The following is a 60,948-nucleotide window of genomic DNA, read 5'->3' on the forward strand; positions in this document are numbered from 1 at the left end:
CCATTCTGTGTGGAGTTTGCATGTTGGTTTCCTCCCACAGTCCAAAAACATGCAGTCAGGTTAATTGGAGACACTGAATTGCTCTATAGGTGAATGGGTGTGTGTATGTGTGTATATGTGTCTGCCCTGCGATGGACTGGCGCCCCTGGCACCCCATCCAGGGTGTTACTGTGTACCTTGTGCCCACTGAAAAGCTGGGATAGGCTCCAGCATCATAACCCCCCCCCCACACACACACAGATATACTGTACAGTTAGCAGCATAGGGTTTTATAGCAGCAGAGATAAACAAAGAGTAAGGTGCAAAAATATAGTATTGTGCAAACTGCAATATTTGCAAGAAAAAAATCCAATGTTTTTGCTGACTAACTGGTTTTCTCAACGCAGTTAAAAAAGGTTGGGCATGACGAGAAATGTTCTTTGTGAAATGATTGACAATTCAATCATAAATTTGGCACAAAGTAGTGAGCCATGACCCATCTTTGCTTTCACTGATTGAGCCTTTGGTGGATCCTCCTTTTATACCCAATTATGATACCTTTACCTAATGCCAATTCACCTGCTTATTGTGGGATGTTTCAAAATAATATAAATTAAATATTTAAATATTTTAAAAAATGTAATACTTTCCACTCAGCTGTTTTGCTCCTGTCCCAACTTTTCTAAGTGTGTTGCAGGCATTAAATTACAAAAAATTCTTTATATTTACAAAATACAGTCGAGATGGTCAGCTAGAACATGAAATGTCATTTCTTTAGATACTAAAATGTGTTTATGTAAATAATACTTAATGGCACCACTTGAAAAACAATAAGCAAAAAGCAGAATACCCCCTGGACAGGATGACAATCCATCACAGTAATGCAATTATTAGATGACAGTGGATGAGGTCGGATTGAGGAAGCGTGTATAGTAGAAGTCAGGACGACGTATTAGAAGATAGTGAGAGTCAGCATTAATGCCTGCGTTCAGAGCACAGATGATGGAAAGAGGCCAGAGAGACTCTGACCTGTGAAACAACCTGCTGTGCTTTGCAAACTGCACCGTAGACTCATGACAAATAGCTACACATCTCCTTTCTCTCTCCCTTGATGTTTCGTTTGCTATTTTGCTGCTATAACAGCATGAATTTCATAATAATACCTTTTATTCCTTAACGTGTGTGTGAATGCTTTCTGCAGTAATGCGATCTCTCCTCGACTCTGTGTGTCCCAGAGAAAATGGATCATGAGACTACTGTCCTACACTCAGGTCTCTTTCAGGAAGGTCATTCTCTGCTCTGAATCCCAATTACAGACTCGTCGGAGATCTGCTCCCTCGCCTCTTGTTTTTCTCCGCTCCTTTCTTCTCACTTTCTCCATCCTCTCGATCACTGCTCCCCTCCCCCTTCCTTCTCTCTCTCTCTCTCTCTCTCTCGCCTCCTTCCCTGGTTTCTTCCTCTGCCTCGCACCCTCCTCCTCTCCCGTACCCGTTCGCCCCTCCTCTCGGACTCTGCTGCAGATGCAGTCGCCATAGCAACCGGCCTATCCGCGCTATATCGGCTGAAATTTAGCCCATTAGGAAGCCGCCCAGGCGGAGAATGCTAATGGCTCATCTCCCGTGTTTGCACGTGTGAGAGACGGACCAGAGATGAGGATTCAGTCTTTTTCAGAAAGAGAATTTCCTGCTAATTTATGGAAATGCAGGTTCAAATCGGGTGACTGTGCTGCTGTTTTTCCGAGCAGATTAAGGTCAGAGTCACTGCTGCATTTCACAGCCAACCAAACTCAAAGCAGTGTTCACTGCATCAAGCTTTTCTTATTATACAAGCTATAGCAACACCTTAAAGATGCTTATTTTTATCCCAGTATCTATTCACTGCGTTGTGTAGTGTGTGGGTGATTACCACAGTCATTTTAATGTTTTCTTTGTGGAAAAGAATAAATGTAAGGGCATACAGAGACTGCATATAGTTAAAATCCTAAATCCTAAGCCAAGACTTCCATGATCTACACTGATCAGCCATAACATTAAAACCACCTCCTTGTTTCTACACTGACTGTCCATTTTATCAGCTCCACTTACCGTATAGAAGCACTTTGTAGTTCTAAAATTACTGACTGTAGCCCATCTGTTTCTTTTTAACCTGCTTTTACCCTGTTCTTCAATGGTCATGACCCCCACAGAACCACCACAGAGCAGGTATTATTTGGGTGGTGGATCATTCTCAGCACTGCAGTGACACTGACATGGTGGTGGTGTCAGCACAGACTACATGGTGGTGGTGTCAGCACAGACTACCTTCATGGTTGAATGTAAACCTAGAACATCCAGCGACAGTGCAGACTTCATGTTCTGTCTCAAAAACAAAAATACTCGTCCGTGTTTTCACACACCACCTCCATGTCCACAGAATTGGTTGGTAGTTTTCCAAACTCCGTTACCTGTGTAGTGTTTTGTGTCTTGGACATTTTGACTAACCGATTGCTAACTGAATTGCCATAGGATTGCTAGTGTAACGGGCAATTTGTTGTGCTGTAGTGTGCTGACCATTTTTAATGTATGTGATGTAATTTTTGTCCATTTGGAGATTCCATAATCATTGGAAAAGTGTGGCTCTCTACGCACATGATCATCTCTCTGTAGACTGTGCTGCGCCTCAAAAGAACAAGCCAGTAAAGTTTTATGCTTCCGGTAGTTTGTTTATGTACAGTTTATTTCTTTCTATATAAACTCAGCAAACTCTAAAGTCGCTTGGTTACACTAGGATGCCTTGTAGTGCAAATTAAGCAGTAAATGTAAAGCACTTGAATGCTACACCATTGAAAAATTTTACATTTCTAAACACAAACCTTACATTTTTAATTTTACAGCCAATTGCATATTACACAAAAGCTCAGTTCACGGTCCTTGACACGATTTTCATGGCCATGAATTAGGTAGTGCCTTAACCATTATATATAAGGTCTGTGGGCATTTATTTTTGTCTGGCATGCAGTATTATATCTTAATCCATTCTTTATTTTTTTTCTTGGATGCATTTTCCTCCCAATCTAGTTATAGTCAATCACCTGATCACATTTCGCATCCTCTACTACTGCAGACCTCCATTCTGACCGAGAAAAGCTGTAACTAACACACGCCAGAACACGTGTGCAGTAGCCAGGGTTCATGTGAAGATCCGTAACACGCATGGAGAGTCACACACCAACCTTCATTATATAATATTTTGTTACATCAAAGCAAAACGAACAGTGGTAGCCTAGTGGGTAGAGCTTTGGGCTATCAATTGAAAGGTTGAGAGTTTGAATTCCAGCTCTGCCATGCTGCTACTTTTGGGCCCTTGAGAAAGGCCCTTAACTCTCTCAGCTCCAGGGGTGCCATACAATGCTATTTCAACCAAGCTGGGATATGCAAAGAAAGAATTTTTGCTGTACTGTACACCTGTGTATGTATATATGACAGGTATATATGATATGTATATATGATAAATTCTGTTCTATCTTGTTCATATTTCGAGTCCCAGCGATGTGTGCTCTCTCTCTGCCACACCCTGACTCACACTGCTGTATTCATTTGCTTTTCTCTTTCTTTGTAAAAGCATGGAGTTTTCCCTTGACCTGACCGCCTGTGGTAGTTTGTCATGTTCCACTCCTGCTATGAGAGAGCCTGAGGGGTGCACAAATGGGGGGGGGGGGGGGTCGGTCTGGTGACTTTGGTAGATGGATTAGTGCAGTGTGTTCAGTTTAATGTGTGTGTTCATGGGTCTATATGTGTGTGAATCTGACCTACTTTTAGTATCCCTGCATTGCTGCACTTCTGTCTTCCTCTCCTGTACTGCCCACTCGTTTGAGATTTGTACCACTGCTAGCTTGCTGCATTATCAGTGCTCGTAAACATGACTTTAAATTCAGTGTACAAAAGTTTTCTGTCTATAATCGGCATGCTTGGTATGCCCTGGTGTCTTAACCTTTATATTGCTACTGCATTATGCAACAGTCCAGTCAAGTGGGCCATAACTCAGGTTTTGTACCTTTTACTTCTGTGCACTACATATGGACCAGGTCAGCACGGTGGCTAAGTGGGTAGCACTGTCGCCTCACAGCAAGAAGGTCCTGGATTCGATCCCCAGGTGGGGCGGTCCAAGTCCTTTCAGTGTGGAGTTTCCATGTTCTCCCCGTGTCCGTGTGGGTTTTCTCCGGGTGCTCCGGTTTCTTCCCACAGTCCAAAGACATGCAAGTGAGGTAAATTGGAGATACTAAATTGTCCAAGACTGTGTTTGATATAACCTTGTGAACTGATGAATCTTGTGTAACCATTCCTGTCATGAATGTAACCGAAGTGTAAAACATGACGTTAAAATCCTAATAAACAAACAAACAAACATGTGGACCAACACACTGGTTTCCATTTGTTTCCAACTTTCATTACAGGTCATAACTGTTTCACTTGCTCTAAACTGAACATGTATATAATCCAGATTACAGTATAGATAGATAAAGTACAGTTTTATTCATAGCCATGAATTGGGGGGACCAAATCCACCTGAGGGTGAGGGGATTGGGGTGTCCTGCCATTCTAACATATTCTAAAGAATTCTAACAAATGCAAATATAGTGAGTAGAATTTGTTTATTTATGATTTTAGATCACTGTATTGGTGGGACATAATAATAGCATATCTCAATATTTGGTGTGGGGTGTGTTCATGTCAGCTTAAGTATGTGTCTGAAGCTGTTTTCATATTTGAATCTCAGCTGAGCTATCCGCCAGTCAAGCATATACATACGTAATTGGCCTTGGCTGGCGGTTGAGGGGGGGAATGGCCAAACAGTCTAGGCATTTCCCGAAAGCCACTTTTCTTTTTGTTTTTTTGTTTTTTTGCCTGTTCCTATATATCGGAGTCGCCACAGCAGATCATTCTGGTCCACATACCTAATTTGGCACAGTTTTAACACCAGATGCTCTTCATGACACAGCCCTCTTTTTTTATCCGGGCTTGGGACTGGCACTGCAAGCACACTGACGAGTACACTAACCAATGACTAGGCTGTTTGACCGTTCCCCCCAACTCACATTCATAGCCAAATATCAGCCAGCTGGGCTGAGATAACATGAGCTTCACTGTTGGGCAGTAGTAGCTAAACAGTTAGGGTACTTAACTAGGATTCAGAAGGTTGTTGTTTCAAGTCCCACCACCTCCATATTACCAATGTTAAGTCCCTGAGCAAGAACCTTAACTCTCAATTGCTTGCATTCTCTTTAGTCACGATTTTAAGTCACTTTGGCTAAAAGCATCTCCTAAATGCTGTAATGTGGTATAATTGTACTTTTTGTGTAGATGAAAGGGGTACAAACATAACGTCAACTATAAGTACTTGATGATTTATTAAAATACACCAGATTCCTTTTGGCTAGCAAATCTTATTAGACCTAGTCTAACCAAGTGCTTTATTAGGTACACATACACCGGCAAGGAATAACATTATGACCACTGACAGGTGAATAACACTGATTATCTCTTCATCACGGCACCTGTTAGTGGGTGGGACATATTAGGCAGCAGGTGAACATTTTATCCTCAAAGCTGATGTGTTAGAAGCAGGAAAAATGGACAAGCGTAAGGATTTGAGCGAGTTTGACAAGTGCCAAATTCTGATCGCTAGACGACTGGGTCAGAGCATCTCCAAAACTGCAGCTCTTGTGGGGTGTTCCCGGTCTGCAGTGATCAGTATCTATCAAAACAGTGGTAAACCAGTGACAGGGTCAAGAGCAGCCAAGGCTGGCTCGTGTGGTCCGATTCAACAGACGAGCTACTGTAGCTCAAATTTCTGAAGAAGTTAATGCTGGTTCTGATAGAAAGGTGTCACAATACACAGTGCATTACAGTTTGTTGCGTATTTGAACTGCATCAATCAAAAGAAACCCCCATAGGACCCTTACTGACCAGATGTTATTTAAGTGATGGACCATTGTCATCCTACATATGACTTTTCTACATACAAAGACTGCATAGAGTACAACACATCTGCTTCTACACTCTGCTTCTACATTTTATAGCCACTATTATATTATTTAGACTAGTTATTTAGACCAGGGTTTTTTTAAACAAGCAACCCACATTTTGTCCATGATTTTTATCTTGACCCAGGCAACACAAACAATGCATCAAAAGGAAACACAAACTAAATATACTGGTCTAGTATAATCTGGTCCCACTGTGGTTTACAAGATGTAACATAAAGCCTCCACAAGGGGGCGTTTGTGTACAAGTTCATTTCATGTTTGTGTTTGTTATAATTCACGTATTTAATTATTATTATTATTCTCTGCGACCCATTTTTTTGGCGTGCTACCCACCCAAGGGTCGCAACCCAGGGTTTGAAAAACTCTGATTTACACTATTTATTCTTACTTCATTTCTTTCACACTTCACATACTTGAGTGACATCCCATTCTTAATCCATAGGGTTTAATATGATGTCGGCCCACCCTCTGCAGCTATAACAGCTTCAACTCTTCTGGGAAGGCTTTTCACAAGGTTTAGGAGTGTGTTTATGGGAATTTTTGACCATTCTTCCAGAAGCGCATTTGTGAGGTCAGGCACTGATGTTGAACGAGAAGGCCTGGCTCACAGTCTCCGCTCTAATTCATCCCAAAGGTGTTCTATCGGGTTGAGGTCAGGACTCTGTGCAGGCCAGTCAGGTTCTTCCACACCAAACTTGCTCATTCATGTCTTTATGGACCTCATGTTGGAACAGAAAGGGGCCAAACCCAAACTGTTCCCACAAAGTTGGGAACATGAAATTGTCCAAAATCTCTTGGTATACTGAAGCATTAAGAGTTCCTACAAAAAATGTTTGTAGAAGCAGTCTGCATGCCTAGGTGCTTGGTTTTATACACCTGTGGCCATGGATGTGATTAGAACACCTGAATTTAATGATTTGGATGGGTGAGTGAATACTTTTGGCAATATAGTATATCTTTGTTGAGATCTAAATGATACATGGATGGCAAATATTATGCAGTTTAGGAAACAGACTCTAAATGGCTCAGACTTGTTTCCGTGAGTGACTTTGCTTTTCAGTTCTCGGAATACTGCACCTTATCAGCAGGTCTGGCTTCAAACCCTTTTTTGTACTTCACACAGAGATAAGTGAATTAACACCTCAACTCCGCCGTCTGTTTCTGCCTTCCAACCCATCTGTCCATCCATACATCTGCTTCCTGCTCAGTTTCACCACTCACTGATCAATGCTAAAGCACTTCAGAGTCAGTGTAGCGTATATTAACATGCAGACGGGAAGCTGAAGAGATAATGCAGGTCCTGCTCTCTGTTTGTTGTGCTCTGTGATTACAGATTAACTTTATCGATCTTTTAAAGCTTTTTCATCCTAACAAGTCAGACCTTTATTCTCCAGTTTATTACAAAATATAAACCCAATAAATCTAAACAGGTCCGTTTTATTCAGTAATGCATCATCTGTGTGAAGCAAGACCTGTTTAAGTAAGATTTTAATGCTAGTAAAATTATTAAATTATTAATTATAAAAAAATTATTAATTATGTTCATTCATCCTTTAACTCATTACTTGATTGATTGATTCATTCATTCGTTCATTAACTTATTACTTGATTGATCAATTGATTCATTAATTCATTAACTTATTACTTGATTGATCGATTGATTCATTCATTCATTAACTCATTACTTGATTGATTGATTCATTCTTTAACTCATTACTTGATAGATTGATTAATTCATTCATTCATTAACTTATTACTTGATTGATTGATTCATTCATTAACTTATTACTTGATTGATCGATTGATTAATTTATTCATTTATTAACTCATTACTTGATTGATTGATTCATTCTTTAACTCATTACTTGATAGATTGATTAATTCATTCATTCATTAACTTATTACTTGATTGATTGATTCATTCATTAACTTATTACTTGATTGATCGATTGATTAATTTATTCATTTATTAACTCATTACTTGGTTCATTGGTTGATTCATTCATTCATTCAGGGGTCAGTGATAGCTCAGTGGTTAAGGTACTGGACTAGTAAACAGAAGGTTGCCGGTTCAAGCCCCACCACCACCAAGTTGCCACTGTTGGGTCCCTGAGCAAGGCCCTTAACCCTCAACTGCTCATCGTGTTCCGCTCATTGTGTAAGTCGCTTTGGATAAAAGCGTCTGCTGAAAATGAAAATGTAAATTTAATCATTTATTTATTGTCTGTTTTACTACTACTTTATACAGGTCAGGGTCACAGTGGGTCTGATGCATTAGGTGAAAGGTAGGAAAGACTTCAGACAGGTCACCAGTTCATCACATGACATGGATACAGGGAAGACATGCAAAGTCCACACATTAAGGACCATGGCCACCTGGCTGGGGAATTAAATTCAGGCCCTTTTTGCAGTGATGCCACAGTGCTGCCAACTATTAAAACATTTGAGGAAAATTACTAGGGTTGAATAATATTTTCGAAAACTTTCTTACAATTGTAGTACCAATAGCTAACTGACAAATACCCATACTTCCTTATATTTTTAATAAGTAAAAAAAATGTAATTTAGCGCTGAAGGCTTAATTTACTTCATATTCTCCATTGTTCATATTTAATAAAACAAACCTAAGAAAATGTTTATGTAGGTTAGCTTTTTATCCCAAGCTCCAGTTAGACATGCTTGACATAAACTGGAACATCTGTATAGGCTGCATCTCAGATACAAATGCACTGAAAAGTACCTCAGATTAGTGCACTACACATGTTGTCTGTAGTATTTAGACACTCAGTGTAGTATAGTATGTACTGTTTACGATGCATATAAGTAAAAAGGAGTGGATTTTCACTAGTGAAGTCTTAACTCCACTAGTCTATTAGGCTGATGTACAGTTTACAATGCATATAAGTAAAAAGGAGTGGGATATCACTAGTGAAGTCTTAACTTTACTAGTCTTAACATCATGATGTTTAAAACACACCAAAGAAAATTAATGTTACACACAGGTCCACTTGTGCAGTAATTAACATCTTCGTACTTACACAAAACTGCTTCTCTGTGTGTAATAGTTTCATAGTTCATGATTTAAGTAATATTTTTATATTTATTTTTTATCCTATATATAAAACAATGTATATAATTGCTCCTGTTGTTTATACTTAGTCTGACTCTAGTCTGTCTAGTCTGGTCTGTCTGTCTCTGTCTGTCTATCTATCTATCTGTCTGTCTATCTATATATCTAATCCATCTATCTATCTATCTAGAGTGTCTGTCTGTCTGTCTATCTATCTATCTATCTATCTATTGATCTATCTATCTATCTATCTATCTAGTTTGTCTGTCTGTCTGTCTATCTATCTATCTATCTATCTATCTATCTATTGATCTAATATCTATCTAATGTCTATCTATCTACCACCTATCTAGTTGTCTGTCTGTCTATCTACCTGCCTACCTATGTGTGTGTCTGTCTGTCTGTCTTTCTTGTCTGTCTGTCTATCTACCTACCTATCTACCTACCTACCTATCTACCTACCTACCTACCTACCTACCTACCTATGTACTTGTCTGTCTGTCTTTCTGTCTGTCTGTCTATCTATCTACCTACCTATCTATCTACCTGCCTACCTATGTACTTGTCTGTCTGTCTGTCTGTCTGTCCGTCCATCCATCCATCCATCTATCTATCTATCTATCTATCTATCTAATATCAACATATGAAAAAGCTGCTATGTTTGATTAAGAACAGCAGCTTTTTCTGTTCATGAGTGTATACACACACTTGGCACATGCACACTGAGGGTGGGTAAAAGCGAGTCTCAAATCAGCATTCGGAATTCTTTCTTTCAGATAAAAACCATGAGCTGTTAGAAATAAATGTAAGTGACCTTTTAACTGACAGCGGTAATTGAATAATTTGATTTATTTGTTGGTTATCAATTAATCATTAACATCCCATAATATCATGATTCATAGTTACAGAGCCAGAACCAGAATGTCATGCTTACTTTTATTACTATGATAATACCCGAAAACCCAGACAGACTGTAGCCATGCCGTATTTGAGAGGGAACAGGAGGAGGTAGTGATACAGAGCTGTACTGCAGCCATGTGAGTCAGTATGATTTCCAGAAACCTTATTGATTTCTGCACTGGGAGATGGAGGTGCCAGGAGATTCTGGTCTTTCCTATGGCGATAAATGAATGAAGATTGCTGTGTAGCAGCTCCTACGCTCCCAGCAAGCAGCAGACTTTGTTCTCTCTGAGGTGGAGGGGCAAATTGGCCTGAAGCATGTCTACTATATTTGGAAAGCAGGAGGGAAGTGTCTGTTCTGTGTGCATTCGTCTTTTTCATGTCAGTAATTCCAGTCTTTATCAGATAGGGGGTCGATAACCCACAGCCACATGTACAAGGTGTAGTGAGAAAAGACTAGAGTTTTATGTTTCTCGATGCTCAGAAGAATGTGCTGGGTTGTTTGTAAAAAGCCAATGCAGGGGTCAAAATAACAACAACAAGTATCCTTCAGTGGCACCCTCATCAGAACCCCTTTTTCCCCCCTTTTTTCATTGTCTTTTATCTGTTTCCCTTTTGGTCTCACTGAATTATTAAAAAAACACAATGTGTTGGAGTGTTGGAAATAATTGATTTTTCATTGGGTCATATGGTTCTCCATGGTCCTGTACCCCAAAGGAAATGACTCACAGGGCAGTGAACGTTCTGCTTCACCTTTTGATCTGAAGAAAATCTTTATGCTAGTTAAAGTCATGTTGCTATTGACCGGTCCAAAAATTCAATAATCTTATAATAATAATAATAATAATAATAATAATACATTTAATTTGTATTCTTGTCATGTGGCTAGTAGTTTTTCTAGTGATTAGCAATAATGTGTCAGTTTTTTTCCCTTTTTTTGATCTGATGTCACTAAATCTTGTTAATAAATGTAAATTGCCATAAATGAAGCTTATTCTAAAGAGCGTTTTGTACTAAACTGTATGTTACTTATGCCACCTTTTATACACTAATCAGCCATAAAATTAAAACCACCTCCTTGTTTCTACACTCACTGTCCATTTTATCATCTCCATTTACCATGTAGAAGCACTTTGTAGTTCTACAATTACTGACTGTAGTCCATCTGTTTCTCTACATACCTTTTTAACCTGCTTTCACCCTGTTCTTTAATGGTCAGGTTTCCCACAGGACCCCCACAGAGCAGGTATTATTTAGGTGGTGGATCATTCTCAGCACTGCAGTGACACTGACATGTTGGTGGTGTGTCAGTGTGTGTTGTGGATCAGACACAGTAGCGCTGATGGAGTTTTTAAATACCGTGTCCACTCACTGTCCACTCTATTAGACACTCCTATCTAGTTGGTCCACCTTGTAGATGTAAAGTTAGAGACGATCGCTCATCTATTGCTACTGTTTGAGTTGGTCATCTTCTAGACCTTCATCAGTGGTCACAGGACGCTGCCCACGGGACACTGTTGGCTGGATATATTTTTGGTTGGTGGACTATTCTCAGTCCAGCAGTTACAGTGAGGTGTTTAAAAACTCCACCACAGTGGATCTGGTCCACATATCTTATTTAGCACAATTTTACACCAGAAACCATTCCTGACACAATCCTCCTAATTTTATCCAGGCTTGGGACTGGCACCTACCAGTGGCTAGGCTGTCTGGGCCATCTCCCGTCCTCTCAAAAGACATTAGCCAATCATGTCAGTGCAAATGCCTGACTGACTGATAACACCAGTCAGATTACAACCAGAGATCTCAGTAGTAGTGGGCTAGTGTGCTTTACCACCGCTCCAAGAGAGCAACCACAGCTACTTATTCCTTGTTAGTAATCATGATTAGCTTCAGCTGCCGACGTCTGTGTGCCTATAAATATAAGGCTAGCGTACAGCTTAGAGTACTTGGTTACATCTATAGCATGTGGACTATAAATACATTCATGAGCTTTTGATGCTCAAACAGATCAAACTAAAGACACCTAAAGTTTCAGCAGATGGAAGTGTCTATTCTGTATCCATCTTTTTTGCATGTCTAGTTTCTTCAGTAATTCTAGTCTTTCTCAGATAGGAGGGCAATAACCCACAGCCGCATTTACAGATACAAGGTACAGAAGATTTAGAAAAGACTAGAGTTTTATATTTCTCTGTGTTTAGAGGAATGTGCTGGTTTGTTTGTAAAGAGCCAATGCAATGAAAAGTATCCTTTAGTGCACGTGTCAGGCTCGTGGGCCAAATCCGGCCTGCCACGTCATTTTATGTGACCCGCGAGAGCTTAAAAGACGTATGATTGTGTTAAAATACACTGTAAAATCGTACATAAACTGCATCTCCCACAATGCATGCCGATGTTTTTACATCAGCGTTTAACTGTGGCGGTTTTCCAACAAGTGATGTTGAGAAATATTTACAAATAATCCCAGAATGTACAATAAGAGAAAATTGAAGCAGAAAAACCAGTTCGTCTCTTGTGTTATGAGGCCGTGTCTGTGGAAAAGGAGTAAGGCAAGGCAAGGTGATAACGATATTTACTAGCGATATATAAGAACACTTTTTCAAAAAGTTTATTTTAAAAACACTGTTTTGCAGACAGTCAGGAAATCTAAGGTACAAATGTTACTAAATGTACATTAAATTAAGCATCACTTCCAGTACAGTAACCTTCAAATGATTCAAATATTTCCTGCTAAACAAAGCCTTGTAACATCAATGCCAAAACTAAATACAATGTGTACAATTGAGTGCAAATGAAAATGCATCCTTTAAGTGTGGAGTCAATTTTTATACAAGTAAACAATTTGTTTTTACAACAGCAGCAATTTCTTTGTCTAATCAACAAATCTTCAATAACAGTCAACAGAAAAATATTTTACCCTCAAATTGTTTAACTGTTAGCGTTAGCATAGCGGCTAACTTAGCACAGCATTTGTCATACAGTTGAGGCAATGCTATTTGCGAGAAATATTTCCCTTCAGGGATGTTGTACCTTTGGTCCAGCTTCTTAACAAGCCGCTTAAATCCTCCCTTTCCACCGTTTGGATAGGCACCATGTCCTTAGCTAACCAAAATGTGACTGCTTCAGTAATTTTTTTGTCATACGGAGTACCACTTGCGAATGCCCCCGCTATGTTCGCCTGAGTGATGTTAGGTTTGGCGTGTTCGTTCACTGACACAGTTTTTGGCCTCACATCATTCTTGCAGTGACTGACACTCCTCGTACTCACGTGGGTGCTTTTGCTTTAGGTGGTGAAATAAATTTGTCGTCACAGTATTTTTGCACGTTGTGCAAATTACAGTCGTTTGTTTGGAGTCTGACCTTCTGTATCCGAAAAACTTCCACACTAGTGATGTAGCTCCCCTTTTAGTGACTAGTTCGTCCTCAGTTCTAACTCCGGTGCTACTCTCTACATTGGTTGCCATTATTTCACTGTTACTCGCTTCAGCGCGTTTGCTAACAATATCGCGATATGGCAAAAATCATATCGAATTTACAACTATACCGGTATTATCATAAACAATATTATATCGCCCACCCCTACTATACATTATAAATATACAGCATAAATTTGGCATTTTGACACCAAACACAGAATTTAGCCTCCAAGAAAAAACAACAAATTGTCCAAGACTGAAAAGGCAGAGCGCAATCACTGCAGGATACGTTACAATCGGCCCTTTGAGGGCCACCATTATGCAGATGTGGCCTTGTGTGAAAATGAGTTCGACACCCCTGCCTTGGTGGCATAGAAACATTCATGACATCTCATTTTGTAGCTTGAATTTGAGGAGGATGTAAATGATGTAAATGTGAATTCCCACTTCTCAGTTCAGTTTCTGATAGCTTCCTGGGTCTTATTTCTCCTAAGGCTGCATTTAAAATCTGTAACAGTCTTAACCATGGTTTCTGCATCTTGATTTTACCCTTGAAGACTTGAAGCTGGTAGTTACTTAAAGTATGAGGACAAATGAAAGCACTACTAAGCTTTGCATAGCATAGTGTCGACCCTCAGTGACACACTTTCAAATCTGTAATTTATTTCTGTCTGCACAAGCATTGTGAGCTGCATTGAAGTTGCAATTTACTTCAGACAGAAAATTAGTAAGGGTGTAAGGAAAGGTTGAAGTAAGAGATTATCATCACCTGATAGCATCCCGTCGGCTCTGAGCTGAGGCGTTAACACCATGAATAGTTTACTGTGTTGCTAGAGCGACGGCTGCGGCAGCCTTGTTTAGGTGAGGCAGATGTGGGCGGAATGACAGCTTTATTGTCGAGAGGTTCTTTCATCAGGGGGATTTCTTATGTAAGCGTCCTGTAAAGGTCATCCCCCAATTTAGTAGATCGCTGAGACATCAGAGCTGTGCTTTAATACAGAAGATTAAATTAGATTTTCACTTCAGCTCCTTTCAGTAGGCTGCCGGGTCATTTTGGAAATGCTAGGATTTATTTCTTTGCAAGGAATTAAGAATAATAATCATTTCACAAAGGAGAGAAGCATTATATTCTAATTGCTGGTTATTTTTTTAGGTTTGTCACTGTTATTTTATGACCTTATTTGCATCTGTAATGCAATCACCTCCTTGTTTCTACACACACTGTCCATTTATCAGCTCCACTTACCATATAGAAGCACTTTGTAGTTGTACAATTACTGACTGTAGTTCATCTGTTTCTCTGCATGCTTTGTTTGCCCCTTTTCATGCTGTTCTTCAAGGGTCAGGACCCCCACAGAGTAGGTATTATTTGGGTGGTGGATCATTCTCAGCACTGCAGTGACACTGACATGGTGGTGGTGTGTTAGTGTGTGTTGTGCTGGTATGAGTGGATCAACCTACAGCGCCCCGTGGGCAGCGTCTTGTGACCACTGATTAAGGTCTAGAAGATGACCAACTCAAACAGCAGCAATAGATGAGCGATCGTCTCTGACTTTACATCTACAAGGTGGACCAACTAGGTAGGAGTGTCTAATAGAGTGGACAGTGAGTGGACACGGTATTTAAAAACTCCAGCAGCACTGCTGTGTCTGATCCACTCATACCAGCACAACACACACTAACACGCCACTACCATGTCATTGTCAGTGCAGTGCTGAGAATGATCCATAACCTAAATAATACCTGCTCTGTGGTGGTCATGTGGGGGTCCTGACCATTGAAGAACCCCCACAGGTTAATAAAAGCACTACAGTCAGTAATTGTAGAACTACAAAGTTCTTCTATATGGTAAGTGGAGCTGATAAAATGGACAGTGAGTGTAGAAACAAGAAGGTGGTTTTAATGTTATGGCTGATCAGTTTATATCAATAGTTTATATAATTAATAATAATATAATAAATAGATTACAAATAGGATCAGGCACATTTAGCACTTTTCAAAGAAAGTACTTTGGTTCTTGAACCGGTTCTGTCCGAGTTTCTTCTAACCTTGGTGTTTTTTTTATGTGGTTTTACTTTTAAACTTGTGTTATGCAGCTTGGGGTGCTAAGGATCAGCTTCTCAGGAGAGTCTAAAAAGCTTAACGTAAAAAAAAGCTTAACGTGGCTGAATGTATCAGTCGCTGTTTTAGTACAACAAGCCACATTAAGTTTCATTTTTCACGTTAGGTGTTTTCATACTGTCTGGGTCGCTTTTACCACGTCATATCAAACAGTTTGTCTTATTAAAGGCACTTTGAAAATATCTGCCACAAATTGGCTCAAACCACAGCGTCAAGCTCCATTGGAAGCTACGGCACAGCAGCGCAAAAGCGGCTTTGTAGCTTCTCATGTGAAAGCACACAAACCTCTACATTTTGACACGCCCACAGATGATGCACGGTTAGCGCTGAAAAAACGAATAATCCTTGGTTCCAGGTGTGAACACAAGTTCACAGTTTGGAACCTTTTTTTTTGGTGGAAACACACTGAACCGGTTCAAAATAAAGTTTGGAACCAGAATGGAGCCTGTTCTGCGTTGGTGGAAAAGGGGTAATCTGCAAACCTAGCAAATTACCCGAATCACATCACATGTACCCGAACCTGATTTATCAACTGCACATCAGCACACCGATCAGCTACAGCTTTAAAACCACTGACAGGTGACGTGAAGAACATTAAAAATCTTTTAGCTTAGTTTTGGAGGGCCTGCACTACAAGGCAGGTGGTTTTAATGTTATAAAAAGCACTAGTGTCCATTGTTAATATTAATTATTAATTTAATATTAATGTAAACCAATCTTTGAGACATTCTATTTCTGTCTGTGTTCTGTCTGTAGTGAGAAGAGTAAGCTGCAGGTGAATACCATCAGTCCCATTCAGTGCAGTATGAATGGGAGAAAGTGTACTGTTGTGGTGGAGCCCAAAATCAACCAGTCACAGCCAGACTTCATCAAAAGCCGATCGGGTTACATTCTCGCTGTGCCAGCCAACTAACCAGCATGAATGAAAGATATCCCAAGCCATCACCAAATCAGTTGAAACTGTAAGCCATATTAAACTTGCTTTAAGATTAATCAGGTTATTTGAAGCGGGAAGTTTAAGTACCTGATAATCCATGTAAAACATTCCATTTGATAAAAATGTATTTTTTTTGCTTTAAACCAGCTTTCATGTAATCATTAATGTCGTGCAGTGCTTATTTATGTACATTTCAGCCAAATAAAGCGACACATAAATATTCTATTTATGAGGAACATATGATGCATTATTCAGATGTACTTAAACAATATTTTGACATGCTGGAAGTGTTTGTGTTTTTTTGGGGGGCTATATAACCAAGATCATAGTGGCCATATAGTAGATATTATGTCTTGATTAGCTTAGGTTATGTAGAGGGATATGTTGAGCATATCCATAGTCTCGCTAAATGCTCTGAGAGGAGTATTCAATTTCTTATAACTTAAATTCTAGTAGATATTGCAGATATTACCACTGATGTAAAAAAAAAACCCACAGTTTATATGGACCATATACTGTTAAAATAGTTAAAACATATACAGTGCTGGCCAAAAGTATTGGCACCCCTGCAATTCTGTCAGATAATACTCAATTTCTTCCAGAAAATGATTGCAATCACAAATGCTTTGGTATTAATATCTTCATTTATTTAGCTTGCAATGAAAAAACACAAAAGAGAATGAAAAAAAAGTCAAATCAATTATCATTTTACACAAAACTCCAAAAATGGGCCGGACAAAAGTATTGGCACCCTCAGCCTAATACTTGGTAGCACAACCTTTAGACAAAATAACTGCGAACAACCGCTTCCGGTAACCATCAATGAGTGTCTTACAATGCCCTGCTGGAATTTTAGACCATTCTTCTTTGGCAAACTGCTCCAGGTCCCTGAGATTTGAAGGGTGCCTTCTCCAAACTGCCATTTTGAGATCTCTCCACAGGTGTTCTATGGGATTCAGGTCTGGACTCATTGCTGGCCACTTTAGAAGTCTCCAGTGCTTTCTCTCAAACCATTTTCTAGTGCTTTTTGAAGTGTGTTTTGGGTCATTGTCCTGCTGGAAGACCCATGACCTCTGAGGGAGACCCAGCTTTCTCACACTGGGCCCTACATTATGCTGCAAAATTAGTTGGTAGTCTTCAGACTTCATAATGCCATGCACACGGTCAAGCAGTCCAGTGCCAGAGGCAGCAAAGCAACCCCAAAACATCAGGTAACCACCGCCATGTTTGACTGTAGGGACCGTGTTCTTTTCTTTGAAGGCCTCGTTTTTTTTCCTGTAAACTCTATGTTGATGCCTTTTCCCAAAAAGCTCTACTTTTGTCTCATCTGACCAGAAAACATTCTTCCAAAAAGTTTTTGGCTTTCTCAGGTAAGTTTTGGCAAACTCCAGCCTGGCTTTTTTATGTCTCTGGGTCAGAAGTGGGGTCTTCCTGGGTATCCTACCATAGAGTCCCTTTTCATTCAGACGCCGACGGATAGTACGGGTTGACACTGTTGTACCCTCGGACTGCAGGGCAGCTTGAACTTGTTTGGATGTTAGTCGAGGTTCTTTATCCACCATCCGCACAATCTTTCGTTGAAATCTCTCGTAAATTTTTCTTTTCCGTCCACATCTAGGGAGGTTAGCCACAGTGCCATGGGCTTTAAACTTCTTGATGACACTGCGCACGGTAGACACAGGAACATTCAGGTCTTTGGAGATGGACTTGTAGCCTTGAGATTGCCCATGCTTCCTCACAATTTTGCTTCTCAAGTCCTCAGACAGTTCTTTGGTCTTCTTTCTTTTCTCCATGCTCAATGTGGTACACACAAGGACACAGGACAGAGGTTGAGTCAACTTTAATCCATTTTAACTGGCTGCAAGTGTGATTTAGTTATTGCCACCACCTGTTATGTGCCACAGGTAAGTAACAGGTGCTGTTAATTACACAAATTAGAGAAGCATCACATGATTTTTCAAAGGGTGCCAATACTTTTGTCCACCCCCTTTTTTATGTTTGGTGTGGAATTATATCCAATTTGGCTTTTTGACAATTCTTTTTGTGGTTTTCCATTGAAGACAAATTAAATGAACATTTTAATATCAAAGCATTTGTAATTGCAATCATTTTCTGGAAGAAATTGAGTATTATCTGACAGAATTGCAGGGGTGCCAATACTTTTGGCCAGCACTGTATCTGACCAAAAAATTTCCCTTCTTCTTATTATAAAGGGAATATATACTGAACAAGTTGCCTTATAATGATGTCTAACCTCGTATGATCATTTTAGTGAATATTAGTACTTGTTCATGTGAAATTAGGCCAAAATGCCTTAAAAGTGGGATTGCCTTGCAGCAGAGCGAAGAGTTTCTTTGTCCTAACTACCATTTGTAATCTATGAGACTGGCAAAAATCATGCAGGACTGAGAGGAGTACAATTTCTCTTTATATAAATGAGGAGGGAATATCACTGTCATAGTGGGTTGTGAAGTTGCGCCAGTGCAGTACAGACTGTGTCTGATCTGTGCAGAAGCAGCCGTGTGATATTATCTTATATTATTTTTTATCTTATATCATTGTTTGCCCTCTAGCTGATTAGCTAATCGATAATTGGTTGCCTCACTGGTATTATTAATTATCAAAAATTATTTAGAGCACAGGATTTAATTACAAATACAAGTAAGTCGTGCACTTTATAATACAGGAAAGAATGAGCTTCAGTCTGCTGCAATGTGATTCTACCTAAATGCTTAATAAGTGCAATTCTAGCACTGTTGACACTTTTAAACAAATAAATATGTTCTTTAGATTAAGATGTTTATCACTGAGACCAAATGTAAGAAAACCAGACTTTAATGAAAGTTAACCAGAAGTAGGCCCATAGGCTCTTAAGGTGTGTTAAGTGCTTTAAAAGTCATTTTTGTTATAGTTGACATACACTATATTGCCAAAAGTATTCGCTCGTCTTCCTTCACACGTATATGAAATTGAGTGACATCCCATTCTTAATATATAGGGTTTAATATGATGTCGGGCCACCCTTTGCAGCTATAACAGCTTCAACTCTTCTGGAAAGGCTTTCCACAAGGTTTAGGAGTGTGTTTATGGGAATTTTTGACCATTCTTCCAGAAGCGCATTTGTGAGGTCAGACACTGATGTTGGACAAGAAGGCCTGGCTCACAGTCTCCACTCTTCCACTTCATCCCAAAGGTGTTCTATTGGGTTGAGGTCAGGACTCTGTGCAGGCCAGTCAAGTTCTTCCACACCAAACTCGCTCATCCACGTCTTTATGGACCTTGCTTTGTGCACTGGTGCGCAGGGGCCATCCCCAAACTGTTCCCACAAAGTTGGGAGCATGAAATTGTCCAAAATCTCTTGGTATGCTGAAGCATTAAGAGTTCCTTTCACTGGAACTAAGGGGCCGAGCCCAACTCCTGAAAATAAAACTCCACACCATAATCCCCCCTCCACCAAACTTTACATTTGGCACAATGCAGTCAGACAAGTACCGTTCTCCTGGCAACCGCCAAACCCAGACTCGTCCATCGGATTGCCAGACAGAGAGGAGTGATTCGTCACTCCAGAGAACATGTCTCCACTGCTCTAGAGTCCAGTGGTGGCGTGCTTTACACCTCTGCATCCGCTTTGTCATTTTACGTGGCCTAACACTTCGTGGCTGAGTTGCTGTCGTTCCCAATCGCTTCCACTTTGTTATAATACAACTGAGAGTTGACTGTGGAATATTTAGTAGTGAGGAAATTTCAAGACTGGACTTGTTGCACAGGTGGCATCTTATCACGGTACCACGCTGGAATTCACTGAGCTCCTGAGAGTGACCCATTCTTTCACAAATGTTTGTAGAAGCAGTCTGCATGTCTAGGTGCTTGGTTTTATACACCTGTGGCCATGGAAGTGATTGGAACACCTGAATTCAATGATTTGGGTGTGTGAGTGAATACTTTTGGCAATATAGTGTAGATGTTATGATTAGGATGTATTTAAATATTATTGTACGCCATGTAAGCAGTCACTAATTTGACATCTCTAATTTAGCAGCCTTTACTGTACCCAAGTAATTCCTGTATGAAAAGTTAATATACATTCTTCCTGGTGTTACCTAACCATGGTCCCAATGTAATATAATGCTTGTACTTGCAGAGTTATTTGTAATGAATGTATTGTATTTTACAACCCCAAATCAGAAAAAGTTGGGACAGCATGGAAAATGCAAATAATAATAAAACACAGAGTTTCTTACATTGACTTTGACTTTTATTTGATTGCAGACAGGATGAACCTGAGATATTTCATGTTTTATTTGCTCATCTTCATTTAATTTATTAATAAACATCCATTCCTGGATTTCAGGCCTGCAACACATTCCAAAAAATGTTGGGACAGTGAAACATTTACCACTTTGTAATGTTGCCATTCCTTTTCACCACATTTAAAAGACGTTTTGGCATATGGTATATTATGCACTGTAGAGGAAGAAATATTCAAATCCCTTCCAATCGCTCTTAGAGGTTCATTTTTAAACATTTCAATCATTTTCTCACACATTTGTGGACAGACTAGAGATCCTCTGATCATCTTTACTCATTAAAGACTCAGCCTTTCCTGGATGCTGCTGTTGTACCAAACCATGATTACAATCACCTGTTGACATCACCTGTTTGGAATCACATCATTATTTAGTTTTTTCACCTCATTACTAGCCCTAAATTGTCCCCGTCCCAACTTTTTTTGGAATGTGTTGCAGGCCTGAAATGCAGGAATGGAGGTATATTAACTAATAAAATGAAGTTGAGCAGATAAAACATGAAATATCTCAGGTTCTTCCTGTCTGCAATGAAATAAAAGTCAATGTAAATATAAGGAACACTGCATTTTTATTTTATTAGCATTTTCCATGCTGTAACGTTTTCTGATTAGGGGTTGTATTTTCAACTGAGTTGAAAATGAACACATTTGTACAGTAGAATAGCAATGTTTGTTTGAGCCTATATGTGCTGATGGGACTCAGAAATGGGTAGCTTTGAATATTCATATTAAGCACATCAGGGGTGTGTGGAATTGAGTCGAAAATCCCAGGGTGTCTGACCTACTTTTAAAAATGGCTGAGAGAAACAGTGACAAAGTGCCCTGCTGCTTCTGGTTGTTTGAAACCCATCTGCATCCATCTGTTTTATAATTACTGTTCAGTTCCTAAACGGTTATTATTCATTTATTTTTGTATCATTTATTACTAGCACTTGTATGGTATCATAACCACTGTGATGAGACAAAAAGGGACCTGGCTGATGCCTATTCACAGTTTTACCTTTAACTCTTTGAATAAAAGGCAGCAGAGTTTGTTGTGGCATAAAAAAAAAACTCCTGGGCTACATGTAGAGTCGATGCAGAGTGGCGGTCCATCACTGGCTGCCTGTTGGCACACCCAGTCTTTAAACTACTTTTCACTTTTACTTTGAACCAGTTTCTTTCCAACATGTGCTCACATATGGAGCAACTATACAAGGCGTGAAGGCTCTGTACACCGATCATCCATAACATTAAAACCACCTTTTCGTTTCTACGCTCACTGTTATTTTATTAGCTCCACTTACCATATTTAGCCTGCTTTCACCCTGTTCTTTAATGGTCAGGACCCCCACAGGACTACCACAGAGCAGGTATTATTTAGGTGGTGGTATGAGTGGATCAGACACAGACCACTCACTGTCCACTCTATTAGACATGCCTGCCTAGTTCGTCCACCTTGTAGAAGTAAAGTCAGAAATGATCACTCATCTATTGCTGCTGTTTGAGTTGGTCATCTTAATCTAGACGTTCATCAGTGGTCACAGGACGCTGCCCATGGGGCGCTGTTGGCTGGGTATATTTTTGGTTGGTGGACTATTCTCAGTCCAGCAGGGACAGTGAGGTGTTTAAAAACTCCATCAGCATTGCTGTGTCTTATCCACTAATACCAGCACAACACACACTAACACACCACCACCATGTCAGTGTCACTGCAGTGCTGAGAATGATCCACCACCCAAATAATACCTACTCTGTAGTGGTCCTGGGAGAGTCCTGACCATTGAAGAACAGGGTGAAAAGGGGGCTAACAAAGCACGCAGAGAAACAGATGGACTACAGTCAGTAATTGTACAACAACAAAGTGCTCCTATATGGTAAGTGGAGTTGATAAGATGGACAGTAAGTGTAGAAACAAGGAGGTGGTTTTAATGAGTCCCTGTGAAGTCCTTGTTTTTAAGAGCACATTGATTGTCCACTTCTGTACTCCCAGACTGTTCTTACTGAGGCAAGAAGAAGCTCACTCATGATTATTAGACATACAGTATATGCAGATAGTTCTCAGTGCCTTGATAAAGAGAGATTTAGTGGTTGTTTATTTGGTTGAATCTTGTTATACTCATTTGCACCATTTCAATCACTCTGGTTATGCCATCTTACAAAATCCGCCTTGTAGTAAGGCATGTTTGTGACTTTCTTTAATTTGTATCATTTTGCTCTTCCAGGTGAAGTAATATGTGCCTAATTTTTTATGTGTTTATTGATTTATTAATTGATTTAGAAATGTAAACAACAAGAGAAAGACTAAACCTCACAACAGCAGCCACAGTAGAGACAGTGAATGTTAAGGCTTTTGTGTTAGAAATGAAAACAGGTCGTGTATTACTTTAATCAGTCATTTAAACCCTCTTGTTTATTTTAAATCAGCAAGAGACGGGCAGTTATTTTGCCTTTTAATTTGTTATGCACTAACCAAATATTTAAGTCATTAAAATGTTACAGTTTTTAGCTAATTTGTAAAGATTATTGACTGGTTATACAATATGCTGTACCAAATATGACTTCTCAAATAAACAGCCTGTTGAAGCACTTGATGCAAAATGTTGGTTTTATTGTAAGTTTTACAGATTAATACACCACTTCTTTTTATTTATTTGATTCAGTTTTCAGCCTTCATTTACTGACGAAGTTCCTCCAATTTTTACCATGTTAAATGCCACCCATGTATCACTCAGCTCCTAACAACAGAGAATAACCATTCTGACACTACAAGGCCAAGAGTATAAAGCCACCTTCTTTCTGAAGTCTGCAACCATGCAGTTCCCATCAACACATGAGTATTATACACCGATCAGCCATAACATTAAAACCACCCCCTTGTTTCTACACTCACTGTCCATTTTATCAGCTCCACTTACCATATAAAAGCATTTTGTAGTTCTACAATTACAGACTGTAGATCTGTTTCTCTGCATACTTTTTAGCCTGTTTTCACCCTGTTCTTCAGTGGACCCTCACAGGACCACCACAGAGTAGGTATTATTTAGGTGGTGGATCATTCTCAGCCCTGCAGTTACACTGACATGGTGGTGGTGTGCTAGTGTGTGTTGTGCTGGTATGAGTGAATCAGACACAGCAGCACTGCTGGAATTTTATTTTAAATAGTGTCTACTCACTGTCCACTCTATTAGACACTCCTACCTAGTTGGTCCACCTTGTAGATGTAAACTCAAAGACGACCTCTCATCTATTGCTGCTGTTTGAGTTGGTCATCTTCTAGACCTTCATCAGTGTTCACAGGGCGCTGCTGGCTGGACATTTTTGGTTGGTGGACTATTTTCAGTCCAGTAGTGACAGTGAGGTGTTTAAAAACTCCACCCGCATTGCTGTGTCTGATCCACTCATACCAGCACAACACACACTAACACACCACCACCACGTCAGTGTCACTGCAGTGCTGAGAATGATCCACCACCCAAATAATACCTACTCTGTAGTGGTCCTGGGAGAGTCCTGACCATTGAAGAACAGCATGAAAGGGGGCTAACAAAGCACGCAGAGAAACAGATGGACTACAGTCAGTAACTGTAGAACTACAACGTGCTTCTATATGGTAAGTGGAGCTGATAAAATGGACAGTGAGTGAGGAAACAAGGAGGTGGTTTTAATGTTATGGCTGATCAGTGTAAATAGGCTCTGTCAGAGACTGCGACATAGTCTTTGTCAAGGAGCAAGATCAGAGCTGATTACTGAAGCTTGTGGCTCGCCCCTGGACCAGCTTCACGTTCTTAGGAGCAGCCACATACAATCTAAAGTCATCATGCATTACACCCGGTGTGGTGTGAAGCACAGCATCAATGGTCTCTGGAGCAGTGAAATGGGGAAACAAGATTAATCAAGCTGTATCATCTGACGGGTGTATCAGGAATTTTGGTGAGTATCAGTGCAGAATCTGCTGACAGAGAAATAATATTTTGGATCTGTGGTTACATATATGACAGAACAGGTATATACTGGTTACACAAGATTCATTAGTTTACAAGTGTCAAACACAGTCATGGACGGCACTCAGGTGGCAAGAACACACACGTATTGAGTCTCAGCTCTGCCTGCCGGCTGGGCTGAGCAGCCACATGAACAATGATTGGCCTTTTGTTCAGATAGGGGTGGGATATTAAACCCGGATAGGGACCCTGCTGGCTGATTGATGGCGTCTGCACAGAGACGGGAGTGCTGTCAGGGTGTGTCTCTCCGTACACAGTGCTGATCCGCACTGCACTCGTCAAAATGTAGGTGACAAAATGCGCATGGCTGCTGCCCACGTGTCGAAGGGGGCATGGGTTAGCTTCATTCTCCTAAATCAGAGCGGGGATCGGCATTGATGGAGAGGAAGCACGACGCAATCGGGCAATTGGAGGCGCTTAAAGGTAGAAAAGGGGGAGAAAGTGAAAAAATTATTTAACAATTTAGTATCTCCAATTAACCTGATTGCATGTCTTTGGACTGTGGGAGGAAACCAGAGCTCCCGGAGGAAACCCACACAGACACGGGGAGAACATGCAAACTCCACAAATAAAGGATCCGGAACGCTCCACCTGGGAATTGGACCCAGGACCTTCTTGCTGTGGGGTGACAGTGCTACCCACCGGACCACCGTGCTGCCCACAGTGCCACATAATAAAGTGACTTGATTTTGTGGAAACAGTTTGGGGAAGGCACTTTCTGGTTTTAGCTTGTTGATGCTTATGTACAACTAGCAACCATTTAAAAAAATGGTTTGCTGCTGTTCATGTGGAACAACTGGTCTGACCTGGAACTTCTAGGAAGAAGGAACTGCCTGATATCAGTGCCTAACCTCACAAATGCACTTTTGGCTCAGTGAAAGTAATGAATTCAACGAAAAGAACAAAAGAAGTTTAAGGGGCGGTACGGTGGTTCAGTGGGTAGCACTGTCACCTCACAGCAAGAAGGTCCTGGGTTCAATCCTCATGGTGGGGCGGTCCGGGTCCTTTTTGTGTGGAGTTTTCATGTGTCTGCATGGGTTTCCTCCAGGAGCTCTGGTTTTCTCACACAGTCCAAAGACATGCAAGTGAGGTGAATTAAAGAAACAAAATTGTCCATGACTGTTTGACATTAAACTTTTATGAACTGGTGAATCTTGTGTAACAAGTAGCCACCTGTTCTGTCTCCTGGGTTCGATCCCCAGGTGGGCGGTCCGGGTCCTTTCTGTGTGGAGTTTGCATGTTCTCCTCGCGTCCGTGTGGGTTTCTTTCGGGTGCTCCGGTTTCCTCCCACAGTCCAAAGACATGCAAGTGAGGTGAATTGGAGATACGAAATCGTCCATGACCGTGTTCGATATAACCTTGTGAACTGATAAACCTTGTGTAATGAGTGACTACCGTTCCTGTCATAAATGTAACCAAAGTGTAAAACATGACGTTAAAATCCTAATAAACAAACAAACCTGTTCTGTCATGAATGTAATCAAAGTGGGTAAAACATGACATTAAATTCCTAAAAAGTAAAAGAAGTTTAGCACAAGCTTTAACCTCCCAAGAGTTGGCAGTCCAACCAAATAAGAATTGAGAGATGGCTAACTGTAGTTAAATGACAGAATGACAGTTCACCTTTCAACACAACAATGTATTGAATCATACAGCCAATATATCCAAAGGGGCTTCGACAGAGTATTGAACTGAAGGTCTGAATACATTTATGAATAAAATATTAAACTGATGATAAATGTACTTTACAGGGCTTGGAAATTCTCCTGTTTAGTCGGGTTTTTCAATGATTTACCATAATAGCGGTTTGGATTCATGGTAATACGTTATGTCACAGTGACTAATGGTTCATTTCTGAGAAAATGAAAGTGCTGGAATGAATCACGCCCAAGATAAATTATGTTTGAGACAGCAGTAAATTGATTGTGAAGAAATGATCCAGCTATTCAACTGAAATAGTTCATTAAATGTACTAATTATACAGTATATTAAAATCAAACAAGCAGAGATTAACATAAATGAGAGAAGGTGGGATTGTTAAGAATTATGAATAGCTGGATTACTGTATTACTCACATTAATCATTGTTTTAGAAATAATTACGTTCCGGGTAATACATCATAACTGTAAATACTTTAAATACTCCCCAGTATTCCAACCCAGAGAATCCAAGAGTAATAACATTCACACAATAAATTCTATTGGCATTGTTTTAGTAATGCTGGTTCTATTTTGCCCATTTTAAAGTATAATCTACATAAAGGTGTTCAAGTCCCGACATTGAATGTAAATCTCGTATTGGATTTTTTCATAACTGCTAGCTAAATGTTAATGTAACTAGTTGGTAAATCTGTTATCACACCTGGCAGTTAAGTAGAAGATAGGTAATCAGTAGGATTCTAGATTTTAATACCTCTCATACAGTGGATTTAGGAAGTATCAGACCCCTTGACATTTTGTGCTCTTTAGTGTGTTGTACATTTGATTTTGAAAGGATATAACTTCTATTTTACCCATCAATCTACATTAAATCACCCATAATAAAAGACACAGTTTTAAAACATTTTTTGGAAAATAAATTACAATCAAATTGTGGCACTTAAAGTTGTGGTCAGATGCATCCTGTTTGCTTTAATTATTTATTGAGATGTATCTTGAACTCAGTTGAAGTCCACCTGCTGTTGAATTGATTGCACATATTTTGAAGGCGCACATATGGGTCTATAAGGACCAGTGACAAAACACAGATCAGGGATATAAAAAATAATAATAAGTAAGGATTTAAGTGGTTTCTGGACCACGGTGTTTTCATTATTTTAAAACAGTGGCAGTAGAATTGGCAGTCCAGCCAAATTGGACACCTGGGCAAGAAGAGTTTTAGAAAGGACGTTAATAAAGGACCCAACAGTCACTCTAAACAGGTGCAGAGTTCTGAATTCACAAATATAGATTTTTGTTGTTGTTTTTTATATGATGCTGAGTCTATAATCTATATTCGATAAAAGTATTTTCACTGAGACCACTATATACACCAATCAGCCATAACATTAAAGCCACCTCCTTGTTTCTACACTCATTGTCCATTTTATCAGCTTCACTTACCATATAGAATCACTTTGTAGTTCTACAATTACTGACTGTAGTCCATCTGTTTCTCTGCATGCTTTGTTAGCCCCCTTTCATGCTGTTCTTCAATGGTCAGGACTCTCCCAGGACCACCACAATGTAGGTATTATTTGGGTGGTGGATCATTCTCAGCACTGCAGTGACAATGACAATGTGGTGGTGTGTTAGTGTGTGTTGTGCTGGTATGAGTGGATCAGACACAGCTGTGCTGATGGAGTTTTTGAAAACACCTCACTGTCAGTGCTGGACTGAGAATAGTCCACCGACCAAAAATATATCCAGCCAACAGCACCCCATGGGCAGCGTCCTGTGACCACTGATGAAGGTCTAGAAGATGACCAACTCAAACAGCAGCAATAGATGAGCGATTGTCTCTGACTTCACATCTACAAGGTGGACCAACTAGGTAGGAGTGTCTAATAGAGTGGACAATGACTGGACATGATATTTAAAAACTCCAGCAGCGCTGCTGTGTCTGATCCACTCATACCAGCACAACACACACTAACACACCACCACCATGTCAGTGTCACTGCAGTGCTAAAAATAATTCACCACCTAAATAAAACCTGCTCTGTGGTCGTCCTGTGGGGGTCCTGACCATTGAAGAACAGGGTGAAATCAGGCAAAAAGTATGAACAGATGAAATACAGTTAGTAATTGTAGAACTACAAAGTGCTTCTATATGGTAAGTGGAGCTGATAAAATGGACAATGAGTGTAGAAACAAGGAGGTGGTCATAATGTTATGGCTGATCAGTCTGGTGAGTAAATCAAACCCACCTGCATTCGTCATACAGATTATCTGCTTATATGATGTAATGAAAACTATATGGTAGAAATGCTAAATAAAAGCATGTTCACTAGTGGTCTCCACCACTTACCTCTTATGCCATAATTCTACTAGCTATTTTGTGCTTATCTGCTGTTAGAGGTGTATTAATTAAAATTATTTTGTATTTAAAATGCTACTGTTTCGCCACAGAGAATAACCAGGTTATTAGCATAACTTACTGGTTACTGAAAATGATTAATAAATCAATGCAATCCCTTGTCATTACACAACCTTTTCTGATACCGTAAATAGCTAAATGTGCTTGTTCTCTAAAAAATAGCCATCTTTTAAAGAAAAAATGCGGTTCTTAAATGCTTAAAGTTGTCAAAGGTTTCATTTTAATGAAGAAATCAGATAAGCAAGTTGTAGCTTATATTCAGAAAACAGAAAGAAAGACAGCGACACTCTTGTGCATCTTAAAACAATCAGTGCCTTTTCTTCAACACAGTACAAAAGTAAATAAAAATTGAACCAAACTGAAAAACAGCAGATCTTTTACAGCAACGGCTTTGTTTTTTTTCTTCTAAAAGAAAGTACTCGTAACAGTTTAGCACCCTGCCCACCCAGCAGGGCATCATTAACCCGTGTTATTTTTGTTTAAAAGCATTGCCCTGCGCTGCTGTCCCCGTTCCCAAATAATACGAACGGAAAACTTAAACCCTCCTCTGTACAGATGAACTCTCAGTCTCACGCACACATGCAGTCATTGAGAGAGCCTTTCCTTTTTTGTTCTAAACAGAAATGTGAAAATATGCTGAAAAATACTTTGTGTCATTTTTTAGGTTTTGATTGTTTTGTGGTTTTTTTTAGGTTTTTACAACTAACTAGTACGAGATGTAAAAGGAAAAAAAATGGCACGTTGTCGTGATGGGTGGCAGCTGATGTCAAGCAGGCAGTAAAAGCCTCGTCCTCTGTGTGATATCCAGAACCCCCTTCAGTCTCTTATTTACACTTTATTTCATCTGGAGGAAATAGTGCATGTCTCGATGCTACTCATTGCACATTTAAAACCCCATTAGCGCCCTGCATTTCCTGCTCTTCATTCCGGTATGCCCTCTGTCTCACACAGCAATGCAGCACATCACATGCTGATTCGGTTTTTATTCTATTCCATTTACACGCATTAGTGGTTTGGGGCTCTCTATAAAATATTAGAAAATTGCCAACATGGTGTATACGAACATACTGTACAGGAATAAAGGACAATGTCTGCTTATATGATAAGTACCATTTTTGTCTAAGTCTGTAAAGTAGTACCTAAGTACTGAAAGAAAGCATGCATTATTACTGCTGAGATGTACCAGGAGCGGAAATTTGATCTTAAACTCCTCATTTGATAAAGATTCAGTCTATTGCAAGGATGGAAATTTGGAATATTTCTTTGTAGGTTGCCAGGTATTTGTATAATTTCCCTCATTTTCTGCGCTTGAGTTGCTGCCAGTTCTTACCCACTTCCCTATATATCACAACAGCTACCAACCTGTGAGGATGACGGCTAACATGTGCTTCCTTTAGGAATACGCTTGGATGAGTGTGCCAACCACCCTACTGTGCATACCCAAACTCACACTGGACACTAGACATTGACTAGTGGCATGCAGATTATTGGGAGAACAGGATTAATAAGAAGACATCTCTTCCAACCAGCAAGCAGACCCTATTATGCTCTCTTGGACTCCAGGCTGTGTTGGCAAGTGCATCTTTTTAAACCTAGGACTTTAGACCAGACTTTTTTCCTCACTCTTTATGCAACCTACAGGAAAAGGATGCAAAATACCCCTTTTGTAATATAAGGATCTCAAAGATTGCTCTGCCCAAATTTTGCAATTGAGTCTCTACCGATTTGGGAGTATTGAGGGCCACATAAAGCCAATCATTGCTTATTTCAAATCGCTCCTCTGCAATGCCATAATTACGCTGAATACCCTGATCACATATTGTCCACCTCTACATTGACAGGGGGGGTCGGAGTGCTATCACTCCCATCCACTAAGCAGGGGCAATTATGCTCTCTTAGACTCCTAAAGGGATCATTTACCAAATTATACGGCTAACACTTGCTCTATTTAATATTTGCAGTAAGACTGGGGGCTAACACGTGCTTTCTCAGAGACACAAGAATCCACCCCCAACATCGTATATGTAAATGAGCTCAGTGATGCTCGAGATTGAATAGTTGTTGCATTCCTGAAACAACAGACATAGACAGCAGCGCCAATCGTGATTTCTTGAACTTTCAGCTTTTATGTTTACATAAGCTCACGCATTAGAAGGGATGGAGATACAGGAATGCAATTTTTTCCATTTCAATTCTGGCAGGGATAGCTACCAAATCCTCTGGAACTCTTAATCCTCAAATGATAAGTCAAACACTGTACCTCTGTTGTTGTGCCTCCTGGGGAGCCCAGTGATCCATATTTATAAGCATTATAAAAAAATTATAATTTGCTTATATAGACCTGGGAGGATGAGGGCTAACACATGCTTCCTTTAGAAACAGGCTTGGATGAGTGTACTAACCACTCTACTGTGTATATCTAAACTCACAGACACTAGGCATTGACTAGTGCCACATGGATCATTTGGGAAAACTGAGGGCCACATAAAGCCAATCATTGCTCATTTAAAATGCCCCTCATACAATGCCATAATTACACAAGATACCCTGATCACATATTGTCTACCTCTACAATGATAGGGTAGATAGGACTGTTATCACTTCCACCCACTAAGCAGGGGTAATTATGCTCTCTTAGACTCCTAAAAGGATCATTCTCCAAATTATATGGCAAACACACTTGCCATACTTAAAATTTTTGCAGTTAGATTAAGGGCTAACATGTGCTTTCTTAGAGACACAAGAATACACCCCCAATCTTGTATCTGTAAATGAGCTCAGTGATGCCTGATATTGAATAGTTGTTGAATTCTTGATACGGCAGACAGAAAGCAGCAGAAAGCGGCACCAATTGTGATATTTTGGACTTCCAGCTTTTATGTATACACAAGCTCACAGATAGGAAGGGATGGAGATACAAAAAAGCAAGGCTGGCCAGGATAGCTACAGAATCCTCTAGGACTGAACTCTTAATCTTGAACTGATAAGCCACTTTAACACTGTACCTCTGTTGTTGTGCCTCTTGGGGAGCCCAGTGATCCATATTTATAAGCATTATGAAAAATTATATTCTGCTTATATAGACAATGGTCAAACACTGACCTCTCACTCCCTGTCCTTATCTCATCCAGTGCACCTCTTTATTATTAGGCTTATAAAGATGTTCAGCATTTATTTCTGGTGACATTATATAACCAAATATGACATCAACGTCCTGTTATGATATGTGGAACATCTCAGCAGTTAACAAATGCAGAGCAAAAAAAAAGAGAAATCGGTCTCAAATGAAACCCCTGGTGATGCTCAGATTTAAAAATGGTTTATAATCAAGCTATCGGATGTAATATCCTTCGAATGCGTCAACCATCAATCTTCATTTCCACCAAAGGTAATAAAGTTTGCCACAAATCACCTACATCTAAATGCTACACGCAGAAGTAGCCATTGTACCAGTATTTTACACAATACGTTATTAATAAACCATTATAAATACAGTGGAAGTGCTGAGAATAAATAAACAGCAATAAATTAAGACTGATTAAATATATTTCAAATGACCGAACCGTTTCAGACATAGTTAACCCCCCCCTTTGGTGTGTTTCTCAGACCTATGTGATTTTCATCAAAGGTATGGCACTAGATTTGCAAAATATACATTAAAATTGATTTCGTCTACATGGATTCGCTTTCAAACTAGACGGTGACACATTGTGACACGAAACAACAAAAGATACTTTGTACGATCATGGCTCACTGTAGCAAGCATTGCTAAATAAACTAGATTCGCTTCGTTTAAACGACATTTCCTTGTTGCGGATGCGGTCGGTTCTAGAGACGCGATGAAAATTAGTAAATAAAATATTTTACCTTAAAACACCATACAAATCGCATGGAACGCATGCATCCGGATACAATCCCGAGTACAAAAAAAGAAACTTAATAATAAAGAAAGCCCCCAGAGTTGCACAGAGGGGTAGAACTTAATTCTAGATTGATGAAAATAAAGCAGGTCTTTTGTATCAGTGTACCCAACTCATTAAAGCCCACTGTGCAGTGCTGATGTGTTTAAAAATCATCCAAGTGTTCCAAGTGTGGCATCCAGGAACGGTGTCTACAAATATCCATAAAATATACGTCTCGCTGGACCTCTTACTTCTTCTCGACATATTTAGACAAACCACCACTAGAGTCAAAGTGGCTCCAGTATCATATGGTGAGCATCCACAGTCTCAGTCTTTAACATCAGCGGTGGGCAAGTCTGGCACAAAAGGCAGTGCACTCCAAACCAGTAGATGCTTCAAACCTCTAACATTCATACTTGTATGAATACTGGTGTTCCTACTACTACTGATTGTTTGTTTGTTGTTTTTTCTCCTGTTTTTGATCTTTTTAAAGTCTTTTTGTAGACGATTTTGAAAATGAGACTACTTGGTCCACCCAGGTCTGGCATTTTTGTTGTTAAGCTTCCGTCTTCATTACACTGGAAGATCTAACAGTTATAATTCAGGTTTTCATATTTGTAAATATTTTAGGACAGCAGCAGAGATTTCATATTCTTACTCAAAAACACTGAAGACATTTTCAATATACAGATTCCAGTCTTCTGTTTCTTCCAACTTTTGCTCATTCTTGTATAGAATCCCATTAAAAATGCCAGACTAGGGTGGAAACCAACTTCAACTTTCCCTCACCGGTCCAGCCCAATGAGTAAACGGCTCCTCTCCTCCTCCTTCTGGCTCTCGTTCTTAAGGTCTGCGAAGACCTGGGTGAAGTAGTGCGGGTCCGAGTTGATCTGCAGCATCTTGGCGCTCATCAGGTTGATTATGGACAGGCAGCGGTCCCAGAATGTTTCCTTGGAGCTTTCTACCAGAAATGGCTTCAAAGGGTAGGAGATCTCGTTCCCCATGTAGGAGTAAGACAAGTAGAGGCAGGTAAGAAGCACCGCCTGCAGCTCATGTTCTGTGGCAACTTCTGAAGACACTACGTCCCGACAGAGCATGTAAACGAAGACAACGTTGGCCGGGGTGATGAAACCTTGGTCCTGCCAGCCTTGCAGCAGCAGTGAACGATCCACGCTGCGTAGCCATAACACTGGGTCGGTGGGGGAGAGGTGCTTAAGTCTGTAGCATCTCCTGCACAGAAATTCACCCAGGCAGCGCAGCAGCTCACTGGTGGAGGCCTGGACAATCACCCTCTTGGGCGTTCCAGGTGCCACGTTAGAGTTGGACAGAGGTGCTTTCTTGACAGACGAGGCCACATTGTTGGAGCTTTTCGAGCCTTGGTTGGAGGGGCTTGATTGATCCTGGGTGAACGTAGAGAGGTTGGCACAGGACTGCGACTTCTTGAGATTCTCGTTGTTCAGGTGGGTGACATTGTTCTGGTAGGTGGTGTTAGGCTGCACTTTCTTAGAGCCCTTTTTCTTGGCTGAAACAGCTACTATCCGCTTCCATGGTAACACGCTGATGAGCGAGTGGCGCTTCAAGTTCTTATCCTTGGCATTCTTGCTGTTTTGGACAGCCGTGTAAGGGCCCACTGTGGCTGGGCCATCCTCGAACAGTGCAGCCTTCCTGTAGCTAGGAGAGAGTGACAGGACGGTTCCCATAATGCCAAAGATGGAAGTGTAGACTCTCTAATTGCACAGAATCGCCTGGTAGTGGAGCTGAGGGTCTTGCCTCACTGCTTCCTAAACTGGAGACCCAGACACCAGGCTCAGTGTATGGTCGGCATCAAAATATGAATCGGTGCTCAGGCTGAAGAACAAGTGTCTGCGTATATAATGTCTAAGGAAGCTCCTTGTTTTTCAGTCTTCAGCCGCAACGCCTGTAAGAAATGAAGAACACACATTATTGATAGAAGGCGTGAGTGGCAGTTACTTTCAGACAAAATGCTGAGCAGGCCCAGTTGACCCCTAATTTGCTTTAAAAATGTGCTGTTTTACAAAATCTACACCTTTAAGCCTGGTTAAAGCTTGAATTTAATAACATGGACAAAGAGAGATTCTTGAGAAGAACCATAATAAACAGAATTATGTTTGGAGAAGAAAAGATGAGGCATTCAAACCCAGCACTGCTGCACCAAGCATTATGGTGGCAGTGTTATGGTCTAGTTCTGTTTTGCTGACAGAGAAAATAATACAAGTAAAATACAATTAAAAATACAGTGGTACCTTGAAACTCAACATCAATTGGTTCTGGGAGTGGCGTTGAGTTTCAAGGTATTTTTTCCCATAAGGATGTATGGGAAACCTGTTAATGCGTTCCATGGAATTATATATATTTTAGGCTACTAATGTGGTTGTTTTTGACACTTATACACTGAAAATAACACAAATATAATATAAAAACACTGAAATAAAAAGCTGATTCTTACAGTTTCTCAGAACCCCGAGCTGTAACACAAGTTTAAAAGTGAAACAGTGAGGAAAATCCAGCTAAACACAGATACATGTGGAGTTTTCAGAGTGAATCTGACGATTATTCCACACAAATGCAGATTCATCTCATATGTCGAGCGCTGAACACAGTGACTGTTCATTGTTAATTTGAAATTAAATAAATACATTTTTAAAAAACAAACTAAGCATGTTGAGTTTAAGGGAAACGTTGAGTTTAAGGGCACAGATTTCTCGACGAAGGGCGTTGAGTTTAAAAGATTTTGAGTTAGGGGCGTTGAGTTACAAGGTACCACTGTACAACATAATAAAAGGGGATTTTAAAGAAATGTAAATCAGGCTAAAATGATTTTTTTTGGAATGGCTTTTCCATTCCTGACTTTAACCCTATCGACATGATGTGGACTGTATTAAAAATGGATTCTGTGGCAGAAAACCCACAATTTTGTTAAACAAACTAAATAAACTCAAATTATTAGGTTTCTTTGGACAGTGTTCCACTCTTTTTTTTTTTACAGAAGGAAAACAGTTTTCCAAATCATTAAAATCTTATTAAAAGCTGCCATGTGTTTACATTTTTTACTGGTGACCTTCACAGTCCCCAGATCTCCTGCCAGCCGAACACATACAGTACAAGAGAATCTGGAACTATGTCTTGAGCGCTTGCTACCCTTTATAACCAAAACACCCATTATGGAAGTATATTTTGGAGAAATACACTGGAACCAAAGTCTGCTGACACAGTTCTGATGTCTCATGATGGTCCAGAGGAATATTAAGCTAATTTATGTTGGATGTATGTATTCCCATGGCAATATGACTTTAAAAATGCTGTTTTATTTGCGTCCCAGTTTATGGGTTCAGCTTGTTGGGATTGCTGGGTTAAGTATGCAACCCATAAAGTGGCATTTTCAGCAATGTTACTTTGTAATGTTCTCTTTTGTGCCTTTTGAAGATATATATGTCAAAATATATGTGTGGTAATATTAAGTAAATACACCGACAAGGCATAACATTATGACCACGGACAGGTGAAGTGATTAACACTGATTATCTCTTCATCACAACACCTGTTAGTGGGTGGGATATATTAGGCAGCAAGTGAACATTTTATCCTCAAAGTTGATGTGTTAGAAGCAGGAAAAATGGGTCAGAGCATCTCCAAAACTGCAGCTCTTGTGGAGTGTTCCCGGTCTGCAGTGGTCAGTATCCATAAAAAGTGGTCCAATGAAGGAACAGTGGTTAACCTGGCGACAGGGTCATGGGCAGCCAAGGCTCACTGATGCACGTGGGGAGCGAAGGCTGGCCCGTGTGGTCCGATCCAACAGACGAGCTACTGTAGCTCACACTGCTGAAGAAGTTAATGCTGGTTCTGATAGAAAGGTGTCAGAATACACAGTGCAACTCAGATTGTTGCATATGGGGCTACATAGCCACAGACCAGTCAGTTGGGAAGGAGGTCATAATGTTATGCTTGATCAGTGTGTATGCCAAGAACAACTGAAAATAATTAATCCAACTATTGAAAGGGTACTACATTTTTTATTTAATAATTATATACTGTATCTTCAACCCGGTTTGTCTGTAAAACCAGCAATGCTGTACTTATATCTTTATAATTAGCAACAGCAACTGTTTTTGCTACACAAATTTCTAACAGGTCTAAATTCAATTATATAAAATTTATTCATTAATATGTAAAGGAACTCATATGCTTAAGGAAGGCCTTTTTTCTGTTCCAGCATGACTGTGCCCCTCTGCATAAAGCAAGGTCTATAAAAATCCAGAGGCCTGCACAGAGCACTGACGTCAGCCCCACTACAGAGCGGGCGTCCAAATACTTTTGGTCCTATAGTGTCTAAATCCAGCATGCTGAGTCAACACTTAAACCCATTCCAGCAGAGTGAAGGTTGTGTTCATGCATAATGGATTGAGAACTGGACTTCTAATTGACCCTAAACGCGTAATTTTTTTGATGAATCTAACCTGACATCTTTCAGCTGTGACAACAAAACTACTGGAATGAGTATGCTTTCTATTTAAATACTGGTTTAGGTAAAAATACACTAAGCTTCTTGCCAGTACAAAACCAGACTATGTCACAGAAGCTAAATGAAATGTTTTTTTCTGAAGTCATAAAATAAACCGTAGATCATTTTTTTGTTTGTTTTATCCTGGTCAGGGTCATGGCAGGTCCGGTTCCAATGGAAAACAATGGGTGTTTGCAGAATACCCAGGACTGAGCGCTAATCCATCACAGGGCCTCAGCAATCCCCCCTTCCCACGGAGACGCACGCCGGCAAAACGCCTCCCTACCTGTATATTATATCTTTCTTTTTATATTATTAATGATTATTTATGGGAGCTCGGGTGGTGTATTGGTCTATTACGTTAGCCCACCACCTCTACTATCCAAGTTTAAATCTCAGCGATTGCGGGTATTCCTGTCCTACACCCAGCTAGAAGAGGACCATAAATAGAATAAATAAATGTAGTTTATTTATATTGGTGGACTTTATATTTACACTGGCACCAGAATTACATTTGTACCCCTTAAAATAATAAAAGAATATGTTAAAACTAATCTGTCTAAATAATTAACTAGTGAAATAAATCAACATGGCCTTAGACAAAACATAAAAGCCTTTAACATGGCACACACAGTTATTAAAAGAAATAAATTTCCAGATAATAAAATCTCTGGGGAGTTGTTTTGAAATAACAATCTGATACAATCAAATCTCCATGTTAAATTCCATGCACAGATCTCTATCAGGAATCCTTCTCATTGCCTAAAGCAAGATTCCATTATTTGGTACTCTAAATGTCATGCCTATTTGAGGATGGAACTAAACAGCAGAATGTGGTTGGTTGTCACAGCTCCTACATCTGATATATGCACAACATATCCATATTTATATGGTGCTTTGTGTGGTCTAAATGTGTTTCACACCTCACTGTAAAATGTTAAGGTTTAATATTTTTTGTTAATATTGAAAGAGAGTTTGAATAAATAGTGGGTAATGTTAATAGTATTTAGTATGTTGTTGTTTCTACACTTACTGTCCATTTTATCAGCTCCACTTACCATATAGGAGCACTTTGTAGTTCTACAATTACTGACTGTAGTCCATCTATTTCTCTACATACCTTTTTAACCTGCTTTCACCCTGTTCTTCAATGGTCAGGACCCCCACAGGACCACTATAGAGTAGGTATCATTTAGGTGGTGGGTCATTCTCAGCACTGCATACCAGCACAACACACACTAACACACCACCACCATGTCAGTGTCACTGCAGTGCTGAGAATGATCCACCACCCAAAAAATACCTGCTCTGTAGTGGTCCTGTGGGGGTCCTGACCAATAAAGAACAGCATGAAAGGGGGCTAACAAAACATGCAGAGAAACAGATGGACTACAGTCAGTAATTGTAGAACTACAAAGTGCTTCTATTTGGTAAGTGGAGCTGATAAAATGGACAGTGAGTGTAGAAACAATGAGGTGGTTTTAATGTTACACATTCACAGTAGGGACAATTTAAAGTAGCCAATCCACCTTCTACATGTACAGGTGATGGGAGAAAACCAAAAACAAAGAAAATCTATGCACACATAGAAAGACAATTCGGGGCGAAAGTCAAACCTAAGTCCCCAGGACCCTGATTGCTTTGTGGCACCCACTCTTTAAGCTCTGCTACTGCATTGCCGTAATGTATTATTGTGCATTAATGTCTTATGTAATTATTTACTTATTATATTAGTTCATTTATTCTTGAAAAATACCTTGAAGAAATGGTCTAGGATCAGCTAAGGTATGAAGGCTTGATGTGTGATAAATGCTCAGCCTGTGTTTGATATCCACTATTTAATCATGCTAATTAAAATGCATTTATTTATTAAACTATTTATTTATTTACTTATTTTTCCGTTTAGGGGGTCGTATAATGTTGCAGGTGCAGCTACAGCAGGTTTGTTTGTTTATTAGAATTTTAACATTATGTTTTACACTTTGGTTACATTCATGACAGGAACAGTAGTTACTCGTTACACAAGATTCATCAGTTCACAAGGTTATATCGAACACAGTCTCGGGCAATTTGATGTCTCCAGTTCATGTCTTTGGACTGTGGGAGGAAACCGGAGCACCCGGAGGAAACCCACATGGACACGGGGAGAACATGCAAACTCCACACAGAAAGGACCCAGGGATCGAACCCGCCCCACCTGGGGATCGAACCCAGGACCTTCTTGCTGTGAGGCGACAGTGATACCCACTTAGCCACACAGCAACACTCATCCAGTGGACCTGGATTTGATCCTTGCTTCAGGTCACTGGGCATCCGTGAGGAGTTTTGCATATTCTTCCTGTGTCCATGCAAGTGGTACTGCGATTGCCTCGTGATACTATGGCTGCTTTAAATTAGCTCTGGGTTTGTGAGTATGTTTGTTTGTTTGTTTGTTTATTAGGATTTTAACGTCATGTTTTTACACTTTGGTTACATTCATGACAGGAACGGTAGTTACTCACCACACAAGGTTATATCGAACACAGTCTCAGACAATTTAGTGTCTCCAATTCACCTCACTTGCATGTCTTTGGACGGTGGGAGGAAACTGGAGCACCCGGAGGAAACTTACGCGGATTCTTCTTGTGTCCACGCAAGTGGTACTGCGATTGCCTCATGATACTATGGCTGCTTTAAATTAGCTCTGAATTTGTGAAGTATGTAAATGTCTGAATGTGTGTTGCCCTGAAATGGATATGCGATTTGTCGCGTATATTCGAATCCCCCGGCAGCGCTGGACCCAACACGACCCTTACCAAGCTAAATCCACTAATGGAGACGATTCTTTACAAAGACAAAGGCACTGTCGCCTCACAGCAAGAAGGTCCTGGGTTCTATTCCCAAGTGGGGCGGTCCGGGTCCTTTCTGTGTGGTTTGCATGTTCTCCCCGTGTCCGTGTGGGTTTCCTCCGGGAGCTCCGGTTTCTCCCACAGTCCAAAGACATGCAAATGAGGCGAATTAGAGATACTAAATTGTCCATGACTGTGTGTTCGATATAACCTTGTGAACAGATGAACCTTGTGTAATGAGTGACTACCGTTCCTGTCATGAATGTAACCAAAAAAGTGTAAAACATTAAAATCCTAATAAACAAACAAACAAACAAAGACAAAGCAGAATAAAAGTCATCAGTGCTTGATTCATTGTTTAGATCTGTGCCTGGAAATTGTATCTCCATTATGCAAAGGTTGTGACTTTTTGCTGTGGGAAAAGACATGATTTGCGAGTCACGCACCACTAGCTTTAAGATGGAAGCAACAGCAAAACGTAAACATCTGATTGGTCTGCGATTAGAAAGACATTGTATATATATCTGATAGATCAGTTATTATAAGGGATTAATTATGCATATTAACAGTAATCAGAAGGTTAGCAGTTCAAGCCTCACCACTGCCAGGTTGCCACTGTTGGGCCCTTGAGCATGGCCCTTAACCCTCAATTGCTTAGACTGTATACTGTCACAGTACTGTAAGTCACTTTGGATAAAAGCGTCTGCAAAATGCTGAAAATGTAAATATATATATATATATACAGTGTATCACAAAAGTGAGTACACCCCTCACATTTCTGCAAATATTTCATTATATCTTTTCATGGGACGACACTATAGACATGAAACTTGGATATAACTTAGAGTAGTCAGTGTACAACTTGTATAGCAGTGTAGATTTACTGTCTTCTGAAAATAACTCAACACACAGCCATTAATGTCTAAATAGCTGGCAACATAAGTGAGTACACCCCTCAGTGAACATGTCCAAATTGTGCCCAAATGTGTCGTTGTCCCTCCCTGGTGTCATGTGTCAAGGTCCCAGGTGTAAATGGGGAGCAGGGCTGTTAAATTTGGTGTTTTGGGTACAATTCTCTCATACTGGCCACTGGATATTCAACATGGCACCTCATGGCAAAGAACTCTCTGAGGATGTGAGAAATAGAATTGTTGCTCTCCACAAAGATGGCCTGGGCTATAAGAAGAATGCTAACACCCTGAAACTGAGCTACAGCATGGTGGCCAAGGTCATACAGCGGTTTTCCAGGACAGGTTCCACTCGGAACAGGCTTCGCCAGGATCGACCAAAGAAGTTGAGTCCATGTGTTCGGCGTCATATCCAGAGGTTGGCTTTAAAAAATAGATACATGAGTGCTGCCAGCATTGCTGCAGAGGTTGAAGACGTGGGAGGTCAGCCTGTCAGTGCTCAGACCATACGCCGCACACTGCATCAACTCGGTCTGCATGGTCGTCATCCCAGAAGGAAGCTGACGCACAAGAAAGCCAGCAAACAGTTTGCTGAAGACAAGCAGTCCAAGAACATGGATTACTGGAATGCCCTGTGGTCTGACGAGACCAAGATAAACTTGTTTGGCTCAGATGGTGTCCAGCATGTGTGGCGGCGCCCTATTGAGAAGTACCAAGACAACTGTATCTTGCCTACAGTCAAGCATGGTGGTGGTAGCATCATGGTCTTGGGCTGCATGAGTGTTGCTGGCACTGGGGAGCTGCAGTTCATTGAGGGAAACATGAATTCCAACATGTACTGTGACATTCTGAAACAGAGCATGATCCCCTCCCTTCGAAAACTGGCAGTTTTCCAACACGATAACGACCCCAAACACAACCTCCAAGATGACAACTGCCTTGCTGAGGAAGCTGAAGGTAAAGGTGATGGACTAAACCCAATTGAGCACCTGTGGCGCATCCTCAAGTGGAAGGTGGAGGAGTTCAAGGTGTCTAACATCCACCAGCTCCGTGATGTCATCATGGAGGAGTGGAAGAGGATTCCAGTAGCAACCTGTGCAGCTCTGGTGAATTCCATGCCCAGGAGGGTTAAGGCAGTGCTGGATAATAATGGTGGTCACACAAAATATTGACACTTTGGGCACAATTTGGACATGTTCACTGTGGGGTGTACTCACTTATGTTGCCAGCCATTTAGACATTAATGGCTGTGTGTTGAGTTATTTTCAGAAGACAGTAAATCTACACTGCTATACAAGTTGTACACTGACTACTCTAACTTATATCCAAGTTTTATGTCTATAGTGTTGTCCCATGAAAAGATATAATGAAATATTTGCAGAAATGTGAGGGGTGTACTCACTTTTGTGATACACTGTATATATATATTTCCTGTTTGGCTTGCCATAATACATGCATAATACCTGCAGCCAATGGGGGGGGCAGTGAGGTGGGTGGTTGAGTTCATGTCGTGGGGGGGCCCCCATCTGCCATGGGCCCCAGTGCACCTGTCCCCCCCCCCCCCCCCCCCCCCCGCACCCTGTGTAGTTACGCTACTGTAAGAGGGACTGAACATGATCTAAATGTCTGATTGCGCAAAATACAAAAGATCTGTCCCTGTTTATTAAAGCAAACAATCCAATGAGAGAAATGTGAAACATTAGAAACATTATTCTCTGTTAAATCCATTTGCATTGTTTGTTATTATTTTTATGTTATTTTTATATCTTGGTGTGAGGTGCGGCTGTCCAAGGTTCTGAAACTGCGCGTCTTTAAATATACTACTGGGTGTAGGCCTGCGTATTTTCATCCTACATGGTAGATGTTCGATCATTTTGACACCATCCACCCATCATGTGTGTTTAGTACATGATGTTCCATCCATAATGTTTACATACAGACCTTATTTGAAATGAAATCTAATACAATAATAAGAATGTTAAATAATAATAAGTAAAGCCCTGTTGATATATTCGATTGGATTAATTTGCATTGACAATTGCAAAACATTTGTTTCCTTTCTGCTGTTGGATATTAAAAATGTATTCAGTAAAACTTACCGTTTGATTTCGCCCAGCACGATGTAAAAAAAATAAATAACACGCAAGCTCCGCAGTAATGGCTGCTTCTCTGTGTCCTACGTAACGCTGAGGCTGAGCATCCAGGTCACACCAGTAAAACCGTATCAGTAGAAGCTCATTGTTGAAGAGATTTCATACCCGTGTACAAAAATGAATCCAGAGGTAGAAGAAATGCCAACCAAAAACAGAATCAGCCGCGGGTTTGGGCGAAGGTGCGGGCATGCGGTCAGTGATGTGATGTGATGTGGGGATGTTGCTGCTGTCTGTGAGTGTTGGGTAGAGATGCTGAGATGGTGGGATGCATCATGTAGAAGCGCTATTGGTCCTCTCCTCCTCCCCACACTGATGCTGTACAAGAGATGGAACAGTGATACAGCGCCTCTCTGTGTTCGGTCAAGAGTTCTGCTTTTTCACAGAACGACCAAGTACTGTGCAGTGGTACCTTGAAACTTAACGTCAATTGGTTCTGGGAGTGGCGTTGAGTTTCAAGGTATTTTTTTTGTACTGGAAACCTGTTAATGCGTTCCATGGTCCCGTGGACTTGCATATATTTTAGGCTTATGTAAAATAATGGGGTTGTTTTTGACACTTATACAGTAGACCCTTGACTTATGAATTTAATTGGTTCCGAAGGGCTGTTCTTAAGTCAAAATGTTCGTTAGTTAAATCTATTTTTCCCATAAGAAATAATGTAAATAGAATTAATCCGTGCCAGACCCCTTACCTAACCTTTCTAATGTCCTAAATTGTCTTATTTGTTATAAATACAAGTATATTTTTCCTTAAATCTTAAATGATAGAATAGACATTACTGTAATAAACAATAATAAACAATACACAGTAGTACTGTACTGTACATAAAAACACATCACATTTCAGTACAGTACATGTGCTGTACCATACACCATAATACATTTCCTTCTTTTTTTTAATAAAATGTATCTACCAGAAACAACAATAACTCTCATATTTCTCTATTATCTCCTTCTTTATTTCAATAGTGTTGTATTTTGTAGGTGTAATTGCACGAAAGAAAGCGCTTTACTCAGCGATTTCCTTCTTCTCTTTCACTCACTGTCCCCTCTGTCTGATACACAGTGACAGCTACTGGCAGGAGTAATTATACAACAACAAATAGTAATAGATTTGTTCATTTTCTCAGCACTACGCTTCCTCTGCAACTTCTTTGAGGCCATTTTAATATTGAATTTAACAAAATATAAAGAAAATACCAAAAAAACACCGTCCACTGTCCGAATGTTCGCTCACTGTATATACTGTATATATATATATATATATATATATATATATATAGAGAGAGAGAGAGAGAGAGAGAGAGAGAGAGAGAGAGAGAGAGAGAGAGAGAGAGAGACGGTCGGAGTTAACTTGTTTGTGACGTCACGTGTTTCACGAATTTCTGTTTGTAATCCGAAATTTGTTCGTACGTTAAGTTGAAAAAGATAATTTGTAACCCAAAATGTTTGTATGGTTAACCGTTTGTAACCCAAGGGTCTACTGTACAGTTTAGGGGTACAAATTTCTCAACGAAAGATTTTGAGTTTAGGGCACTTTGAATTACAAGGTACCACTGTATATAATTTTTCACTATGACAGCAAATCCCTTCATCATGAACACCTACCTTGTTCTACCAGCCTACAGCCATCACTGACAGTTCATTTACATGGAGACATGCATTCTTCAATTTTTGCAGCTTTGATTAATTATTCATTGGCGAAACACCAACACAAAGCTGCTTTGTATCATCATCATAATAAGGGGCATAATAAGGGGACAGTGGTAGCCTAGTGGGTAGAGCATTGGGCTATCAACTTAATTGATAGCATTGGGCTATCAACTTAAAGGTTGAGAGTTTGAATACCAGCTCTTCCATGCAGCCACTGTTGGGCCCTTGAGCAAGGCCCTTAACCCTCTCTGCTCCAGGGACGCCGTACGATGGCTGACCCTGTGCTCTGACCCCAGCTTTCAAACAAGCTGGGATACGCGAAGAAAATATTTTGTTGTATTGTACATCTGTATATGCATATATGACAAATAAAGGCATTCTATTCTACTGTATTATAGAATTATAATAATAATAATAATGGTGCCCCAGTGGCACTGCGGTAAATTATGATATCACACTACCTCTGTGATCAGTTACAGGGGGGACTGGGCAGTCTGACCCTCAGTTCAGGGGAGGGGGTTGTTAATTAACTAAACTGTAGCTTCAGACAAAATTTAGAAACCAGCTGATAGTAGCATTTATCAAACTTATATAAGCAACAGGGCGGCACGGTGGCTCGGTGGGTAGCACTGTTGCCTCACAGTAAGAAGGTCCTGGGTTTGATTCCCAGGTGGGGTGGTCCAGGTCCTTTCTGTTTGGAGTTTGCATGTTCTCGCCGTGTCTGCGTGGGTTTCCACCATGAGCTTCGGTTTCCTCCCACAGTATAAAAACATGCAAGTGAGGTTAATTGGAGATACAAAATTGTCCATGACTGTGTTTGAATTTAAAGACTTGAACTGATGAATCTTGTGTAATCAGTAACTACCTGTCCTGTCATGAATGTAACCAAAGTGTGTAAAACATGACGTTAAAATTTTAACATACAGAGCCTTCTCTGGCTTGCGCAACTGAAGTGCAATTAATAATGGGAGTAAGGACAGGCAAATGTGTATGGTGTGGTCCATAAAAGTTATATATACAAGTCAACCCCCAATTGTCACTGTATAATTCATTCTCTGCCCAACGGTGCTGTAGGCCGGTCAGGTTTCTACATAAAAATATTGGTTGGGGTGAGGGGGCATGCCCCAAAATTAACACCTCAAAACTTGAATAAAGTTCGTTGCCAGTTATGAATTAAAGTAATTCAAGTAAGAATATAACCTGAACATGGTACCAATACATTGGAAGGCACCACATAATCAAACTTCAAACCAGGTTACATGAATTCAGCCAATTATTCTCTATACATAAACAATGACATTAGAATCAATCATCCTGAAGGGCTCATTGACTTTTAAAATGACATTATAAGATGCAATGTTTTTAGAAGGTCAATTAGAGTGCAAATCTGTAGTGCTGTTATTATGAAGTAGAAACATTTGGAAGTAGTGCTCACTAACAAATATATAGCACCCAGCTAATTATCTATTCTCTGTTGCAACACTTACTACCAACTTTTAAACTGTCTTTAGAAGCAACACATGCTGCACATGAACTGTAAGTTGGAAGCTTCATGAGTTCTAGTCTTTACATAGAGCAGAGCTGTACACAAACCTAAGATTTCTGTGAGCAATACCAACTACTGGGTTTGGTTGTTTCAGCTAACACTGGCAATAAAATATGTCATACCAAAAAGCTTAATGAGTTTCAGTGTTATGCTGAATCAATTCTTCACAAAAGCTACAGCACCTACTGTTTTCACAAAACTGCTCATTAAAGGCTTCATGGATTTTGATTATATGGATGATCACCCACATACATGTATAAAGGCAAGTGTATGAGACAGTGGTATAAAGCAAACCAGTTTTAATTTACACCATTTCCCTTATTACCCAGTCACGATCTTACTTATAATCTTGTGGCTAGGGCGGCACGGTGGCTAAGTGGGTAGCACTGTCGCCTCACAGCAAGAAGGTCCTGGGTTCGATCCCCAGGTCCTTTCTGTGTGGAGTTTGCATGTTCTTCCCATGTCCATGTGGGTTTCCTCCGGGAGCTCCGGTTTCCTCCCACAGTCCAAAGACATGCAAGTGAGGTGAATTGGAGATACTAAATTGTCCAAGTGTGTTTGTTATTAAACTTGTGAACTGATGAATCTTGTGTAATGAGTAACTACCGTTCCTGTCATGAATGTAACTAAAGTGTAAAACAAGATCCTAATTTGAAATCCTAATAAACAAACAAATCGTGTGGCTAAATAAAAGTAAATCCTTGCAGTCGTGTTTCAAAATCTGGTGAAAAGTCTGAAAAATATGCTGCTGCAGGGAAATGGATTGACATGGTAATGTGATGTTTAGGTGTCTTCAGTTTTTGTGCATGTAATATATTATGGCTACAATTTTAATGCACATATTCACATAATCTCAAAATAAAACCTAATATATTTAATTTTTAAAAGCCGCATTCATCTTTGCAGCAAAGTTAAAACCTTAAAAACACTGTACATAGTAAACATAATCGAATTCCTATTAAGTCAAGTGAAGTCAAATTTATTTATATAGCACTTTTTACAATAGACATTGTCTCAAAGCAACTTTACAAAAACAAGGACCAACAGATACAAAAACCCCTGCTGAGCAAGCCGAGGGCAACTGTGGCAAGAAAAAACTCCCTTAAAATTACAGGAAGAAACCTTGAGAGGAACCAGACTCAGCAGGGCCCATCCTTCTTGGGTGGTCTGGATGATACTTTAAATGAATAAGATTTACACAAATCATACAAACACAGATTTAAAATGAGCTAAAAGTTATAACTAGCAATAATAAATAATAATAGAGTTATTATTCAGTCCAGTCTGTAATAAAGTCTGTAGTGAGTTCTTGACATTCTTGGTGCAAACACGCCAGGAACCGTCACATCCAGCAGGAGCAGCATTGTTGGCACGGCAGTCTTGACTTCATTCCTTAACCTGGCGCAGGTAAACAGGTTTCCATCAGAAGGATCTCGGGGTAAAACAACAGAAACTGTAGTTAAAAATGTAAAATGCGAGTTGAGAAAAATATCAGTTTTACAGAGAGTTTTAGACTCCGGCAGCCCTAATTATTACAGCATAACTAAAGGGGAGAGCGAACAGGTAACAAGGTCATGAAGGCTTTCACAGGACATCAGCGCCCACCTCCCCCACCGTCATCAAACCTGAGTGATCGGACAAGAGAGGCAGAACGACAGCAACGAAACATCCCTGATCACCACAAGTTTCTATGACCAAGAACCCCCAAGCTATGCACCTTTGTCTATACTAATCAAAAGCCTGAGAAAATAAATATGATTAGGGCAATTAGGGTTGTCATGTTTAATACCTATGGAGAAAGGTGGGGGTGTCTTTGGATGCTTCAGTCACATTTTTGCATCAAACCCACCATTATATTGCCTCAAGACCGGGGTTCGGCAGGTGTTATTTCAGAGGGAACGGTTTTACAATGTATTTAAACGCTATGGTTTGTACACCTCTTGTCGTAGTTAATAGAACAAACAACGTTAACAACAATAAGCTTTAATGCACTACATGTCCCAGGATGCCCCTGCATCTGACGGCGTTTACATAGCTGGTATGTATGCGCAGGGGCTTGTGGGTAGGTAGGTTTTTGAATAGGGAAGATGGCAGCCGCGGCAGTGGTTGAGTTTCAGAGAGCTCAGTCTCTTATTAGTACTGACCGAAACGCTTCTATTGATATTTTACACTCTATAGGTAAGTAGTGGTAAATTTTATTGATATTTTACCGGGTTTATTTAGACATTTAGCGGGTTTTTGGGAGAACTATAGAGCGTTTTTCTCCCGGTTAGCCGGTGCGGTGGTGCTGACTCACTGCACTGTGTGTATGTGCCGTCTCTCAGTTGAATGATGCTAACCGACTGGCTTGAACTGTGTGATTAGCTTAGCATTGCTGTGAAGGCCGCACCGTAGTCATGGAATTTAGCTACCGCTAATTGTGTACTTTGAACAGAAAGTGAATAATAGGACAGTTTACTTAGCTAATGTTTACAGCTCTGCTTTATACTATCGAACATTTCAGTAACGTCTCTGAGTGACTGAATGAGCTTCATTACTTAACTTTTCCCCAGTAGACATGGTAAGAGATTTTAGCCTAGCTAGTTAGCTTGGTAGCTATCATCAGAGAAAAAAACTGACAGTTGTTAGATTACATACATTACTCAGCGATTCACTTTACGTCATCTGTATTAACTGTAAATGAACATCTGGCCGGCTTAGCGTTGTTACATGGGCTTTGTCTGGAACTGTAATTTTTAAAAATAAGTTGCATATTTAAGTGAGGTAGCCAGAAAAATCTGGACCGGTCCAGTACTTCTATATAAACTATATAAAGCAAGCTAAGCTATGTTAGCCTACTAATGCTAACGTCACTGAAAGAACCGATAACCTTTCGGCCATGTATTATCGTGAACTGCTACAAACCTCTCGAAATCAGCATTAGTATTGGCATGACTTCTTCAGACTTCTGCTGTTATTTGCACCAATACCAAATAAACGTTCAATCTACCAGGACCTAGGCCTGTCCCAAATAAACAAAATAATTGTATTTATGAAATAATGTATTGTAAAAATATATGTAGTCATCGAATATTGTCTGTGACTGAATCATTGTTTATATATATATATATATATATATATATATATATATATATGTGTGTGTGTGTGTGTGTGTGTGTGTGTGTGTGTGTGTGTGTGTACATATGTGTGTACATATGTGTGTATATATGTGTGTATATGTATGCATATATATATATATATATACACACACACTCAACATATATATGAGAGATGTGTGTGTGTTGAGTGTAACTATTTTTTCTTTATTTTAATTTTAAAATAAATCAAAATGTTGTTTTTGTTGTGTGTGTATATGTGTATATATATATACATGTGTGTGTATACAGATGTGTGTATATATATATATATATATATATATAATAGTTACACTGTCAACATATACAGTATATATATATATATATATATATATATATATATATATGTGTGTATATGTAAGCATATATATATTTATATATATATATATATATATATATATATATATAAAGTTGTTACACTGTCAACATATATATGTATGTGTGTGTGTGTTGAGAGTGTAACTTTTGTCTTTATTTTCTTTTAATTTTAAAATAAATCAAAATGTTGTTTTTATTACTCTCCCTTTTCACCGCAAATGGAATTAATACATTAAAAAGTGGTGCCACTGTTAGGTTAGTATTAATATAATCAAGTACACCTTATAATGATCAGCCTATGATGATCCGGGTCCTTTCTGTGTGGAGTTTGCATGTTCTCCCAGTGTCTGCGTGGGTTTCCTCCGGGAGCTCCGGTTTCCTCCCACAGTCCAAAGACATTCAAGTGGGGTTAATTGGAGATATAAAATTGTCCATGACTGTTCAACATTAAACTTGTGTAATGAGTAACTACCGTTCCTGTCATGAATGTAACTAAGTGTGTAAAACATGACGTTAAAATCCTAATAAATAAATATAAATACCAGCCTATGAACTTTTTGTTGACACCATGTTTGGAGTTTAGCATATTCTTGATATGTCTGTGTGGATTTTTTTCCAGGTACTTTAGTAAGGTGGATTAGCTGCTCTAAACAACCCATAGTTGTGTATGATTGAGACATGACTAAATGGGTGATTGTGGGGTGCCTTGCAAAATACTTTATTTCCTAATGGCACCTTTTAATGGCTAGGCTCAGACATCGCCAATCATGTCTGTGTTTTAAGCTCAGGATCTTAGCGGAGCTTAGGGCTAGTGTGATTTACCACTTAGCCCCCTGATTGTTATGATGTGTTAAGTTCTTTTCTAACTAAAAGAACTATTAAAGGTAACTAAACATTAAAAGCTGCTGTTGTAAACTTATTGGGGACTTAAAATTTGTTATAGTTTGTAGCATTAAACTGCCTGGGTATTGTAGAATGGTCTTGTGATGATATTGCCCACCCATAGGTTGTAGGGGTGGGTTTATAAAATCGATTTCTCGATTCGAATCGATCTTTATTTGAATGATCCGATATCGGTTCATATAAACGCGAGATCGATCTTTTAAATGAGCCTCTTTTTACGGTGTACACGGAAATCTGTTACCTTCTTTAATCTCGCGTGACCAGCCGCTGTTTTTTCGTGCAACGAGATCTGACCTGCACATCAGTTCAGCATGGCAGAAGCTCCAGCAATGCCTGGTTCACACTACATGATTTCTGCCCTGATTTTCGGCGACTGGTCTGCGCTAGATTTGCCAGCTCGGGAGCAACTCGGCTCTTAATCAATGTGGAACAGCGAGGGGAAACACACGGGAGAGGTTGTAAACAAGTGGAGCAGGGGCGTAATATACTGTAGTTATCGTTCTCTACAAAACAAAATATTTATTATCCTCCCCCCCCCCCCCCCCCCCCCACAGCGACCCGGCAAATCAGAAAGTTGTGTAGTGTGAACTTGGCATAAGCTGTGCAACAGCCAGGTGTATGTTTACATTACACATACACTGTTGTAGCGTGTCAGACATATAAAATAATAATAAATAAAAAAATTAATGTTACTGTTTTTTGTTGTGGATTACTTATTTATGTAAAAACAAATATTTTTAATAATGAGTGTTCTTTGTGCAATTATCACATTCGTTCTCTGTACATATTTAAACAAAACCTGTTAATGTAACTCAAATATGCCTAAATGTGTTGAATCGAAATTGAATCGAAAATCGAATCGAATCGGGACCTTGTGAATCGGAATCGAATCGATCCAGGAAATTAGTGGCGATACCCAGCCCTAATAGGTTGTGTTTTAAATTCCTTATTAATGTCACCACAGTTCTGTGTACACATTAGATAATGTTAATAGTTAATAGTTAACTTTGGTATGGTAAAGGTATTTTTCTTGTTGAAGGGTGAAGTGTTATTGGCTAAAATGTTTACTTTATATTTAAGCATTCTTTTTATGGTTTTCTTCAGTCAGGCGAGATGTCCAGCAGGATGATGAAGAGGCAGTACGTGTCAAAGAACAGAGTATCCTGGAACTTGGCACTCTACTGGCTAAGACGGGACAAGCTGCAGGTAAGATCCTACACTCTGAAACCAAAACATATAACAGTTCTCAGATGTATTGCAAGATAAGGATGGAAAACATGATTTTCATATCAGGACACACTTTTGACTGTAATCACTTTGTTTCGCTTTGGCTTACCAGAGCTTGGAGGGCTCTTGAAGTTTGTCAGACCATTCCTGATCTCCATAAGCAAGGCCAAGGCAGCCCGACTGGTGCGTTCTCTGCTGGATCTTTTTCTGGATATGGAGGCAGCCACAGGACAGGAGGTTGAGCTGTGCCTGGAGTGCATTGAGTGGGCCAAGGCTGAGAAGAGGACGTTTCTTAGGCAGGCACTTGAGGTAACCATGCTGGCCAAATGCACCACCTGATATTAAGATGCTGTCTGATTACAGAGACTTTGACACGTTTATAAATCGAGATTGGAAACAAGTGTGCAGTGTGTGATGTACTCGTCTTGTTCAACAGGCTCGTCTGATCTCACTGTATTTTGACACCAAGAGGTATCAGGAGGCTCTGCAGTTGGGTAAGTTATTTCATAAATCACCTTTTCCATCACAAAGCTTCTTTAGCTTATCAGAAGTAATCAAACCCCTACTGCACCTTACAGCACATTCACAACAAATGGGCTAAATAGAATTCATTGAGGCATTGCTCAAAGGAGTGGCGCAAGGGGTAGCACGGTCACCTCGCAGCAAAAAGGTTCTGAATCTGAAATGGCTTGGGTCCTTTCGTGTGCAGTTTGTATATCTTACTCATATCTGCATGGGTTTTCTCTGGGTGCTTTGGTTTCACCCCACAGTCCGAAAACATTGGCTTAGGTGAATTGGAGATACAAAACTGACCGTGATGGTGTTTGACATTGAACTTGCACTGTTTAAATCATGTCAAGCTGTAATTACCTGCCCTGTCAGGGATGTAGCCATGTTCAAAGCATGTTAAAATTTTAATAAACAATCGGGACGGCACGGTGGCTCAGTGGGTAGCACCGTTGCCTCACAGCAAGAAGGTTCTGCATTTGATTCCCAGGTGCAGTGACTGGAGTTTGCATGTTCTGCTCATATCTGCATGATTTTTCTCTGGGTGCTTTGGTTTCACCCCACAGTCCGAAAACATTAGTCTAGGTGAATTGGAAATACAAAACTGACCGTGATGGTGTTTGACATTGAACTTAAACTGGTTAATCATGTGTAAGCCCAACTACCTGCTTTATCAGTAATGTAAACAGGTGTAAAACATAATGTTAAAATCCTAATAAAAATGCAACTAAAGGGCAGACATGAGAAATATCAGTGAGTTGGACTGACATTAACTGCTTTCTCCTGTTATAATCATGGCCGGTCCACTCGAAAACAAGGCAGTAATACCCTTGACTATCCATCTCAGGGCCTCCAAATATATGGTATTAAATATGCCATAAAGAATTGAGGCTGTTTTGACGGTGAAGGATGAAACTATTTAATGATCATGCAGGAGTTTAAGGCCTGTAATGTCCTGGGGTTTAAACGTGAAAGTGGCAGTGTTACTTATTTAGTTATTATAGTTAAGCCCTTTTGGTTCATTTAGTCTGCTGACCATATGAGTGTTCTCTTTAATTAGGGTTTGAAATGATGAGCAAGTCCTGCATCATGCTCCTTTGTTTATCAGAAAATATCATTCCTATTAAGACCTTTTATTTTGATATTTATTTTTGACATTTTCTGTTAACATTAAGCACTACCTTGCTGTTGTGTAATCAAGACCTTGTGAAGTTTTTGGGTTTGTGTTCTAACAAAATAAGCTACACAAATGACCTGTACATGACCAGTTAAACTGCATGTGTTTTAGATTATACATGGATGCCAGATAATCCACCAAGATCATCTGTTTGCAGGTTCTCAGCTACTCCAGGAGCTCAAAAAGATGGATGACAAAGCTTTACTGGTGGAAGTTCAGCTGCTTGAGAGTAAAACCTACCATGCACTCAGCAATCTGCCCAAAGCCAGAGCTGCCCTCACTTCTGCCAGAACCACAGCCAATGCCATCTACTGTCCACCCAAACTACAGGCAGCCCTGGACATGCAATCAGGCAAGTCTAAAACATGTACTGGCTACAAATGTGACTCTCACGGGGGTTTGGACACCCAGTGATTTAAATAATACATACACAAGCAAGCTACAAAGGACATGTATTGTTTTAAGAAATTAGATCTCACCATGTACTTCCTGTAATTAAGGTAACTGATGTTAGTGAAGTGTTTGTTTATTAGCTGAAGAACAGTTGTTGTTGCTGTATAGATTATAACTTGGATAATGTGTGCACTGTAGGCATCATCCATGCTGCTGAGGAGAAGGATTGGAAGACAGCCTATTCTTACTTCTTTGAGGCTTTCGAGGGCTATGACTCCATCGACAGCCCCAGGGCTATAACTGCACTAAAATACATGCTTCTCTGCAAGATCATGCTCAACTTGTAAGTAAAATAGCAGCTTGTAGTTTGATGTGCAAGTATGTGGGAGGCCCTTTCAATAGCTTAAGTTTTATTTGTCCTATTTTTGAAAATGATCTTTATTGTAAAAGGATAAGAGGGTCAGTAGTACTTGTTGGCATTTGTGTCTTGCATCACAGTCAGAAGTGGCTCATTCATGATATGCATCTACAGATGGTAAAAGCTTTGAAGTGTGGGCAGTTTCTTTGTGGACTTTTACATAAACTGGAGCTATTTACTTCCACTGTTCCTGGTTGTAATGATAAAAATGGACAATTCCTTGAAACTGTGCATCATGAAGCTATGTATCTATTATCTAAATTGAATGCTGTGTCATATGACCCACTTATATTCTGTTACCTCCTTACTAGTAGTGATAATTTCTCTACTTGCCTCTATTTTTACTCGCAAACCAGCCATAAACTTGATGTCATGAGTCAAACTAAATCATAATGTGACTTTCTTACTTATGTTAGGTTATCTACAGCTAAAATCAAGTGACCATAGCTTTTATCTGCTGACACATCATGCATTTACATTACATTTACATTTTCGGGATTTAGCAGAGGCTTTTATCCAAAGTGACTTACAGGTATGATTAAACACAATTTTGAGCAATTGAGGGTTAAGGGCCTTGCTCAGGGGCTTAACAGTGGCAACTTGGCGGTGGTGGGGGTTGAACCGGCAACCTTTTGATTACTAGTCCAGTTTCTTAACCACTGAGCTATCACTGCCCGTTTAAATATAACACATCACTGAGCTTTACGTTAACTAGTCATTAATGCTTTGCTGATTTAAAAACAGTGTAATATAACCCACATGGCAGTAATGTCGAACTGTAAGATGAACATGAACTCTAAGTAGAACCAGTTAAGTGTAAGTGTAAACAGTCGGTAATTAACAGTTCATTACAACAGTTCATTGCGCTACCTAATCATTCTAATTATAATGAATAGAGATGTAGTTGGTATATTAAAGCTCTTCTTGATATCATTTGTGTAGGTATTATAAGATGATAAGCAGAGTTCTACTTTTATACTTAAGGATCATGCAAAAAGGCATCCACTCTTGCAAATAAAAGGACATTTATAACCGACAGCTTTATCTGAAGAATGACTTCTTTAATTGTTGACATCCCTACATCATATATCTAAGTGCTAGTCAGTATACTTTCTATACATCCACGTAAGGGGCGGCACAGTGGCTTAGTGGGTAGCACTGTCGCCTCACAGCAAGAAGGTCCTGGGTTCGATCCCAAGGTGGGGTGGTCCGGGTCCTTTCTGTGTGGAGTTTGCATGTTCTCCCTGTGTCTGTGTGGGTTTCCTCCAGTTTCCTCCCACAGTCCAAAAACTTGCACACGTGAATTGGAGACACAAAATTGTCCATAACTGTGTTTGACACTAAACTTGTGACCCGATGAATCTTGTGTAACGATTAACTGCCTGTGCTGTCATGAATGTAACCAAAGTGTGTAAAACATGACGTTAAAATCCTAATAAATAAACACATTAATGCAAAACACATTTAGGAAAGTGTGATAGAATGACGGCGACGCTTCGTGCTATGAGTGTTTTAGTGAAAGAATTATGTAGTCTTGCTTGTTTTGTTCTTAACCTTTTTTTTCTTCCATTTCAGGCCGGAGGAAGTCCAAGCCCTAATCAGTGGCAAACTGGCCCTGCGTTACGCCGGGAGACAAGTAAGCCCTGTAGTTTTCTTTTGTGTGGTCATTGAGGATTGTTCTGTCTGTGTCCAAACTGAATGGTTCTTTTTCTTCCTCTTCACTCGGAACAGACAGATTCACTGAAATGTGTAGCACTAGCCAGCAAGAACAGATCATTAGCAGATTTTGAAAAGGTGAGACTTGTACTGATGTTTTCAAAGCAATTCCAAGTTCTCTGGTGCTCACTGTGTAACCTTGACTTTCTCTTTTTTTTTAATGAAGGCATTGACTGAGTACACAAAAGAGCTGAGGGACGATCCTATTATCAACACGCACCTGGCCAAGCTGTATGACAACCTGCTGGAGCAGAACCTTATCCGGGTCATTGAGCCCTTCTCCAGAGTACAGGTAGAGCATCCTAAACAACAAAACGAAACTCAAGCACACGTGTCAGGCTGAGTCAGTGCTGGTTAGCCGTGTTCAGTGTGCTAATGAACAGAATCGCAGCATTGTTTTCTTATCATGCTTGTCACTGGATCTTTGCTGATGGTCTGCTTTCTTTTTCTAGATAACACACATATCAGATCTCATCAAACTCTTGAAGGTATGTACTTTTCCCCATTGTATAACCTGTGCCTTTCAACATAAGTTTTATAATAACAATTTTAATCATCTTGATAGACCTTAAGGGGCTGCAGTGTGTTCTCATTTAAAATTAGCTTTGCTCTTACTAAATGAAACAATAATGACACACTGTATCTGGGATCGCAATGCTCTCTGCTTGAGGTTTTGGGTTTGAGGCAATTGTGGTGAAGAAATCAACTATGGTATTAAAAAGAAAAATATAATTTGATAGTTAAAACAAGGCACCCCCCTTTCCTCAAGGGAGAAAAGAGAGATATCTTTAGCTGCACTTTCAATTAAAATGTCTGTTGGAAATGAATTTATGAATTCATCAAAACAAAACGAAATATACTTAATTAGTGACAATGGTGGCCATTTGCTTCCTAACAACCAAGCAGACTTTTCATTAAATGGGTTATTTAGAGGTCAAAGCTGTGATTGTGACAAATTGGCTTTGTCAGCTTGGGTGCTATATTTATATGGATGATCTTTGTTCTTTAAAAACGTACTTTAGTTGATAAGATACCGGCCAATGTCGGACTAATACTTTGTATACTCTTCGCACATCCTTTATTGATACAGCTGATATTTCATAATCCCAGAGTAACTGCGTTTAGCATTATACAATTATTATAACATTCATTCATTCATTGGTTATTAATGGATCTTTAATGAGTCACATGGCTGATAGTTTTATAATTTTTTCTGTTGCAGGGTGATGTTGAGAGAAAATTGTCACAAATGATCCTGGATAAGAAGTTTCATGGCAAGTTCATGTTTTTGCTAATATATTGTTTGATGCTAGAATAAGTGATGAGCACAAAGTTGACTAGTGATTATTAAGTGCAATCTAATTTAATTGTCAATAGCAGTTTTCATCTTGGATTGCATGGTTGTCCAGTAGGTTGTGCTGGTGTAACATAGCTGCTGGGCTCCTGTGTTGGGTATGCTCCTAATCTGAGAGTTATTTATCACATCAAAAAAGCTCAAAACTACACATGACCGGGGGGCGAATTGGTACTTCCAGGTATAAATGAGTGAGTGTAGTGCACTTTAAAGGACTGGCATTCACTTATAGACTTACTGTCTGGTGTTTACGGTGTTCTAACCGTGTTTGAGCACTAGTCTACCAAGTTCAGCTGGCCAGATGTGACTTTCAGGCAGATTAGAAATCTGGTTTAATGCATCAGTGATTCTGGCTTTAATGTAAGGAAGATCGACCGATGTGTTAAATTACTGGCCTAGTAATCAGATAGTTGCCAGTTCAAGCCAAACCACTGTCAGGGTGACATTGTTAGGCCCCTGAGCAAGACAGTAAACCCTCAGTTGCTCAAATTGAATTAAGTCATAATTGTAAGTAGCAAGTATGCAAGTCTTTATTTTATTTCTCAGAGTGTAAATACTGCTACTATTTTGAGATGCCATACAAAATTTTATTGTGCCTGTATATAGTGGCAAAGATTCTATTTTATTCTATTCTTAAGATGGGTCCAAACTTGTAAGTGTCAAGGGGCGGCAGAGGTGGCTAAGTGGGTAGCACTGTCGCCTCACAGCAAGATGGTCCTGGGTTCAGTCCCCAGGTTGGACGGTCCGGGTCCTTTCTGTGTGAAATTTGCATGTTCTCCTCCTGTCTGCGTGGGTTTACTCCGGGTGCTCCGATTTCCTCCCACAGTCCAAAGACATGCAAGTGAGGTGAATTGGAGACACTAAATCGTCCATGACTGTGTTTGATATAACCTTGTAAACTGATGAACCTTGTGTAACGAGTAACTACCGTTCCTGTCATGAGTGTAACCAAAGTCTAAAACATGACATTAAAAACCCTAATAAAACAAACAAACCTCCTAAAGGTGCCCCTGATATATAGGCAAAGATATGTGGACACCTGAGCATAAACATGTTGGACATCCCTGTTCAAAACCATGGATTTTAATAAAGATTCGTGTACATGTCTCAGTGCTGCATTCTCATGTTCTTTAAATAGGTATCCTAGACCAGGGTGAGGGAGTCCTGATCATCTTTGAGGAGCCTCCCGTTGACAAGACCTATGAGGCAGCCCTGGAAACCATTCAGAACATGAGCAAAGTCGTGGACTCACTGTACAACAAAGCTAAAAAGTTGACATAGGTAATTTTTCATATTATTTATGCAGAGCTCATTGTGAAAATGCCAGTACTTTGTTTGGCTAGTGAATTCTAACAGTAAAAATGCTAATTCGTACCTTGTTATCTTTCTTCCAGAACGAACATGAAAGGATGCTGCTCCGCAGAGTGGATGTGTGTGAGTGTATGTCTGCATGTGTGTGTGGCCAACATGTGGAAACTTTTTTGTCAAGGCGAGAAGGGACTATATAGAGTAAGAATCACACATTGCAACGGGATTCACTTGTTCCAACTGAGTTTTTAACTCCTCTTTCAATGGACAATTTCATCCTTCTCTTCTTAATTTTTTTTCTGCCCCAATGTATCTCTCAGCGGCCAACATGGCCATCAGGGAATATTGTACAACTACAATAAAGTCTCGTAAATTCATCCTTTAGCATTGTATAACTCTTCTCCAGTTACAGTGCCATGCTGACCTCATACCCGTTACTGTGGGTGATAAGGGAACTGTTGGAAAGTGTGTATCTTGTAGTCAGATCTTATGGTTTGTTTGGGACTCAACAGTGTCTCAATCAGACTTTCAATCAGTCTTTAATATCACATGGTTAGAGCTGTAAATGGTTCTTTAGGGAGCAGTTTCCAGTCAGACAGGGCTTTCCTTTTTTTATATACACATCAGCAGTCACTTTGCCAGTATACTCTTGATTATACACACTGCAGTTCATCTTCAGTTCTAAACATGCCTACTGTATTGAACAACCCGGAAATGTCTTGTTATAAAAATACCACGGGGAAAACCCCCCCTTTTTTTTGTTTTTTTGTTTAAATGGCCATTTAGACTATATACACTTGATTAAAACAGTCATTAAAGTGTAATTTTTAACAGAATTGACCAGTTTTTCGTTCATTTGGACCTTTTTAATGTCACAAAATACAGATTTCATTTCCCATTTATGCTGTCTCTGGTCCATGCTTAATAATTACTGGGGTCAACACAGTTTTATTTAGATACAGATTTCCTGCATGTGTTTGATTTATTTGGACATTTTATACCTTCAAGTTCTTGCTTGCTTTTGTACCTGAATCAGTAAAGATTAAAATAATACCTGTAGACGCCCTGGAATGCATATAAGCAAAAAAGTTCGATTCACAAGGTGTTACAAGGTCTACTCGATTTGCTTACTTTATTGGGATGTGCATTTTTATTATTTCATTTTTGTAAAAAAAAAAAATACAACATAAACACTTGAATACTAAAGGGTGGTTACTGTTGGATAATATAACAATCAACTTTTAATGTTGTGTGGAGCATTCTTAAATGTTCATTTCAAAAAATGCTTCCCCTGTGTAAAAAAAATTAATAATATACTGTGCTCACCCTTAGTAAAAATGGGTAAAACAAAGAATAATATCTGGTATCATACTTGCCATATGTCACATATCTCATACTTACCTGGCAGGGGCGAGACCATGATCAAGAAGGTGGTTCACCCAGGGCGAGGCTCAGCCATTGCACTCCGGTTGTGCTGACCGCTGCGAATTCCCCAAATGTGGGAATCTCGACTGCATAATTACCGATGGTGGGGAACTGCGTTCACCCTCTCCGCTGATATTTCTTGCAATTTTTTTCCTTCGGGATCAATAAAGAGTTATCTTATCTTAAGCTTGCCTAGTCTGACTAAAAATGAAATATGATCTTAATTCATTAAGTCACAGTTATTGTCACTCCTGTAGAAAGTCTTATAAAAATGTGACAAGCATGTTACTATTTACAGTAGTACCTTGAAACTCAACGTCAATTGGTTCTTGGACTGGCGTTGAGTTTAAAAGGCATTGAGTTTCAAGGTATTTTTTTCCCATAAGGATGTATAAGAAACCTATTAATGCATTTCATGGTCCCATGGAACTGCATATCGTCGTTGTCCGATGAAAAACACGGATCTCCACTTTTTTTTTTACATGTGTTGATTGTGGGTATAAATCTCTGTCTGTCCATAGCAGCGAATATCAAAATGACCAATGAAAAGATGAAAATTCATGCAAGCTCTTTACTGAGTATTTCCATTGGCTGCTAGACCTGTCCATCAAAACCAGCGTATCTTCTCCTTCCTTCCTTCCGGTACTGTTCGAGATATGCGTGATGTTTGATCTATACAGTTTATTCAGGTTATTCAATTGCATGGTTGTAAACATGATTTATATTTGTACACGTAAGTCCCTTTT

At 39.8% G+C, this 60,948-nt stretch overlaps 3 protein-coding genes and 1 non-coding gene across 4 annotated transcripts in view; 3 read left to right on the forward strand and 1 right to left on the reverse strand.

Moving 5' to 3' along the window:
• The window catches only part of myo1d (myosin 1D), a 128,852-nt gene extending 112,117 nt beyond the window's left edge, over window positions 1-16,735 (forward strand). The window contains exon 22 of the mRNA XM_063003078.1: window positions 16,268-16,735. Coding sequence (XP_062859148.1) covers window positions 16,268-16,424 — 157 coding nt within the window. The 3' untranslated portion in view covers window positions 16,425-16,735. The remainder of the gene's footprint in view (window positions 1-16,267) is intronic.
• Window positions 16,736-33,416: 16,681 nt separating this feature from the next.
• cdk5r1b (cyclin dependent kinase 5, regulatory subunit 1b (p35)) lies at window positions 33,417-43,342 on the reverse strand. Its single transcript, XM_063003764.1, has 2 exons — window positions 43,071-43,342; window positions 33,417-34,634 (listed from the first exon to the last, which is right to left on the reverse strand). Exon 2 carries the CDS (start codon window positions 34,414-34,416, stop codon window positions 33,502-33,504), a length of 915 nt encoding a protein of 304 aa, XP_062859834.1. The 5' UTR covers window positions 34,417-34,634; window positions 43,071-43,342; the 3' UTR covers window positions 33,417-33,501.
• A 5,054-nt stretch (window positions 43,343-48,396) lies between these two features.
• psmd11b (proteasome 26S subunit, non-ATPase 11b) lies at window positions 48,397-59,613 on the forward strand. Its single transcript, XM_063003079.1, has 13 exons — window positions 48,397-48,500; window positions 51,782-51,883; window positions 52,017-52,213; window positions 52,341-52,398; window positions 53,746-53,940; window positions 54,180-54,324; window positions 55,975-56,035; window positions 56,131-56,193; window positions 56,282-56,407; window positions 56,568-56,603; window positions 57,338-57,389; window positions 58,608-58,750; window positions 58,864-59,613. Exons 1-12 carry the CDS (start codon window positions 48,410-48,412, stop codon window positions 58,748-58,750), a joined length of 1,269 nt encoding a protein of 422 aa, XP_062859149.1. The 5' UTR covers window positions 48,397-48,409; the 3' UTR covers window positions 58,864-59,613.
• A 557-nt stretch (window positions 59,614-60,170) lies between these two features.
• LOC134322174 (U1 spliceosomal RNA) lies at window positions 60,171-60,333 on the forward strand. The gene has a single exon (XR_010013959.1). It is a non-coding gene; the product is annotated as a U1 spliceosomal RNA (small nuclear RNA).
• Window positions 60,334-60,948: the final 615 nt, after the last annotated feature.

The sequence above is a fragment of the Trichomycterus rosablanca genome, chromosome 10 (genome assembly GCF_030014385.1).
Source record: "Trichomycterus rosablanca isolate fTriRos1 chromosome 10, fTriRos1.hap1, whole genome shotgun sequence".
Taxonomy (NCBI): domain Eukaryota; kingdom Metazoa; phylum Chordata; class Actinopteri; order Siluriformes; family Trichomycteridae; genus Trichomycterus; species Trichomycterus rosablanca.

What these genes read in the sequence shown, in the direction of transcription:
- cdk5r1b (XM_063003764.1), bottom strand. Translation starts at nt 34,416, where the DNA reads ATGGGAACCGTCCTGTCACTCTCTCCTAGCTACAGGAAGGCTGCACTG.
- psmd11b (XM_063003079.1), top strand. Translation starts at nt 48,410, where the DNA reads ATGGCAGCCGCGGCAGTGGTTGAGTTTCAGAGAGCTCAGTCTCTTATT. An exon ending in AGCCCTGGACATGCAATCAG is followed by an intron (nt 53,941 to 54,179) that starts GCAAGTCTAAAA and finishes TGTGCACTGTAG; the next exon opens with GCATCATCCATGCTGCTGAG. An exon ending in TGCGTTACGCCGGGAGACAA is followed by an intron (nt 56,036 to 56,130) that starts GTAAGCCCTGTA and finishes CACTCGGAACAG; the next exon opens with ACAGATTCACTGAAATGTGT.